At 39.2% G+C, this 67,279-nt stretch overlaps 2 non-coding genes across 2 annotated transcripts; one reads left to right on the top strand and one right to left on the bottom strand.

Annotated features, from left to right (window-relative positions):
* The first annotated feature begins 30,459 nt into the window (after positions 1–30,459).
* On the top strand, positions 30,460–30,566 carry LOC141619474 (small nucleolar RNA R71). Its single transcript, XR_012531717.1, has one exon. It is a non-coding gene; the product is annotated as a small nucleolar RNA R71 (small nucleolar RNA).
* Positions 30,567–35,565: 4,999 nt separating this feature from the next.
* Positions 35,566–35,673, bottom strand: LOC141618522 (small nucleolar RNA R71). The gene has a single exon (XR_012531417.1). It is a non-coding gene; the product is annotated as a small nucleolar RNA R71 (small nucleolar RNA).
* Positions 35,674–67,279: the final 31,606 nt, after the last annotated feature.

The following is a 67,279-nucleotide window of genomic DNA, read 5'->3' as shown; positions in this document are numbered from 1 at the left end:
ATACAGTCTTTCCTCCTTAAAAAGAACTTCGTCCTCGAAGTTCACCCACAATTAAAGATACTCCACACAATATAACACTTACATGCTATCAACATACTTACTATCAACTTCACATTGCATAAGAAAAAACAACTAAAATGGTAGTATTACAATCTATCCCCTTAATGGAACTTCGTCCTCGAAATTCGTGGCACACATACAAGCAACTACTTTACCGTCCAATTTAAAAACTCAAACAACCAACTCATTAAACTTTATTACTTAGCAACCCATTATTCATCTCAACCAACAAACTCAAATCAAAAGAGCCAAAACATAAAGTTAATACTACATATAACACAATATTTATAATTAAATTATAATTATGGCACAAATGGTATGTTGGCTAGAAAACTAAATGATAAGAGTTGTATTATGTGAGATCGTTTTATTAAATTATTTAAAACTGAGAACATCGAAACAACAATTATAAATCAACAAAGACTTCTCAATTATCAAATATGTTATCCAAAATGTCGCAACTACCAAGATTTTACAATCATACCCTCCTTAAAGTTAAGGTTACGTCCTCGTAACCTAGATTACTAATGAAAATACTATACCAAGTCAACATGCCCGAGCTCAAAGACTATAATAAAACTTAGCAAAATCGTTTATCTAGCATGATTGGTAACAAATTACTTATTGAAACACAAATCACACACACTTTAAAAACACACTTTATAAATCAAACTTGTACTTAAATTCCTAGTCATATGTACATTACTAAACTTTGCAACAAATCCGCAAAACTTATTAATGCAGCTACATACATCGATAATCCATAAATCATAATTCAACTTCTAGTGAACTTTGATAAAGATAAATACATCACGTGAAATAATAATAACAATATTAATTGCATATCCTATAACATGTTACGGTTTACAACTATTCTAGTACTACATCTTACTTATTAAAAATTTTGTCACTTATTTTATAACACATGTTACCCCAACACTCTAATCATAAGACCCATAAGCTAATCGTTAAATTCATATCATCATATATTAATGGTATTACTCCGACTATACAACCAACACATAATCAACTAATTGAATTTTTTTTTCCATTCTCTTGAAACTTATTTTAGACAACAAGTTATGCGTGGTTAGATTAATTAACTCTTTAAAACATGAAGATTACACCACATACACTAACCAAGTCAACGTGCTCACATACTAATATATCACACTATCTAACTAAATATACCAATTATTGGTTCACTCTAGTAACGACGTTTTATTCTTAGTTCTACAAAATATATTTTTTTTTCACATATACTGTTCGTGCAAAGACAGCAAATAAAATATAACATTCAAATTTCAAGGTTTTGACCCCAACTTCCTTGTCAATAATCATAACATATGACAATTCCGCAGAAGAAAACCATAATATTAACAATACTAGGATCTATTTCAAATGTCATAACTTATAACATACGTAATCAACTAATCTTTCACATTCAACCCCATCATTATCTAGTTAATATTCATGTTGTTCACATAAATACATATTACATAACATCATGCCGATAGAATTACCAAATATAATATTTCCATTTTTTTACCGCATATCAGTGAACATAATATATGGGATCCTATCATTAACATTATGAAACCACACTATTAGAATATAATATCAGAGTCGGAAAACACGGTACTGCAACTTTTGTTAAAATATTGTCGTTAAAGTACGCCTTTAGAATGTTAGAAAACATGCTGTAACTTTCAAAAAAATCACCAATAAATAACCTCGTAATTATTTCTTGAGTTTTTATATTTTTAGAAAAATACAGGGAGTTATAGACATATGAGAACAAGAATCAAGTCCATAGTTCAAATAATCAGTTTATAAGGATTTTTACAACTCAATTGGTCTGAACGGAATTTTATTAGCATATCGTTACTAATCTGAGTCAACTTGCAAAAATCACCATTAAATATTAAGATATCGAGATTTAACGTGGCTTATCAGTTTGGAAATATATACGAATCCTTTAAACAGTGGCGTTGGAATAATGCGTAAATTATGACTACATATTAAATGACAAACTTTAAAAAATTATAGGTCGAAAACATGACTGCACAGTAACATTATGACCACTGTCCACTAAAATATTTATTTCTCCTAAACCGTAAATCATCTAAGCATGAAACTAGTGGCAAATGAAAGCTAACACACAGGGCAATCACATAATACAATTTCGTCTATATATAATAAACAGGCAGGAAAGGACAGTCGAAACAATTAGGGGTAAAAATCTGAGAAATTAATCAAACTTACAAGCAATGTTCATAATGTTAAAGCATTGCACTTAATTGCATAACATATAAAAGTAAAGATATACCGACCGTATAAAACACACATAATAAAAGTTATACCAATACCCAAAATTTTAGGAGTACCCCACACTATCCTCTTAAAAACAAACTTCGACTCGAAGTTTCCGAATAAATACTTTATTAAAACACGATGAATATCTAATATGGTCATACAACATTAATCCTCCCGTTCCCATCATTAAATTGATACCTCTATTGCTAAACATAAATAGCTAAACATGGCTTCGGGGAAACATAGTCCGCATATCACTAGACATGAATTAACTACTTGCACACATTATATGCATCCAACGATTCATAGCATCCAAGGAATTAACTTAATCATACTTTTATCAATATATATAATGTCAACTAAATTCAATATATCCGTAAGATGAGTCACAAGCTATGCCAAACAATAAACATTCACGCTACACACCCATATGCACACGGCTCAAGGCCAAATTCATAATCAAACTTACCTCAACTCCGCGTCCTGCAACAAGGTTAGAAATTCCTATCTTAAGACAAACAATTGACCCTTAAGACAGAAAATTCTTTCTAATTACCCCACTCGTTCAATTTCTCTCGAGGTGACGGGTTCAAAACTGAGAGGGTCATGGTACGAATTAGGCGCGCTTTCCTAACCGTACGAAGAGAGGCTCCTAAAAATTTCTACCCGAGGTTCATTTTATTTAAACACATCCTAAGTTCATTAAATTCATTTGATTAGGCCTGAGAATCGTTTTGCTCTGATAGCACTATTTAAGACCCTCATTTATCAAAGAGCCGTACTAGGTATTCCTAGGTAAATGAAGTTGTTACCATCTCGGATTAACCGTGATAGTGAATAACAAAGTAAGACAAAACGCAGTACTTTAAATAAATAATGTTAAATGGCCTCATTACATTGTTCCAAAATCAATAACTTTAATCAATAAATACAACTGCAGCGGAAACTAAATAATATGAGTAATAAATATTGTTTGTCTGGTCGGTGTATGGATTTCGGTTACTTGTCGTTAAGAGTTACCTAGACCAAAGCAATATTTATAACTTCACAAACTACTCTACTTTTAGTAAAGAGGTAAGTAAAGGTCGGATCCCAAGGGACGGGTATTGATGTTGGATTTTTGATTACAAATGGTTGTGTCTAAGGGTATCACAAATTGGGTTGAGGTAGGAAATCAACTAAACTAAATAACAATGTAAAGAAGGTAATGAAAGCAAGCAAGATGATTAAAATGAGATGTAAAAAATTGATTAAAAGCACTAGGGTGTCATGGCTTCATAGGGGATTCATGGGATTTGATCATACAAACATGTTCTCTACTAGATGCAAACACAAATTGTTATGATGGGATCGAGTTAGTGTATATCTTACAATCCCTAGGAAGGTTTGGGTCCCGGAGCCGAATCGATTAGATTGTACAACACCTACAAGTCGACTTCATCCTCCCTATCCAACTATATGCATGATCTAATGAGACTCGAGTTGGTTTATGTCTTACAAGTCTCATTGAAAAGATAAGTGATGGGTAAAAAATGCAAGAATTCATAGGCTCGCATTTCATCACACATAACATGTGCATAAGTAGGAATCACAACAAGCAAGCAAATTAATTATGAAAACATATTAGATTAAGCATGAATCAATCCCCATGTTGGTTTCCCCTAATTCCCCATTAACCCTAGTTAAGGTAACTACTCACTCATTATCAAGTTTAACATGCTAACAAGGTTGTCAATCATACTAGCAACGCAAAGCATGATGAACAAATGAAGATGATTAACAATAATTAAAAAGGATTAAGAGAGAATTATACCTATAAAGATGATCCAAATAATAAAGCAAAGAATAATAGAAGTACTTGATGATTGATGGAAGGTTGTCAATCCTCCAAATAAACCCAAATAATCTTCTAATTACCCAAAATAAAATGATGAACAATAGAGAAATTAAGGAAAGATTAAGGAATGAGATTTGTATTAATGCTAAATTGAGAATTGATTATAAGATTAAGAGAGTGTTAAGACTTGATTAAGATAAAATTAGGATCCTATTAAGATGACATGTTAATCTAGGTAGTACAATGGGGTATTTATACTAGAGATTAGGTACAAGAATTAGGGTTACCAAGGGCTTAAATGACTATTAAGACCCTTAAGAAAAGTTGAGGAAGTGCTCCTCTCCAAGGAGATGCTCATCTCCATTTTGGTAGCCTCCAAGGAATATGCTCGTCCCAAGCGTCGAGGAAGCAGGGACGGGTCATTCTGCATGGGGATCTGAGCGGATTGTGGGAGGGATGCTCGGATCATTTGGCCTCAAGACGAGCGTCTTGGCATCGGGATGCTCGGATTGTAGTAGGGAGACGCTCGTCCTGGGCAGGGAGACGCTCGGATCCCAGGTCAGTCACTTCTCTTCTTTTCTTTCCTCAACAATCCTCGGGGATCTTGTTGGAGATGCAAGGATCCTTTCCTCATTGCCCAATCTACTTTATTTCCTACATAGGCCTTCTAGTATCGTCTTCTCTTTGATTCTTGGTCATTGAATTTGATCAATTTAGCTCCATTTTGCCATGAAAATGCAAGGTTTGCACTGCTTTCCTACCAAGGGATCAAAACCTCAAAGAATATGCAAAACGGGAAACTAAAGGTAGTAGATGACCTAATTATGCACTAATAAGCATAGGAACGAGGCTAATTCGAGGACTAAATATGCTCAAATATGAGTCACATCAAATATCCCCAAATTGAACCTTTGCTTGTCCCGAGTAAAGAGGTGACAAAAAGTAGGACCTTTATTCAAACTAACCTACTAATATAGCCGATGTGAGACAATTAGCGGGTCTCAATCCGCCCCTTCAACTCGCAACAAGACAACCATGAGTTAGGATGTCTTCTTGCAAGGCAAGGTGGGACTTGCCAAAATGGCGACACATCCAAGCAATAAAGCATACAAAACAAGTAATGGATGCATCTACAAAAATGAAAAGCCACTTTCCTCATCAAAGTGACGGAAATTATCTAAAGTGGGAGCAATCTAAGGGTACACATTCCATTATAGATATGGTTTCTTCAAACTACTAAGCCTAGAAGGATACCAATAAATCACCTCCAAGTTGTGTTAAGCTAGGGTACCTTTGTTCTCAATTGTTAAATGATTTCGTCAAGAGTAGACTCCCTATGGTGTTAGAAACACTGGAGGATCGCGGAATTCCCCCTCTTGCCTAGACAAGAAGAAGGGTCATCCCCTCTCTACCATGCAAAAAAGTGGATACGAAGGAAAAGGGATCAATAGAATTTGAGTTTCATTTGGGAGTTTGCTTTTTGTTGTTGTTTTTCCCCCCAATTTGTGGCATTTGACATTTTGAGAACATTTCTTTTGCCATTTCTTTTGATTTTTGGCATTTTCAACACTTGACAACTTTTCAACTTTTTCTTTCTTTCGATTATTTTCAAAGCTACCCGATTTGTAGTGAGGGTGCTTTTTTTTGAAGCTTTAGGAGTCTATTTTTGTTACTCCTCTTTTCTTTTGATACAATTGCAAACTTTTTGACTTTTTATTTCAATTTCTTGAACTCAAATTTTGAACAATTTTTGTGCCCATTCCATTTGATGACAAAATGTGGTAAACATGGATGATGGTTGCATGGTTTCAAGGGTCACCTTGGCATAAACGGTAGCCAAGGAGTTATCACACCACAAGATACCCTTGACTAGGCCATAATCCATTGGTCAAAGGATACTAGCATGACACATCCTAGGGTGTTTTACAATCATTCTAACAAGCAAAGTCTTAAGAAGAAAAAGTATCTACAAGGGCCTTATATACACTTGTCAAGCTTCCTAAATAAACGGTTTCACAAAATTTTTCCTAACATGCAACTACATGCCATGATGCAACTAACATTTATACATCCTAATGCATATGCTTCTACCAACTAGTATGCCAAATAAACAAAATGCAATCCTATAATCACATTGTTTATACCGTATCAATCAAAATAAAGCCACATAGTCATTAACATAAAGAGGAAAAAGGAGATTGGAAAGATCATACCATGCGGTCTTCAATATCCTCATGTCTCGGATGTGGCGTAGTCGATCAATGTGAAAAGGATGAACAAACACAATATATACAAGACTACACTACAAAGAAAATGAACATGCTTTTGGATGTTTGAATTTTTCAAATTAATTCGTATGGGTTTTGTGATTAATGAAATAAAAAGACATGTTTTTGTATTTTTCAAAATTTTTCAATTTTTATCATTTTTGTTTTTAGAAGTCATGTTAGAATTTCCCATCCCCACACTAGAATGGGCGTTGTCCTCAATGGCCAATACGATAGGAAATTATGCAATCTATATGATGCATGGTTTTTTTTGTTATGTCGGAGAGCATAATTTAGATTAGCTCCCAATGCATATGCATAAACTTCCCCAAACCAAAATAGACATTATTTCTAATGTTAAAAATTGGGGGATTTCATGCATAAAGATGCTATGCATGAAACTACAATTGTCATTTTGGATTTTGAATGAGGGAACAATAAAAGAAACACCTCAATGGGACCGAGGTGTGAGTCCTCTAGATGATGCGAGGACTCAAAAATCATGATCAAGATAAAAATTATATGAAAAACGAGAGAAATAAATAAACCTTAAAGGAGGTGTAGGAAACTCACAAAGTAATGTGGCATCCTCCCAAGAGCTTGCTAATCCTCAATCTTCGCCCATGGCGTCATCACTATTATCTCCATCGACCTCTTTACTTGAGTCATCATCAACCTCCATAGATGTGGAGTCATCACCACTTCACTTAAACTTCCTTCTTCATCCTCACTACCCTGTTCTTCTTCTTCTTAATTCTCTTCATTTTCTTCACCTTGTGCACCACTCTCAATAACAACCATCTCCTCTTCACCTAAGCTACCACCTCTAGAAGCACTAGGAAAGAAGATTTCCTTATCCTCCCAACTAGGCAAAGGACAAGATGGGTCAAGAAGTCCTTGCCTAGCAAGATGTAGGAGAGGCGGATATTGTGCTTTATAAGCATCGACTCTATCCTCATAAACTTGTTTGTGCATTTCTTTCATCAAGAGAGTCAAGTAGTCATTCCCCACCTTAACATTTTCGGGTTAAAATTCATGGTAGGTGAATGGGTAAGGCAGGGTGATAATGGAGGAGGAGGGCTCGGCAATGTCTTCCCCTTGGTGTTGTATAATATACTTGGCTTCGTCGGAGAGGGGGAGAAGGTAGTTTGGCCTATGAACATTTAATCGGCAAATCTTGCTTGGCAATGTGAAGGATTTCGCATATTTTGTTAACCACCGAAATTTGTCATCAATGAAGGAAATGTAGATTCATATACATACTAACATACTCATTGTGGACAAGGCCCTCGGGAACTGCGTCCGAGGGATCCACACCCGGCATAATCGACTCGAGGTTCTTTCGAATCGAATTAAGACATATTAGAGTCGCCACCAAGTTTTTTGGGAACTTGGAACCGTTCAAGTCAACTTTACACCTTTCATCGAAAAAGCATAAAGCCAATCGACTACGAGTGATTAAAGATAAAGACTTGTACCCTATATCACTCGATTTGAATGACTCTCGTAATCCAATGGTATTTAGACGGATCCACAAACCATAGATCTTGAGTAAGGGGTGAGGGTACGTGTTGGGAAGCCCATAAGGACACCCAACCCCGCCCGTCGATAACGGCCTCTACTAAGTCAAGTGTCGGATTTCAAACAAGGTCATAGCTACTGCGATGTATGTAATGCAAACGTTGTTTTAAACCTATCATGTGACAATAATTTCTATGTCGTTTTAGATGCAACTAAACTAACTTTGTCAAAGTTGTAATTTAGCATGTGGGTTGATTAATCTAAACAACATACAAACAAAGCAAACAAGGCTTAAGGGGGAATGGGGGAGCCGTTGGGATCTACCTATTACAAACCAGGCATTTCATGCCGACACAACGATAAATAAATTACAACTCGATCTAATTACAATCGCTACATACAACTCAAAACACGACACAAAACACACGGCCATTGGGCCTTGAAAACCGTGCACAAGGGGGAGGTGACTCACGGCCTACATGACACACGGCCTTGGGTCACTCCTCGTGTTACGTGCTCTCACTTAATCTCATCGAATTAGACATAAGGCTACGCACCAAAGCATGCATTAGCATAAACCGGGCCATGTTGCTTTAGACAACACGCGGTTTACTACGCTCCTACAAGCATTGGGAACAACCGTCTAACCAAACAAGACCAAGGTTTGTGAAGAGGTTTTGACTCAAAAAGAAGTAAAACAAACTCGGAAGATTACAACTCGATAAACAAACTGTAAATTACAAGCTATAAACGACAAAGAACAAAGGATAAACAAAGAAAGGGAAACGGAAAAAGAAGGCCAGAACACACGGCCAAATCACGGCCCAAACCAACGGCCAAGACAAGGTCAACCTAGTTCCTAAGTTAGATTCATTGGTTAGATCGAACGATTGCGAAAAGGGATAGGAAACAAGTTAGAAAACGAGTTAAAAACGATGTTGATTGATTGTCGCATGAGGGTGCATTCTACACGGCCTAAAGGGTCTAATTAGGTCAAATTCGCTAATTAATTTAACTCATCGAGTGTTAATAAGAAGGTGCTAATCACGCACTCTTATACTAGCGAGAAATTAGGTGAAAGAGAGAGATGCATTCAATTGTTTACAGAATCGTCGATTGATTTTATAACTTACGTCGAGGCCACCTATCGTGTCTAATTAGATTATTAAATTAATTTAAAGTCATCTAAATACGTCATAGGTTAACAATCAGAGGTTAAACTAACATACAACGGGTCCTAGGGTATGTCGATTTGGCCGAAACAAAAGGGGGTCGAAAGCGAAGAACGAAGTTAGACAATTGTTTTATTTATGCCCTACCTTGAACACGAGGATATGTAAATGAGACGGGGGTGTACGACCGACAGAAGGAGCGGTTTCTTTTCCCATCTCAAGTCAACGCGGGTGTTCATGGTGGTACTTTAACTCATACTCGGACTAACTAGTTTCATAGTTAATTTAAAACAATCGATAAACAAAACGAAAACAAAACAAAAAACAAACTAAAAAAAAGGCATAAGAAAACGAAATAAAAAGAGGAAAGAGAAGGGGATTTGATGCACCCTCAACCTACATGTATCGTTGACACCGTCTTGGGTCGTAATCGATGGTAGATTTTATCTCGAGAGGCCGTCGTCGACGAAGAATAAAGCAAACACGCGTTTTGGAAAGTTTCTGGACAGCGATTTTAAAACAGTGATATCTCCCTCGTTTCACGACGAAAATTCGATTCGAAAGATGTTTTGGAAACTAGAAAGAGAGGAGAACAGGGATCTTAAAGCAACCCCTGCTCATTTTGGGTTATTGGGCACGAAAAACGAGCACAAACAGAACTGGACAGACAAGAAGAAACCGCGAAAACAGAGTGTTATTTCACTCTGTTTTTCGAGGGATTTCGTGTACTCTCAAGGGCAATTTGGCTCGTAATTCTTTATCTAATTGTAGATGGATGTTATGTGGTTAATTAGGAACAAGAAACTCGAATTTTTATGAAGGTTTGATGGAGGAACGAAAGGGTTTTCGAAGGAGACACACAAACAGTTTCAGTTTGTGTGTCGGTTTTGTTTAGGGTTTTTGGAGGATGTTTAGGGTTTGTTTCTGAGGTTTAAAGCTTGTAGGTGATGGTTGGATGTATGGAGAACTTAGAGGAATGAATGTATGGTGAAGGGGTGGTATTTATAAGGAGTTAAAGTAGGTTAAAAGAGAGGGAGGAGCAATCAGGCCTGCTCACGGATGGCTGCTGTCCATCGGTTTTTGTGAGGGTTTGAGGGGGGTTTTCTTGGTGATTAAGCTAGGGTAATATGGGTAGGATACTAGGGTATGGGTTAGGGTTAATGGGTACGGGTCTTAGTAGTGTTTAGAGCGGGTTTGGGCTCGGGAATCGAGCTGCCAAAACAGGGGCTGCTCGATTTATGCGGGCTGTTTGGGGCCTGTTTTGGGACGAGAATTTGGGCCGTGGTTGGGGGGTTCGAACAAGGGTGGATGGGTATTGGTCTAGGTGGGTTAGTGTACTCGAGATTCGTGCCAATTCGCAAAAGAAACGGGCTCAAAAACCGAGCTAAAATCGAGTTCAAAAACACACGGTTGAAACGAGTTTTCTTCGCTTTTAAAATCGATTTTTCAAATCAAATAATCCATTAAAATAAATGACTTTTCAAATCAAATATACTCATAAAATGATTTTTCAAATCAATTATTTATTTTATTTTCAATAAAATAAACTTGGGAAAATAAATTCAAAATAGGATAAAATAAATTGAATTCACCTAAAAAAAAAGCCATAATTTAAATATCATTTAAATTAATAAAATGAACTCATTTAAAAAATCATTAATTTAAAATATCATTTAAACTAATAAAATACTTCATCGACGACGCCCATTCTACATCGTAAAACGAGCTCCAAATAATGACAATGACAACTAAAGAATACATGTGTCCTATCATCATCGGGTGTTTGTCGGGTTCTCTATAAATTCCAATATCGACGGATACGGGTATCTACAGAGCCCCCACTTTGACTGAGGCTTGGACAAGGCGAAAGTCAAAGTACACCCCAGGTCCCTCTCGACCTGAGGATTCTTCGGGTCGTTTATAGTCCATTAGACTTGCGTATATAAGCTCGCCAACCATAAGAAGAGATCATACCTGAAACCTCGTTGAGGATTGACTCTTGCTTCTATTGTGTCAAATTATCATCGTCGGTCATCGACCCATAAATTGCATAAATGGTGGGTTGAGCCTTATCCTTAGGCGCCTACGTATCCGTTTCTGACGGAATCAAACCCGCGTCGTAGTTTAAGAATCGCCGACACTTGCCCAAAGTTTATCATCTGCTGGCGTTTGTCCAAAACTCATCATCTGCTGACATTTGCCCAAAATTTATCATCTGCTGGCACTTGTCCGAATGGACGGGACTTTCCGAGGAGGTTGCCGCCGCTTTCATCATTTGCTTTCAGCTACGGAATTCTTCCATTTCATACTCTTGTATTGAATTGAATTCTTGGTGGATGTCATCCTTTTCATCTTGGCAATGGTCTCTGAAGCCAACGGCTTCAGAGCCCCCAGTTTGCAATGGCTCTAAAGTCGAAGACTTTAGAGCCCCCAGTTGAAGCATATCCTGCTACATTTGAAAACACAAAAAACGCACTTGCAATAATCATCACATAAGCACATTTGGATCATCGATCTTGAAATTGGATTATTTGGAATACTGGGTCATCGACCCGAAAATTGAATTTGAAGTTTTTGAATGATTGGGTCATCGACCCGAATTTTTGAATTTGAAAATTTTTGGTATGTTGGGCCATCGACCCAAAAAATTGAATTTGAGGTTTTTGAATTTTGAAAGATTGGATCATCGACCCGGAAAGATTCTACTACTTGGATCATCTATCCACAATATGTAAAAAAGTTTTTGAAATGTCGGAATTTTGAACTTTTGAAATTGAACTTTTGAAATTATTTTTTTTTTTTTTGAAATCGAACCTTGATGGGTGAGCATGAAATACGACTCAGACACTTTGTATGACCGGTAAACCACGTGGGCGTAGCCCGCTACCGTAAAACAAAAAAGGAAAATAAAACCCTAAGTGTGCACGGGTTTTAATTCAAATATTGACTTGTTGGGGGTAAAAACGTAAATTGGCCATTCTGACGCCAAAAGATGGCAAATGGGAATCACAAGGTCGTCCGACTTGGGACGGAGATATCGTATGTCATAGGCGTGCTCCCGAGGGCATATGGGAATCAAGATCACTTGGCATTGACAAGGAGGATTAAACTCACAGAGCAACAACGTTGGCTTCGCCCAGACACTAAACACAGACTGATTTTATGAGAACACTTAGACATCACACATGACTTTTGTCGGGAACATTCTGTCACTCTTCTCCTCGCCTCCTTTCTTTTCAGCGAGTTTCATCATTTCTTGCCACCGCCTTCTTTCTTTTCAGCGGGTTTTTCATATTTTCTGTTCCCAACACAAACCCACATCTATGTGACTCAACATCTTTGCCTAAACCATTAGATAAAGCTCATTCTGAGACTCGATACTATTCATCCAAACCTATATCCTCATCCTAGCCTACATCGAGTGCTAAGACCGACTCAAACAAAGGTGGCTTCATTTGGACTTGGTTAAGACCCGTAAGAAACCGACAAGATGACAACCTAGTTGATGAGTGGATTGAATCCCTTATTCTGAAGGACTGCCTACGTATTCGCGTGGAGCGAAATCAAATCCGACGTAGTTCGATCTTGGTGCATAAACATGGCATTTTTATTGTGTGTACACACTCAAAGGTTTCACCTAAGGTATCATGTCATATCCCATTCTAGACTGTAAAGTACCATTGTATCCCGTGTCTAGGGTTGGGTGTAAAAGGCTTGGATCTTCTGGGATGTGGAGCTTGGTAAAAATAGGTTCGCAAGGTAAACCATCATTCTGAAGGTTCGTTTTGTGGTGCTAAGGCCAATGGGTTATGGCTTACATCGTGGTTGGAAAAGGTGTCTCGGGTTTGACAAAACCCGAGTGCAAATGGGTTGGAAAACAAAGTGGGTTCAAATCTCCATATCTGGACCCTAAAAGCTGGGTGTAACAACACAAGCGGAATGATTCTCAAAATTCCCGACTATCCCCTTGTAACTGTCTCAGGAAGGACTTAGAGGGTAAAGAGGTCACTACTTACGCTTTTGGGCTTCGCCCATTGAACCTCAACTATGGGTACTTGACTTGAATTCTGGCTTCCGTAACTTCGACATTCAACCAAAAAGCATTCTGCAATGACTTCAACATCTTTTTTCCTTTTTTTTCTTTTTCTTTCATCTTTTTTCCATTTTTCTTTTTTTTCATTTTTTTTTCATTTTTATTTTTTTTCATTTTTTTTCATTTTTCCAATTTTTCTCTTTTTCTCATTTTTCATTCTTTTTCATCTTTTTTCTCTCTTTGAAAATGATCTTCTATTCATTCTCTTAGTCATAAATGGATACCTCTTGAAAACTGGGCTTCGCCAACTAATTTGGGTAAGAACTAACAATTCCTTGTTAGAACGGATTGATATCTTCTCTTTTCGAGATGGGATGATTTTGTTGGGGAAAAGGCTTGCCTTCCATCATCGATAGGGGAAACAAGGAGCTAGTCCGGATTTGTCATGGAATCATCTAAAAGCTTGTCATAAGCACTGGTTCTGATGGAGGTTTTCTACCACCAGACATGGAATAGGTAAAGGAATAAAACACGGGATCCTATTGTACCTTACATTTTGAAACGGGACATATTTCTACCCCAGGGATGCCTTTGAGTGTGTTGTGCATTTTACCATGTTTCGGAATGATTGAGGATTGGAAACAAGACATATTTGGAAACGAAACTGCAACTTTTTATTGGAATGAGAAAAGCTTAACAGACTCGAAGGAACGATTCCTAGGACACACCCTAGGTCATCGCGGAACAAACGACTCAACTTCAAAAAAAGAAAGTCGTAGACTCGACTCGACTAAGAAAAGAAAACAGATCCCGACTCATAATTTCAAATCTGGTCATGAGCTTTCCCTTGTTCAGCTGTCAGCTTAGATGCTCGGCTCTGGTCCTTGATGCCTTTGATGGTCTGCCTCCATCCCGAGGTAGTCCTCTGAGGATCTACGCCAATGATGAAGGTTGGTGAATCGAATTGTCTTTTATTAACTTCGTTAATGAGAGGAGTACATTCTAGAGCAAGACTCCCGACTTGAATTTCATTCTTTGGGTTTGGCAAGAATTCAAAGCAATCCACAAATATTTTCCCGATAAACACCCATTTCAAGTGACATGGGCGGATAAGATGAGAATAATCGACATTGTCTTCGACAGAAACAAAGTTGGCGTGATCTCCAAATGGATTAGTGATGTTATTGGGTTTAATGGCTGGGATTGGGAGCGTTCCGTTCTCAATCATGTCTTGAATTTCGTGCTTGATCGATAGCACCTTTCAAGATATCATGGCCTTTCCCTTGATGAAAGGCACAGTAGGCATTTGGTTTATACCATTTACCTTGTTGATCAGCGGGAGGGTCCGGAGTTGGACCAATAGGCTTCAGCTTTCCTTGGGCTATGAGCCTTTGGAGAGCGTATGTATAAGTGCATCCGATATCGGCGAATGCCCTAGGTGTTTGGCGCTGCGACTTCTTCGATTGCCCTTCTAAGAGATTGATGGCTTCATCAATATGGGTCGTTGCTGGGGCCTTGCCCTTAGACGATGAGGCCCCTTGGTACCCTTTCGGCTTTTCAGCCTCTGCCCTTATGACATCATCTTCTACCTTTATCCCGATTCTTATCAATTCTTTAAAAGAGCCAAAATTCTGGTATTTCAGAGCATTGCGGTAAATAGGTCGTAGATTCTTTACGAACTTATCTACCATCTCAACTTCGTCAGGCTTCTTGGCTAATTTCACGCTTTCAGCGCGCCATCTTGCAAGGAATTCAGTAAAACCTTCTTTGTCTTTCTGTGTCATCACCTCCAATGTTCTTATGTTGGTTTGAATCTCGACATTGTCAGCATAGTGCTTACAGAACTCCACCGTAATATCTTCGAAAGTGGGGAAGTTCTTAAGGTCCAGATTATAGAACCACGCCTTCGGGTGTTCATCCAGAGATTGAGCGAAAATTTCAGAGAGCATGTCAGCAGGTACTCCCTTCAGTGCTAAGTACCCCTTATAGGCCTTAACATGGTGGACTGGATCTTCTGTGCCCTTGAACTTTGGGATGTCAGTGAGTACCATGTTCGTGGGCAACTTATCCTGAACTGGGGCATAGGCCCTAGCATTCTCATAGTGGATGTTCTTCCCCTGGGAGAGTTTCAAACGGTCTTCAATGAACTTGAACCGTTTCTCCAGATCAGTCAGAGGTGGGGTGGAATCTTCACCCAGCTTAGATACGATTGCATCCATTCGGGTCATCATGAGGTTCACGGCCTCAGTGAGCTTGTTAACAGCATCTTCCATTGCTTGACGTCGGGTTTTTTGGCGGCCTTTCTACAAGAAAACCCCGTACTGAGTCAATATTTAAAGTAAGAGCCCCTGCACACTTAAGGACTCGACCCCAACTTGACTCAAATAAAGACTCGACTTGAGATTGAATAACCAGAGGTTCGACTCACGGTTTGATTTAGACATTGGTTCATTTTAGACTGGACAAAACGACATGACTCAAACTGTCATAACTCGATTCTAAACTGGACTTGGTGTGACTAAACCCGTGATTGGGCTAACACAGCCCATGGGTTCGAGTGAAAACGTCCTAAAAGACCTAGCTTGGACGTTTTTTTGTGGACTATCCTAGACCAAAAGGTCGACCAACATGACTCGAAGCCCAAGAGGTGAGCTTGGGTGACCCAACAAGGTCGTGTTCTAGACTCTTAGAACGAAACACACCCGGCCTAACACGGCCATGACCCGGACACGACTTGACGCATTTCATGCTTGGTTGAGGTTCGAGAAACATTTTGGATTGGTTTTAAAAAATGAAGGATTGATTTGAAAATGAGATTTGAAATGGGCAGCATGCCGGCTATAAAAACTCATTTTGGGCCGAAAATTCTAGTCCTATTTGGGCAGCATTCCGCGTTTTTAAAACCATGCTATTTTGAAAATAAGTTGTTCAAAAGTTCGGTTTTGAAAAGGACATGGGAATTTTCGAAAATTTAAGACTCGGGAAAACATATTGCACATTGTCATTCTCATGCTATAAGGATGTATGTTCCTAGACATCTCTAAGTCTCGGCAAGTCTTCTACAAGAAGGTCTATGCCCTCCATCCTTTTGCGGTCTTATAGAGCAAGGTGTCTTAAGGTAAAGTACCTAGAAGATCGTCCCCACTCCCAAGAACCACGCGAGGCGAAGTGGAAGCGAGCAATGTGCAGCTTCCTGGCATAGTGGACGTCGCTCCCCACGCATCACGAAGAAACGCTGGGACGGCCCGGGCAAGTCCTTAAGGGTTTATGCATGAATCGTAGCACTATGAGTAATGTTTTACTTTCCAACACTTTCTTTTCAAGTTTCACCTCGGAGGAAAAGACCCTAGAAACACAGTGTAACTAGTCCTCTTTTCCCAGTGAGTCGCCAAATCGTGGACAAGGCCCTCGGGAACTGCGCGGCCCGAGGGATCCACACCGGCATAATCGACTCGAGGTTCTTTCGAATCGAATTAAGACATATTAGAGTCGCCACCAAGTTTTTTGGGAACTTGGAACCATTCAAGTCAACTTTACACCTTTCATCGAAAAAGCATAAAGCCAATCGACTACGAGTGATTAAAGATAAAGACTTGTACCCTATATCACTCGATTTGAATGACTCTCGTAATCCAATGGTATTTAGACGGATCCACAAACCATAGATCTTGAGTAAGGGGTGAGGGTACGTGTTGGGAAGCCCATAAGGACACCCAACCCCGCCCGTCGATAACGGCCTCTACTAAGTCAAGTGTCGGATTTCAAACAAGGTCATAGCTACTGCGATGTATGTAATGCAAACGTTGTTTTAAACCTATCATGTGACAACAATTTCTATGTCGTTTTAGATGCAACTAAACTAACTTTGTCAAAGTTGTAATTTAGCATGTGGGTTGATTAATCTAAACAACATACAAACAAAGCAAACAAGGCTTAAGGGGGAATGGGGGAGCCGTTGGGATCTACCTATTACAAACCAGGCATTTCATGCCGACACAACGATAAATAAATTACAACTCGATCTAATTACAATCGCTACATACAACTCAAAACACGACACAAAACACACGGCCATTGGGCCTTGAAAACCGTGCACAAGGGGGAGGTGACTCACGGCCTACATGACACACGGCCTTGGGTCACTCCTCGTGTTGCGTGCTCTCACTTAATCTCATCGAATTAGACATAAGGCTACGCACCAAAGCATGCATTAGCATAAACCGGGCCATGTTGCTTTAGACAACACGCGGTTTACTACGCTCCTACAAACATTGGGAACAACCGTCTAACCAAACAATACCAAGGTTTGTGAAGAGGTTTTGACTCAAAAAGAAGTAAAACAAACTCGGAAGATTACAACTCGATAAACAAACTGTAAATTACAAGCTATAAACGACAAAGAACAAAGGATAAACAAAGAAAGGGAAACGGAAAAAGAAGGCCAGAACACACGGCCAAATCACGGCCCAAACCAACGGCCAAGACAAGGTCAACCTAGTTCCTAAGTTAGATTCATTGGTTAGATCGAACGATTGCGAAAAGGGATAGGAAACAAGTTAGAAAACGAGTTAAAAACGATGTTGATTGATTGTCGCATGAGGGTGCATTCTACACGGCCTAAAGGGTCTAATTAGGTCAAATTCGCTAATTAATTTAACTCATCGAGTGTTAATAAGAAGGTGCTAATCACGCACTCTTATACTAGCGAGAAATTAGGTGAAAGAGAGAGATGCATTCAATTGTTTACAGAATCGTCGATTGATTTTATAACTTACGTCGAGGCCACCTATCGTGTCTAATTAGATTATTAAATTAATTTAAAGTCATCTAAATACGTCATAGGTTAACAATCAGAGGTTAAACTAACATACAACGGGTCCTAGGGTATGTCGATTTGGCCGAAACAAAAGGGGGTCGAAAGCGAAGAACGAAGTTAGACAATTGTTTTATTTATGCCCTACCTTGAACACGAGGATATGTAAATGAGACGGGGGTGTACGACCGACAGAAGGAGCGGTTTCTTTTCCCATCTCAAGTCAACGCGGGTGTTCATGGTGGTACTTTAACTCATACTCGGACTAACTAGTTTCATAGTTAATTTAAAACAATCGATAAACAAAACGAAAACAAAACAAAAAAACAAACTAAAAAAAAGGCATAAGAAAACGAAATAAAAAGAGGAAAGAGAAGGGGATTTGATGCACCCTCAACCTACATGTATCGTTGACACCGTCTTGGGTCGTAATCGATGGTAGATTTTATCTCGAGAGGCCGTCGTCGACAAAGAATAAAGCAAACACGCGTTTTGGAAAGTTTCTGGACAACGATTTTAAAACAGTGATATCTCCCTCATTTCACGACAAAAATTCGATTCGAAAGATGTTTTGGAAACTAGAAATAGAGGAGAACAGGGATCTTAAAGCAACCCCTGCTCGTTTTGGGTTATTGGGCACGAAAAACGAGCACAAACAGAACTGGACAGACAAGAAGAAACCGCGAAAACAGAGTGTTATTTCACTCTGTTTTTCGAGGGATTTCGTGTACTCTCAAGGGCAATTTGGCTCGTAATTCTTTATCTAATGTGTATATGGATGTTATGTGGTTAATTAGGAACAAGAAACTCGAATTTTTATGAAGGTTTGATGGAGGCACGAAAGGGTTTTCGAAGGAGACACACAAACAGTTTCAGTTTGTGTGTCGGTTTTGTTTAGGGTTTTTGGAGGATGTTTAGGGTTTGTTTCTGAGGTTTAAAGCTTGTAGGTGATGTTTGGATGTATGGAGAACTTAGAGGAATGAATGTATGGTGAAGGGGTGGTATTTATAAGGAGTTAAAGTAGGGTAAAAGAGAGGGAGGGGCAAACGGGCTTCATCCCGTATGGCTGCTGTCCAGCCGGTTTTGGGAGGGTTTGAGGGGGGTTTTCTTGGTGATTAAGCTAGGATAATATGGGTAGGATACTAGGGTATGGGTTAGGGTTAATGGGTATGGGTTTTGGTGGTGTTTGGAGCGGGTTTTGGGCTTGGGATTGAGCTGCCAAAACAGGGGGGCTGCTCGTTTGTTGCGGGCTGTTTGGGACGATTTGGGACGAGAATTTTGGGCCGTGGATAGGGGGTTCGAACAAGGGTGGATGGGTATTGGCTTAGGTTGGTTAGTGTACTCGAGATTCGTGCCAATTCGTAAAGGAAACGGGCTCAAAAACCGAGCTAAAATCGAGCTCAAAAACACATGTTTAAAAAACGAGTTTTCTTCGCTTTTAAAATCGATTTTTCAAATCAATTAATCCATTAAAATAAATGACTTTTCAAATCAAATATATTCATAAAATGATTTATCAAATCAATTATTTATTTTATTTTCAATAAAATAAACTTGGGAAAATAAATTCAAAATAAAATAAAATAAATTGAAACCACCTTAAAAAAGACTTTAATTTAAATATCATTTAAATTAATAAAATACTTCATCGACGACGCCCATTCTACATCGTAAAACGAGCTCCAAATAATGACAATGACAACTAAAGAATACATGTGTCCTATCATCATCGGGTGTTTGTCGGGTTCTCTATAAATTCCAATATCGACGGATACGGGTATCTACACTCATATATGTCGAAATTAATTTGTCATAAAATTAAATGTGGATTTTATGCATGCAAACAATATAATAAAATAGAGAAGAAATCATATCCTTACATTGAAATTTCGGTTCAAATGGGCACAAAAGAAATCTCCTTTTCTTTTGTTCTTGAGCTTTCCTTTAATGGAAGAACAAGATCCAAGTGTAGGATCTCTCCTTAGGAATAATACCCAAAGCTAACTCTTAATCTAATTAATATTATTTGAGCTAGTATAATATTAATCTAGTGAAAAATTGAACCAAAATTGTTTGTTTTTGGGTTCTCAAAACCGGTTGAGAGAGAGGGATTTTTGGAGGATTTTATCTTTCTAAAACTTAATACTTTTAGAAGTTGGATTGAATTAATAATTCTATATACTCTTGCATGTAGTGTATGTTAAAAATAAAAGACAAAACCCTTTGCCCCTTTTTTTTTTTGTGAGCCGTGTAAGAGGAGAGGAGAGGGGAAGAAAAAAGACCCAATGCATGCATTAGTTTGCCTTCACAAGGTAAATAGGGTTGCATGGCTACTCTCCCTTTTTAATCATTATGTTTACCACTTAATTATAAACACAATATTAAGCCTAATCCTCCTCCAATTTTTCGGCACATTGTATAATATGGATTTCATATTATTTTTGTCAATTGTCAATATGTCACATGTCACATGTCACATAAATTTGTTATGTATTTTTAACATATAAAAAATCAACGTATTATCAAAAATACGTCACATACAAAAATCGACTTAGTAATATCATAATTACTTGTACCAAAACTTTTACCAATTTATAAATCGCATTTATAATAATTCATTCAAATCCAATCGTTTGTTTAAACAATAATTTCATCCGAGTAATGATACAATTCGATTACTCAGACCGTATCTCATTTAATCACATTTCAATTTGATACGTAAATTTTACTTCCAAAATCGTCCGTCAATTTTTCAAGTAATTTAATTAACTCGTAACATTATACGATTAATTAAATGATCAATTAAGAGTGTTGCCCTATAGGTATGACCTAGGGGTCAATCGATCACCACCGTCACACGACAGTAATGTCAAACTCTAGTCAGCCAATCATTACCGATATATGTTGACCAGTTGACAGTAAAAATACTTCCCAATTGTATTCTTTAAAATGAGATTTAATAATGATATTTAAATCATATGATCGCACTATTGTTGAGGACACATTTCCCAACAATCTCCCACTTGTCCTCGACAAGTGTGCGTCACCAATTCTCTTGTCCTATTACTATCTCCCACTCAATGCAAGGTGTCTTTCAGGTCTTACTTGCAAGTGATCATATCGAGAGTGGTTTCCTCGATCTGGAGAATAACTGATTGACCGGACTTATCTATCATAGATACTTTCCGAGCGTGGCCACGCATTTCCAGTTCATTACTCCTCGAGTGGCCCTGAGATATTGTTATAACCCTGACTAGGGGTGGACAATTCCTATCGCACTCATTCCCTTCGACTAGCCACAGCCATCATAACCCAAAATATGCCCATTTGACCCCATTTACGAAGGTCGTAGTAACACAAATCAAAGTTAATCTGAAACTGTGCCATCTTAGGCAAATAGTCTTTAGTCAAAAGAATCGACTCATTTGAATACTATAGTAGCTCTCGCCACGACCAGGCTATATAAATTTGCCAGAACTCTATAAGCGGTCATAAGGCCCGACAAAATGTTCCTAACAGTCTGCCTATGTGATCGACTAGTCATCTCACATGACTCTATGGCACTTGAACTTGCCATCAATCGCCTCACACTCTAGTCATTTCGAGACGTCACCTCATACAAGTGACTATGGGCAAATACTATGTTAATCCGTGTTCACTTTAACGGGGTTCAATTGTCTCTACAACCCGTTTGGATGTAACAATGTATAAATTAAAGATAAAAGACAAATGTGATTATGAACATGAACAAAAACAACACTTTTATTTCATTTCAAAATCTAACAAAAACTTGGTACACGTTTAAGTCCCATGGACGTAACATGTCCATCATGTTTAGCCTGCGATAAAGGCTTGGTGAGCGGATCGGCTATGTTGTCATCCGTCCCAACCTTACAAATCGCAATTTCCTTTCTTTCAATGAAATCTCTTATTACATGATACTTTCTAAGTACATGTCTAGATCTATTACTAGACTTTGGCTCCTTAGCTTGGAAGATCGTCCCACTATTATCACAATAGAGACTGATGGGATCATTGGCGGTAGGTACTACTTTTAGACCTTCCGTGAATTGCTCGATCCACACACTTCCTTGGCGCCTTCGATCTTTGCTATGTACTCGACCTCCGTTTTAGAATCCATGATTCTGACTTCCTTGAAGCTTCTCCATTTTACGGCACCACCATTGAGCATGAACACGAAACCGACTTGTGATTTGGTCATCTCTATCTCTGTTTGAAAACTTGAGTCCGTGTATCCCTTAACACGCAACTCGGTGTCTCCTCCAAACACAAGGATAGAATCCTTAGTTCTTCTCAAGTACTTAAGGATGTTCTTGATAGCAATCCAGTGACTCTCACCTGGATTTCCTTGATATCTACTCGTCATGCTCAAGGCATACGAGACATCAGGACGTGTGCATATCATGGCATACATGATTGATCCAACAGCGGAAGCATAAGGGATCAACTTCATGCGTTCAACATCATGGGGCTCGGAGGGAGATTGAGTCTTGCTCAATATCGTCCCGGTTACCATAGGTACCAAACCCCTTTTGGATTTGTCCATGCTGAACCGTCGAAGAATCTTATCGACATAAGACTCTTGACTTAGTGCCAATATCCTCTTGGATCTATCTCTATAGATCCGGATACCTAATATGCGTTGTCCCTCTCCTAAATCCTTCACTTGGAAGTGGTTACCTAACCACTTCTTAACGGAAGACAACATTGGAATATCATTTCCAATGAGTAGTATGTCATCGACATACAAGATTAGGAACACAACATTGCTCCCACTGAATTTCATGTATAAACATGGTTCCTCAACACTTCGAGTGAAACCATTTTCCTTTATCACATGATCGAATCGATGATTCCAACTTCTAGATGCTTGATTAAGACCATAAATGGATCTCTTAAGCTTGCACACTTTGTTAGGATTTTTAGAATCAACAAAACCTTCGGGTTGTATCATGTACACCTCCTCTTCTAAATGCCCATTTAGAAAAGCGGTTTTGACATCCATTTGCCATATTTTATAATCATGAAATGCGGCGATCGCTAACAAAATCCGTATGGATCTTAGCATGGCTACGGGGGCGAATGTCTCATCATAATGGAGACCTTGGACTTGGGTAAATCCTTTTGCCACTAGCCTAGCTTTGTAGACATCATCATGTCCTTCTATGCCATTCTTGACTTTGAATATCCATTTGCATTGAAGGGGTCTTGCCCCTTTAGGCAAATCTACCAAGTCCCAAACTTGGTTTTCATGCATAGAATCCATTTCGGATTTCATGGCTTCAAGCCATAAGGAGGAATTTGGACTAGAGATTGCGGCCTTGTAGGTGGCGGGCTCGTCACTTTCCATAAGTAACACATCGAGTGTTCCATCTTCCTCGATAAGTCCCACATATCGATCGGGATGGCGAATTACTCGGCCCGTCCTTCTTAGTGGAGGAGGTACAACCGCGTTAGACGACGAAGGAACATCTTCTTGCGTCTCTATCTCGGTTTGTGGCTCTTGAACTTCATCAAGTTCAAAATTTCTCCCACTCTGTCTCTTAGAAATAAATTCTCTTTCTAAGAAGATAGCCTCGCAAGACACAAACACTTTATGATCTTGAGGTTTGTAGAAGTAATATCCTCGAGAGGTCGAGGGGTAACCTACAAAGATGCATTTTTCGGATCTTGGGGCAAGCTTGTTGTCGTTCTTAGTTTTGACGTAAGCATCACATCCCCAAATCTTCATATAGGATATATTGGGAATTTTTCCCGTCCACATCTCATATGGAGTCTTTTCGGTGGACTTAGTGGGACTATTATTCAAAGATCGAATTGCGGTTTGAATCGCAAATCCCCAAAACGAGTTCGGTAACTCGGTTTGACTCATCATGGAGCGAACCATATCAAGTAGGGTTCGATTCCTCCATTCGGCAACACCATTGAGTTGTGGTGTTCCGGGTGGAGTAAGTTGTGATATAATACCACAACCTTTCAAGTGTGAATCAAATTCAATGCTAAGGTACTCACCACCACGATCGGATCGTAGTGCCTTAATCCTTTTGTTCAATTGGTTCTCTACTTCGTTTTGAAATTCCTTGAATTTATCAAACGCTTCACTCTTGTGTTTTATTAAATAGATATACCCATATCTACTCAAGTCATCGGTGAAGGTTATAAAGTAGTCATAATTACCACGAGCGGTGATACTCATTGGTCCGCATACATCGGTGTGTATGAGTCCTAATAGTTCACTAGCTCGTGTCCCTTTACCACTAAAAGGATTACGAGTCATTTTGGCAAGTAGGCAATATTCGCATGTACCAAATGATTGATAATCAAATGGTGTAATCACATTAGTTGAAATTAATCTTTTGATGCGATTCTCGTTTATGTGACCTAATCGACAATGCCAAATGAACGCTTCACTTGGGTCACTTGATTTGAGTTTCTTTGATTGAATGTTATAAATATCATTTGTTGGATTTGAGGTCTCTAAAATGTATATGCCATTAATGGAAGAAGCTTGGCCAATAACCAAATCATTCCTAGAAATAGTACAACGATTGTTCTTAATGACAAAACAAAAACCGTCCATGTCTAGCATGGCGATTGAAATAATGTTTTTAGAGAGCGTAGGCACATAAAAACAATTATGTAAATACAACTCAAATCCATTTGGCAAAGCTAAAACATAGGTTCCCTTGGATTCGGCCGCTACCCGAGCTCCATTTCCAAGGCGTAGATCCACATCTCCCTTGCTAAGCCTCTCCACATCTCTTAAACCCTGTAAATGATTACAAAGGTGAGAACCACAACCGGTATCTAGTACCCATGTCGTGGTGGAAGTATAATTTATATCAATAACATAAATTTCTTTAGGAATTGTACCTTTTGGAGTAATGAGTCCTTCCCTTATATTTCGCAAATACACGGGACAATTCCTAAGCCAATGTCCCATGCCATAGCAATAATGGCACTCATCATTAACTTGCTTGAAGTTTTTGATTTTCTTTCCTTTCTTCTTGAACCTCTTGCCCTTTGACGCAAGAACTTGATTGCTAGAGCTCCCACTAGCTTTGGCATCTTTATCTTCCAGAGACAAAGACCCTATAGATCGTATGAGGTAGTCTTCCTGAGACGGACTCACACGAGGTCTAGTAGTAGTGGGTGGTTTAGAAGAAGTGATGAAGTTAAGGTTTCCATCCGAACCTATCCCAAAATGAAGTTCTCTAGTTGTATCGAAATTGTTGTTGGAGGAAACGTCGTCAAGAACATTGTGATATGACTCAATAGTTATCGGTGCGGTAGCATTTGATGGATTCATTGTAAAGAACTACAAATATGGAGGAAAAGGAAATATTAACATTTGTCTTTTTAAATCATACTTGCAATTTTAACAAGATATGAACATTTATATAGTGACATCTACCCAACTATAATAAATGATTCCAAGACCCAAATTCATATCGACTTAGGCACGGTGGGGCCGATACATCCTTTATCAATATAACTCGGTGGATTAACGTTTAATCGATTCTACTTTTAGAACTCTTGGTCGACAATATTACATTAATAATTATCTATAGCCCAAAACACATCGACAAGGGCACGGTGGGGCCGATACATCCCTTATCAAATACTTTTGTTGAGTTCAATCCAAATTTCGAATAAATGTGTCCATGATCCAAACCCACATTAACTTGGGCACGGTGTGGCCGATACATCCCTTATCAAGATGAATTCGGTGGATTAACATTCATCACCCACTTCCCCTACGTAACAAGGTTTGTACCCCGGTGGGGCCGAGCGCACTCTCTCGCGAAATAGGTTTTCATGGTTTCTACTATTTGGTAAGGCTATGTCTCAATTAATTGTTTTAGCGAGAGGTCATGTCAATTTATTATCTATCACGTTTTAAGTGAACTAAAGCGGTGAACTACGATAATTTTAATTGACACGGTCGATAAACTCGATAAAATAACAATGCATGTTTAGTTATGGCGATTTAGCAATTCATGTGACATAAAATAAAATGCAAGCAAAAAGATAAATAAATCCTAGTATGGCCTAGGGGGTCAACTGATCACCACCGTCACACGACAGTAATGTCAAACTCTAGTCAGCCAATCATTACCGATATATGTTGACCAGTTGACAGTAAAAATACTTCCCAATTGTATTCTTTAAAATGAGATTTAATAATGATATTTAAATCATATGATCGCACTATTGTTGAGGACACATTTCCTAACAATCAAGAGTATCATTCGTGACCCATTTGAATTTTTGAACCATGGTGGCTAGATCAATGATATGGCCTCCCTTAACCGGTTTATAGGTGTCATCCTTGTTGAAGTTCTGGTTAAAGTGTTTAGCCAAATAAGTTACCAAACCTCCATTAACAAAAATGGCCGTGCCTTCTTTGCCATGATCGACTTTGAGCCACCTCTCAATCAAAAGTTGAAGAATGTTGTACTTTTTGGTGAACTCTCTTCCAATGTTCAAGGTCGACTCGAGATAAATAAAGTCAAGTTCGGTGAAATAGTTCGTTCCCTTCCTAGCAATCAAAGTATGCCCAACAACCTTGTGCCATACTGTTATGCCCGGATGATGGACAAAAAGAGCACGACAATCATGGTAAGATGTAAACTCTCTTCCGGTAATGGCCTTCCATAAGGGAGCGGGATCATACTTGGTAGGTTTCTTCGTGTAAGTCGGGCATTGCTAAGGCCAAAAATTTCACCAAAGTCGCGAAAAGACAATTTTCTATCAATATTCTCGAGACGGAATTCAATATTTGTTCGGGTCTCCACCTTGGTAACTTTCAAATAGCTTAAGAATTCTAAGGTAAGGGATGAATAAGTCAACTCTTGCATATCAAACAAAGTACTCAATCCCATGGACTCGAAAAAGGTCTTGGTTTGTTCTAAGACACCCAATTTTGACAAGGTCTCTTGGCATATGAATTTGGTGGGTAAAATGGATTTCTTAGCAAGGGAAACAAATTTCTTCCTATGAGAGTCGGAAGTGAAAATTACCTCCGGATAATCATCTAGTTGTTCAATAACCGGAGTAGAAGTAGTAGCTTCCATAGGAGGAATAGACTCTTAAATTTCCATCCTTGCATTTTGAACCACCAATGCCTTAGATGCTTGAAGAGCTTGTAGAGCTTGTTGTCTTTTGGAAAGGTTCTTCTTTGGGGGTGCCTTGCTTCCGCCTTTTGTTTTTGTCATGTTCTCCTTTATGTAGTAACACCAAACATAAGCTTGATTTCTTCAAATTCCAATAAGACCCAAATCGATTTAGGATAGTTAAATTTTGCCTTGTACCCTAAAAATCGATTCAAACTTTGAAGATGTTGGTATTTTAATTGCTTGTTGTTGGTAAAGGAGTGGTTTGTTTGAGTTTTGAGGGAGTTTGGAATTAATTTGGGTGAATTTGGTTGAGAAATTTGATTTTTGTGGATGGAGGGATTGAGGGTTTTGAGGGTTTTGGAGATGTGTTTGTGTTATGAATGAGTAAAATGAATTAGGAAAGGTGGGGTTTTAATCCCGTTGGTTTTGAATTTCAGAGGGGAGACGAGCGGATTCTCCACGGGACGCTCAGATTCTTCTCCAGTTTGCTTCAGAAATGAGGACGTGCGGGGACGAGCGTCTTCTAAGGAATACGGACGTCTTTTTGAAGGAGGACGAGCGAATTGCTGTGAAGACGCTCGGATTCCTTGTCAGGGAGAAATCCCAAATTTTACCAGCAGTAGGACGAGCGGATTCTTTGTGGGATGAGCGTCCTGACTGAGACGAGCATATTGCAGTGAAGACGCTCGGATTCTCAGTCAGACCAAAAATTTCTTTTTCCAACTCTCTCAGGACGAGCGTCTTCTCAAAAGGATGCTCGGATTGTCTTCAGGACGAGCGGATTCCTGTTGGGCCGCTCGGATTTTCCCTCTACCACACGAATTCAGTTCCATCCGTGGGTACTTCATAACCCCTGTCATTTACTCTTCATTCCTTTGGTCTTCATTGTGGGGACCTAAGAAGGCTTGGATAGCCTAGGCAATTGTTATCCCCACACTATGTCAAAACACTACACATCAATAATCACATAAGTCCCTCCCTCACTTTCTCTCGAAATGATGAAAATCTTGATCAAGGCATAAAAATATAAATCCAAAATTGACAAAAATGCAATACAATAAGTAAAATGCAAGTTAAGGGGTTAGAATATTTACAAATGGTGGTTTAGGGAGGACTCCACCAAACTCTCATCCATAAATGAGATGTCAAGGGGGCATAGCCAAGGTGTTGTTGATGTTGCTCAACATCTTGAAGAAGTAGTCGAAAGCTTGTTTATTGTCATGATAAAGATCCTCAATAGACCTTTGCACACGGTGTTCTTCATGGTGGTCTTGGGTCATAGCATTACCGATATAGGGATTGATTATCCCTTCAAACTCATCATCCCAAAGACCGCATACTTCATCTACTTGTTCCCCAATAGTATGATGAGTTGATGAGAACAACTCCTCTTTCTTCTTGTCATTATGGCCAATGAGGCCTTCCTCTTCTCTTGTCATAAGTAGTGGTGAGCTATTCAAGCTCTCATTCTTGTTGAAACATTCTTGCTCTTTGGATGGAGCATCTTGGAGATTACCCATTTTCTTCTCCCATATGGGTGGTGATTCTTTACCCATAGCTTGTTCTTTGCATTAAGATACCAACTTCTTCCTATCACTTTCTCGGCTATAATGATCAACCATGAAACATGGCTCATGTAGTCGAGGAGCTCTCATTGTCTTGTCAAGATTAAAAGTGATTGTTTCATCTCCCACTTTGAGTGTGAGCTCTCCATATTTCACGTCAATCACCGCTCCCGCGGTGTGTAAGAAAGGTCTTCCTAAAATGATAGGAATGTTGGAGTCTTCCTCCATATCAACAATAACAAAGTCCACCGGGATGAAGAACTTGCCAATTCTTACCGGCACATCTTCCCATACCCCTAAAGGTGTCTTCGTTGATCAATCCGCCATTTGAAGCGTGATATTAGTGCACTTAAGCTCTCATATTCCTAGCCTTTTGCACACCGAATATGGCATGACACTCACACTTGCCCCAAGGTCACATAGAGCTTTGTTGATTGTGGTGTCGCCAATGGTGCATGGAATAGAGAAACTTCCCGGATCCTTTAGTTTTGGAGGTGAACTTCCTTGTAGGATGACACTACTCACCTTAGTGAAAGCAATAGTCTCAAGTTTCTGGATGGATTTCTTCTTTGTAAGAATATCTTTCATGTATTTTGCATAGGCCGGAACATGATTGATTAATTCCGTAAATGGAATTGAGATTTCCAAGTTCTTGACAATCTCCATAAACCTCCCAAGTTGTTCATCAAACTTAGGCTTAGCGTGACGACTTGGAAACGGAAGTCGAATCACAATAGGCTCCTTCTCTTTAGCCTTCTCTTCATTCTCCTTTAAAATTTCTTGAATGGTGGTGGGCTCTTCTTCTTTCTTAGAATCTTCAACAACTCTTTCCTTGTCACTAGCATTCACAACATCTTCATCAACGGGCCTCTTCGGCCCTTCATACCTTGTACCACTCCTCAAATGGATGGCACTCACCGACTCTTGTCTTGGGGGATTACCTTGAGGTGGTAATTGCCCCTTTTGTCTTTGTGAACTTGAAGATGCTAATTGAGACATTTGGGTCTCCAACATCTTTGTGTGAGCTAGTATTTTGTTAATGGTGATGTCTTTTGCTTGGCTATCCTTTTGCATTTGGGGGACCGCATTTTGAACATCAAAACCTTGGTCATTTGTTTGATTGTATGGAGGCTGATTTTGATAACTTTGGTTTTGATTGTAAAAGGGTCTTTGAGCTTGGTTTCTCATTGGAGGTGGGGTATATGTTGTTTGAGGGTTTTGAACACTTTGGCTTTTGTATGAGAGGTTGGGATGGAATTTGGTGTTTTCATTGTAATAGTTGGAATAAGGGGTACCATTCTTGTATGCTTGGAAAGCATTCACTTGTTCACTTATTCCCCTACATTCACTTTGGTCATGTCCCAAAGATCCACAACTCTCACATACTCCACTTGGAATTGATGAAGATGCCACCATGGCATTAACATGTTGCTTAGTTAATTTGGGGGCTTCTTCAAGCTTATCCATAGCCTTCTCAAACTTCAAATTAATGGTATTAATATGAGCACTAAGTTGAGCACCCAATTGAGTAATAGAGTCCACTTCATGCTTTCCTCCTCTAGTAGCCTTCCGAGGTCTACTATATTGTGAGTTATGGACCGCCATTTCCTCAATCTTGTTCCATGTTTGATTATCGTCAACTTCGGTGAACATACCATTTGATCCCAAATTGAGAATGTTTCGGGAGTCTTCATATAGACCATTCCAAAATTTTTGTACAAGGAACCACTCGCTAAGTCCATGATGTGGACAAGATCGGCAAGTATCCTTGAATCTCTCCCATGCTTCATACAAAGATTCCTCATCCCTTTGTTTGAACCCGGTGATTTGGGCTCTCAACATATTAGTCTTCTCCAAAGGATAGAACTTTTTGTAGAAAGCAAGTGCCAATTTCTTCCAAGAGCCAATACCAAGAGTAGCCTTATCTAGGCTTTTCAACCATTGTTTCGCGGAACCAATCAAAGAAAAGGGAAATAAGACCCATCGAATTTGGTCTTGAGTCACTCCGGTTTGAGAAATCGCATCACAATAGTCACAAAAAGTCTCCATATGAGAATGAGGGTCTTCCCTAGGCATCCCCCCAAATTGACTTCTCAAACTAGTTGTATAAATGCGGATTTTGTAATGAAATTACAGGTTAAGTGTTGTGGGGTAGGAGTACCATTTGGTAGGTTCTCCTCGGTTGGTACGGAATTTGATGAAAATTTAGGCATTGTGGGTTGATTTTGTGGTTGGTTTTGTGATGGGTTATCTTCTCCTTCTCTTGTAAAAGGGTTGATGAACTCAATGTTATTTGGTTCAATGTCCACAATCTCACCAATACCTCTCAAAGTATTTCTAGCAAGTATTCTATTGTTGGTCAAAGTTCTTTCAATTTCAAGATCAATGGGTAACAAGTTACCTTGTGATCTCCTAGACATGCAAAATATCAAACAACTTGAAAACAATTAGAACAAACCTTGAGGAGTTTGACTTCCCCAAGGTAAATAAAGACACAACTAAAAACAATTAAAGAAAATCAAATCAAGTTAACACCGTCCCCGGCAACGGCGCCATTTTTGGTCGGTGTATGGATTTCGGTTACTTGTTGTTAAGAGTTACCTAGACCAAAACAATATTTATAACTTCACAAACTACTCTACTTTTAGTAAAGAGGTAAGTAAAGGTCGGATCCCAAGGGACGGGTATTGATGTAGGATTTTCGATTGCAAATGGTTGTGTCTAAGGGTGTCACAAATTGGGTTGAGGTAGGAGATCAACTAAACTAAATAACAATGTAAATAAGGTAATGAAAGCAAGCAAGATGATTAAAATGAGATGTAAACAATTGATTAAAAGCACTAGGGTGTCATAGGTTCATAAGGGATTCATGGGATTTGATCATACAACCATGTTCTCTACTAGATGTAAGCACTTATTGTAAAGATGGGATCGAGTTAGTGTATATCTTACAATCCCTAGGAAGGTTTGGGTCCCGGAGCCGAATCGATTAGATTTTACAACACCTACGAGTCGACTTAATCCTCCCTATCAAACTATATGCATGATCTAATGAGACTCGAGTTGGTTTATGTCTTAAAAGTCTCATTGAAAAGATAAGTAAAGGGTAAAAAATGCAAGGATTCATAGGCTCGCATTTCATCAAACATAACATGTGCATAAGTAGTAATCACAACAAGCAAGCAAATTAATTATGAAAACATATTAGATTAAGCATGAGTCAATCCCCATGTTGGTTTCCCCTAATTCCCCAACTCACTCATTATCAAGTTTAACATGCTAACAAGGTTGTCAATCATACTAGCAAGGCAAAACATGATGAACAAATGAAGATGATTAACAATAATTAAAAAGGATTAAGAGAGAACTATACTTATATAGATTATCCAAATAATAAAGCAAAGAATAATAGAAGTACTTGATGATTGATGAAAGGTTGTCAATCCTCTAAATAAACCCAAATAATCTTCTAATTACCCAAAATAAAATGATGAACAATAGAGAAATTAAGGAAATAAGAAATGAGATTTGTATTAATGCTAAATTAAGAATTGATTACAAGATTAAGAGAGTATTAAGACTTGATTAAGATAAGATTAGGATCCTATTAAGATGACATGCTAATCTAGGTAGTACAATGGGGTATTTATCCTAGAGATTAGGTACAAGAATTAGGGTTACCAAGGGCTTAAATGACTATTAAGACCCTTACGTAAAGTTGAGGAAGTGCTCCTCTCCAAGGAGATGCTCATCTCCGTTTTGGTAGTCTCCAAGGAATATGCTCGCCCCGAGCGTCTAGGCAGTAGGGACGGTTGGTTCTGCATGGGGATCCGAGCGGATTGTGGGAGGGATGCTCGGATCATTTGGCCTCAAGACGAGCGTCTTGGAATCGGGACGCTCGGATTGTAGCAAGGAGACGCTCGTCCTGGGCAGGGAGACGCTCGGATCCCAGGTTAGTCACTTCTCTTCTTTTCATTCCTCAACAATCCTCAGGGATCTTGTTGGAGATGCAAGGATCCCTTCCTCATTGCCCAATCTACTTTATTTCCTACATAGGCCTTCTAGTATCGTCTTCCCTTTGATGCTTGGTCATTGAATTTGATCAATTTAGCTCCATTTTGCCATGAAAATACAAGGTTTGCACTCCTTTTCTACCAAGGGATCAAAACCTCAAAGAATATGCAAAACGGAAAACTAAAGGTAGTAAATGACCTAATTATGCACTAAAAAGCATAGGAACGAGGCTAATTCGTGGACTAAATATGCTCAAATATGAGTCACATCATTGTCCTTCTAAGGTGATCTAGACAGCTAAGTAAATGCCATATCCTCTCACCCTTCAGCTCCCCTTCTAAGCCAGCTCAATTACCTAAAATCAATCTGCTCCCCAATTATTGGTTCATCACAGGTGTTAACGAATACACGGTCAACCCAACGGTTGAGTAGGAATATCTAAACAACAAGAATAATATAACAATAAGACAAACAAATATCCAAATGCTCAATCCCTTTCACAACTCCAACATCCACACATCCTCCGAGACACCCATCAATATATAACCCGAGACACCCTGATGTGTTCATTTTATATATACTTTTACCCCTCATTTTAGCTTGGTTTTGATTGCATATCATACTTTAGTTAGTATATTTGTGAGCTAATATTGTGTTCTAGGTGTGTTGCTTTTATTTGTTACATTTTGTAGAAATCTGAGCATTTAAAGGCTTTTTTCTATCACATTAGCAAGTACCAAGTTCACTAAGCTAAGTGGAAGCAAGATGGACCATGGTAGGAAATTATCAAATGACAAGGACCAAAACAACCATGGAAGAATGTGTTTTCCAAACCCAAGCAAGAGTGTATGAGATAATGCAAATAATCATACAAAGAGCCCAATGAGAAGTCCAAATTCATGTGGAAAATATCAAGCTTAGGATGCTCTTTGGAAGCTCTTAAGTTGATAGATTAAGCATTTACCTGGGTGAATTAAGGGACATTTATCGCAAACTTTGGATTCCCTTGGCATTTAAGCAAGAATTTAAGGAAATAATGCCGGATTGCTACGCCCCCGATCGGGGCTTGCAACACCGATCGGGTTGACCCCCTCTTGGACTTTTATGTTATGCCCCTATTTTGTTATAAATAGGGGCGTTAATCTGTCATTAGGGATATCTTTTTCTTACGTCTTTCATACACTATTTCACTCTCTATTAGCCTTAAGCAATAAATTCTCTCTTGGTTTTCATTTTAGTTTTAATATTGTTAAGCATTTCGTTGTTAAACATTTGGTTCTAATTTATTCAAGCATTTGTTTCTCAATTGTTCTTCCTCGCAAGTTCCATTTCTATTTCGGTCATCCTAATCTTAGTCTATTTAGTTTACGTTTTCATAGTTTCGTCATTATTATTTCAATTATATTACATAGTTTAATATTGCATTTTATGATTTACCAACTAGTTTATATCATTTCCATAATCATGTCTAGTATTTCATACATCAAAGTTTATAGTTTATATTTCAATATGAGTAGCTAATTTACCTTAGTCTAGGGACTAGGGAAGCCATGCAATAACTAATATATGTAAAATGATAAATTAGGTTGATATAATATTGTCTAATTGTTTTTATCACATGTTTGTATCATCACGATTAATCTTTCTTTAGAGGCCTTATTCATTGATTAATTTGTTAATTCGTTCTATAAGTCGAGAGGCACAGAATCGGATTAGACTAAGCATGTGTAGTAGGACGACCTAGTCATAAACGAGAGTTTCTCTAGGACCCGGTCTATGGTTGACACTAATATCGTGAGGTGGGTGTCTTTAAGCCTAAACAATTGACAATGTTATTATTTCCGAGTTTAGCATGAATATATATTTACAATTGCATGTGTGACCCAACTCCCCTAGACTCCTTTTATCATATAGTTTACATCGTTATATTTGCTAATCATCAAATCAACCAACAAACCAAACCATTCGTAATCGACCTTGATAGAAATCTTTTCATAGCATTTCATAGCGCAATTCCCATCTCCTTGTGTTCGACCCCTAATACTACATTAATTTGTGTCTATGGAAATTATCTTTGTTAGGTGTGTGACTTAGCCTATCAAATTTGGCGCCGTTTCCGGAAAAACCGTTTTTATTGCGTTTAGATTTGTTGATTTTTATCTTGTTTTCTTTTGTCTTAAGGAACACTTTTTCCTTGAGACTGTTACTTATCATTTTCTAGAGATTATTGTCTTATGCCCAGGTCTTCTCGTAGTGGAGATTTTCTTTCACCGGATTCCGAGCCCAAGAAAACCTTTCGGAGAAGACGACATTTTTGGGAAGAAGTGAAAGAAGTCGCTTCTCCCGTGCAAGTTAAAAGTGCTAGAAAGTCTTACTTAGACAATCTTAAAGCTCTTGGAGAGGAGGAGGTTTCTAGTTCATCATCTCCACCACCACCACCATCTCCAACTAAAAAGATGGTAAAACTTTTCGATTAATCCAAGCCCACCGCGGCTATGCTTCCGGCCGGTATTACAACTACTCAAATTACCGCGCCGGAATTCGAGATCAAATCGACTGTCATTAGCCTTGTGGAGAGGAAGAAATTTGGGGGAAGTCCTTTGGAGGATCCCAATTTTCATGTGCAAAACTTTTGCGATCATTGCTCCATGATTCGGCTAACGGGCGTCACTCAAGCCCAAATTAGGGAAATACTTTTTCCTTTCTCTTTGAAGGACAAGGCAAAGCTATGGATCAATAGCCTTGATCGCACCGCCATGAGAATCACCAATTGGGAGACATTGGCTCTTGCTTTCTATCAAAAGGTTTTTCCACCAGAGAAAACTCAAACCTTAAGGAGCCAAATCACCGGATTCCGTCAACAAGCTCTTGAGAGCTTATATGAGGCTTGGGAGAGGTACAAGGAGTTGCAAATACAATGCCCATGTCATGGGTTGGATGCTTGATTCCTAGCTATAACATTCTACAATGGTTGTTGTGCTGAGTCCCAAAGGATTCTTGATTCCGCCAACAATGGGCGGTTTGATAAGATTGACACCGATATTCCTCATGCCACAATCGAATCTATGGCGATTCATGATGCGCAATATGTCAATTCCCGAAGTGTGCTACTCAAAGGTAAAGAAGAATCCTCCGACAATCCCGTCTTGTTAGGTAAAATTGCCTTACTCCAACAACAATGGGCGGAACGAGATGCTAGGGATTCTCTTCAACAACTCAATGTCGTATCCTCTACTAGTCAAATAATTGTGTGTGAAGGTTGCAGAGGTGCGGGTCATTATGCCGCTCATTTCCAACCTACTATGGAGGAGGTATGTGCTTATCAAGCTATTAGACAAAGTTCTTATCCACCGGGTACATTTTCAAATACATACAACCCAAACTCAAAATTCCATCCGAACTTGTCTTAGACAAGCAACAATGTGCTAAACCCTCAACCCCAACAAAATTTTGTGCCCCAACCATAAAATAACTTTGTCCCTCAACAACAAAAGTATAATCATCCACCGGGTTTTCAAAACCAACAACAAAGGCCACCTCAACAAAATTACCAACAAAATCAAGGTCCACCACCACAAAATGGCCAACAAAACCAAGGAGTGGAAAAACTTGAAGCTTTGATGGTACAAATGCAAAGGGAATTGTTGGCTCAAATCCAAAAGAATGATCAAGCTCACAATGCCGCAATCAAGATGTTAGAGCAACAAATGGCTCAACTAGCCGCATCTAGCTCTACAAGGAAGACCGGCCAACTACCACCCCAAGGTACGCAACCACATGAGACCGTTAATGTTATTTCTTTGAGAAGTGGTACAAGCTATAATGGACCATCCATGACATTGGATGACGAAGTGGTTGTTAAAAAGCCCAAGCTTGGGGGAAATGACAAAAAGAAGGATAGTGAACAGCCGCTTATTAGGGATCGTGTGCCATTTCCTCATCGCTTGTTGTGGCATAAGAGAAATAGTAAGCGTGGTACCAACGAGAGTAATGAGGTGATTGTCGAGAAAGAAGTCTCTCCTAATGCTAAGGACGGTGATGCCGATTCAAAGAAGGTGGATGCTTCTATTGATGTTGAGAAAGAGAAAGAGAAAGATGTGGCGGATGCTCCTCCAAAGGAAGTTATTCAAGTGTCGTTTCCCCATCGTCTAGCAAAACACATGGAGGAAGGTAAGTTTGGTAAGTTCTTGGAAGTTGTTAAGAATTTTCAAGTTACCGTTCCATTTATAGAATTGCTTATCCAAGTCCCTTCCTATTCAAAGTTTATGAAGGAAATCCTCTCAAAGAAGCGATCCTTCAATGAGGTTCAGACCATTGCTTTCACCGAAGAGTGTAGTGCACTCTTACAAAACAAGTCTCCCCCAAAACTAAAGGACCCCAATAGCTATTCTATTCCTTGCACTATAGGCACATATACCATTGATAAGGCCTTTTGCGACCTAGGTGCTAGTGTAAGTGTCATGCCCTATTCAATTTGTGAAAAACTTAACACGGGTGCTTTAAAATGCACAAGTATCACTTTACAAATGGCGGACCGTTCTTTAAAGTGACCTTTAGGTGTCTTAGAAGATGTACTCGTCAAAGTTGGCAAGTTTTTCATACCCGCTGATTTCCTCATACTTGATATGGTCGAGGACTCACAAGCCCCAATTATATTGGGTAGACCATTTTTACACACCACGAGTGCGCTAATGGATGTGAAAAAGGGGAAGTTGACGTTAGAGGTGGGTGATGACCGGGTTACCTTTAGCAAGAACAACACCATTAGAAGCCCAATGTTGCAAGAGTCTTGTTATTTATTTAGCACTGTGGACTCCCCTAATGCCTCTACTACACTTGGATCCTTACTGATGGATCCGTTGGAGGAAGATATTGGTGTTGATTGTTTTGTAGGTGACGATGCTTAGGGCACTAATGCTAATAGTGCCAAAAGGAAAGGGGAATGTTCTTGGAATAATTTCAAATGGATGCGGAATGCTAAAGGAGCTATGAAAGGAAGCTCGGATGGTGGCGAGCTCAATGATGAAACTTGATCAAAATTAGCTTCTTACGTCATGCGGGACGTTAAACCAAGCTTTTTATTTTCTTTTATCTATTTTTGTTTTTAATTTTCCGCAATTTACTGTTTTTCGTAGAATTAGAAATAAATTACTAGACTTGACGGTATTTTGTTTTGTGATTTATAGGTGAAAAATGAAGAAAAGGAGGCTTAAAGGAGAAAATTCACGCTTCCCCATGCAAAAACCCCGTTTGGGGACGTAACTTTCAAAAACGGAGCGGAATTAAACAAACACGAGACGAGAAAGTCCAAAGCAACAAAAGACGGTCAACCGCGATCGCGGTTGCCAGCCCTGATCGGGGACGTGGTTTCCTACTTCTTTGGCTGCTATTTGTTAGACGGGTAAGAAAAAAATTTATCTATAATCTCCTTCAAACCCGACGGTATTTCCTCTCTATTCCTCTATCATTTTTCTTCATATTTCTTCATTAAAATCACAACAAAATATCATTCCCCCTTATTCATACTAGCTTGGGGGGAGGCTAGCTAGTCTAGTAAGTTTTCTTTGCTTTGCACTTTAGTTTATTTTCTCGCAACCCATTAAATATGGCCCCTTGTCCTTCTTCTTTATGTGCTTTGAGCCATTTTTATGGTTTAGTTGGGAGATTTAATTGTTGACACATTGAGGACAATGTTGTGTTTAGCTTGGGGGGGGGGGGATTGCATTTGCATTGTAGTATAGTTGCATTTAGGAAAAAATTGGAATTTTGAGAGAAATTGTGTGTTTTTGCTTGCTTTTAGCCTACTTTCCCTCTTCCTTATCCTAATGATAGCTTATAGATAATGATTTACTCTTATATGATGGGATAATTGCTACATGGGGATGTCTTGACATAGTAGGTGGGAGATGGAAAATGAACCGAATAGGCTTGATCTTGACTATTGGAAAGCTACAAAATTGGTAAGGTAGAACGTCTTTGGACCGACGCATCCATATCCGGTCTCTCTTAGGTGAGTATAGGCCTCCTTATGGTGTGTGTTTCATCAAAACGCACAAGTATGGTCTATATTTCATCTCTTTATAAGCATGCATTCATATGTTGTTAGCATTTTGGAGCCATTCACATTATTAAAATTGCCCTTTTGAACCCCTTCACAAAATTGATCCCATCTACATATAAAAATTGCCTACCTTGTTGAGCTAGTAGCTTTGATTAGTTGTGTTTGGGTGCTTATTTGGGATTTGTTTTATTTTGAAATATCATTGTGAGCTTGGTCTTAATGCTCTTGAAGAAGAAATGAGAAAAGAGAAAAAAATGAAAGAGAAAAAATTGGAAAAAAATGAAAAAATGAAAAATGATGAGAAAGAAAGAAAAGAAAAGATGAAAAAAAAAAGAAAAAAAGCATGAAATGAAAAAAAAAGTATGATTTGAATTTAAAGAAGAAGAAGAAGAGTTTGGTGTAAGAAAACTCTCATGTCTTATTCATATATTTTGGAGAGAATTCTTATGATTTGCATCGGAATTATTGGGTTAGTTTAGGGATTGAGCATCCTTTCATTTGGGATAGTTGCTAGCTTAATTTAAGCTCCACACTTCCATAATTCATTTGTTCCCCTTTCTACCCATGTCTTTTATCCTTCTTTTTACCCATTTGGCTTCATTTTCATGCTTGCATATGATTGTTTTTGGCTTGTAGTTTTGAAATGATTACCATATTAGATTACGGGCACATTCTCATGAGTCGAGGATAAGTGAGTGTTTTCACACAAAATGTCCTTTCACATACAAATGAGTTTGAGTGCATCGTGAGAGTCCATTAGTCAAAAGATCATGCAAGAGCTTCAAGGTTCGTTCAAAGTCTTTCGTGCTACGCCGAAGTGTAAATATCATCTATGTTTTTGCATTATTCCTTCTGCCCATGTTGTCTCGGGTTTTGAATCATTATGCTTAGCTTGTTTTAGGATATTTCAATTGATGGGATATGGTTTCTTGCTTGGCGACAAGCAAGAGTTTAGCTTGGGGGAGTCTGATGTGTTCATTTTATATATACTTTTACCCCTCATTTTAGCTCGGTTTTGATTGCATATCATACTTTAATTAGTATATTTGTGAGCTAATCTTGTGTTCTAGGTGTGTTGCTTGTATTTTGTTACATTTTGTAGGAATCTAAGCATTTAGATGCTTTTTTCCTATCACATTAGCAAGCACCAAGTTCACTAAGCTACGTGGAAGCAAGATGGACCATGGTAGGAAATTATCAAATGACAAGGACCAAAACAACCATGGAAGAATGTGTTTCCAAGCCCAAGCAAGAGTGTATGAGATCATGCAAATGATCATACAAAGAGCCCAATGAGAAGTCCAAATTCATGTGGAAAATATCAAGCTTAGGATGCTCTTTGGAAGCTATTAAGTTGATAGATTAAGCATTAACCCGGGTGCATTAAGGGACATTTATCGCAAACTTTGGATTTGCTGGGCATTTAAGCAAGAATTTAAGGAAATAATGCCGGATTGCTACGCCCTCGATTGGGGATGGCAACCTCGATCGTGGTTGACCCCCTATTAGACTTTTACGTTATGCCTTTATTTTATTATAAACAAGGGCCTTAATCCGTCATTAGGGATATCTTTTTAATATGTCTTTCATACACTATTTCATTCTCTATTAGCCTTAAGCACAAAATTCTCTCTTAGTTTTCATTTTAGTTTTAATATTGTTAAGCATTTGGTTGTTAAACATTTGGTTCTAATTTATTCAAGCATTTGGTTCTCAATTGTTCTTCCTTGCAAGTTCCATTTCTATTTCGGTAATCCTAACCTTAGTCTATTTAGTTTTTGTTTTCATAGTTTCGTCATTAGCATTTCAATTATATTACATAGTTTAATATTGCATTTTATGATTTACCATCTAGTTTATATCATTTCCATTGATACGTGCATTTTATATAGCCTTTTAAGTCTCTATTGCACGTATTTATATGCGATTCCCGTAGTTTCATTCTACGAAATTCCCCGAATAGTCTACTTTCGTTTGTGTGGCTTTATTTGAAGGAATGGACCTGAAAGTTGCGGAGTCGAGCCTTTTACTGTCCTTTTAGCTTGCATTTCAGAGATGAGTGGATTTGGAGCAGAAGTACCGATGCCCCGGAATGCGTGGAGTAGTCTCGGAAGCTAAAATCAAATAAGCAATGAGCTGGTGCAGTGGCGGTTGATCGATCGAGACCTTTTGCTGACCATATTGCTCGATCGAATGCCTTTGGACTAGGAACAACCCTCGATCGAATGGCTTCTGTGTTCGATCGGGAGGTAGAATTTGGTGGTTCCTCGATCGAGTAGTTTATCTATTCGATCGAGAGGTTTTTGGCTAGAATTGTTCGATCGAGCAGTTCCAATGTGCTCGATCGAGTAAACAGTTGTTCGACGCGAGATTTTTAGTATTTTATTATCGAATCTTAGTAAAATAAATATCTATCCTATAAATAGGAGAGACTTAATTAGGTTTAGAAAGTTCTTTTTACCCTTTTCATACTGTTGAACGTTTCGTTGCTCTTCACTTTCCGGATCTCATTCTTTGTAATTTTATTTCTCCCTTTAATATTATATCTCTTTTGCTTATCTCTTTATAATGTTTGTTCTTGCTTTATCTTTCGTTCTTATTTTATTTACATTTAAGCGTAGCTAATTCTCTAATGCTAGGATTAGAGGAACCATGGTTGTATAACGATAATGCGATAATTTGGTTTAGGAGGTTATGTTGTAAGAATTGATTCATTAGCAATATAACTGTAATTATTAGGTTAAATGCATGCAACTGAAGTAATTAAACTGGTTAAGTTCAGACCTAGATCGAGAGATTGGAATGAATAGACCTGATATGAACAATAAACTACACTAATGAGGGCGAGAGCTAAGTTAGTAGTATTTTAGGGCGGAAAGTGGACCGAAAGGACCTTTCCACTGCCCTTCTCACATCAGACCGACTGACCTATCTTTAGCTGATTTGTGTAATATCATGGTGAACCGATAGCCTGGCATCTCTTTCTCTATATTGTTGTTTCCTTATTTGCTTTAATTCAGTTCTTTAGTTTAGTTTAAACAACTCAAACCCCCCGTTTTGTGACCATAGACAGACTAGAATAACGAGTAGATAGTGACTACCTCCCTATGGATACGATACCCGACTTGCCTCTGCTGCATTTGTTAGAGCCTGTTGGTTTTATTTTTGATAGGGTTGCGACAGCCGTGTCAAATTTTGGCGTCGTTGCCAGGGAGGCAACTATTTTATTTACTTGTTATATTTTTGCATGTTTTTAGCCTCGAGGAATTTATTCCTTGAGGCAGTTCTTATCTTTTCTTCTAGTTTTGTTTTGATAGGTCCTACCTAGACAGGTCTAGGAGAAAGATCATCAAAGGGGAGGCTTGAGTACCTTTGATCTTCCACCTATGTTCCATCCTATGGCACAACAGGTGGTCCACTGTGAGAGATGTAGTGCTGCTAGGCACAATGCTGTTATTTACTTGGCGAGGAACGATAAAGTCTATGCGTTTAGGCAGAGTAGACAAGCCAGTCAACCCTTTGCATATGTGCCACCACATCCGCTTCAGAAATGAGGCTATCAAAAGCCTCCATTCATTTGGCCACCGCAAAAACAAGCTCCTCCTCCTGATAAGAAGAAAGAAGAGATTGCTGAATTGAAGTCTTTGGTGAAAACACTTGCACTTCAAATGCAAGAAAATGATAAATCTAGAGAGGCTCATATCAAGGAATTTGAGCCTTAAATAGCTCAATTAGCTACCGAGTGGGACTTTAGGCACGCAGAGAAGGTATACGCTACCTACACCGAAAGCGGTCTTTCCTATGAAGGACCTGAGTTGCCTATTGAGAATAATGATATGTATGACTCGTAATACGAAGATCTATCTGAAAACGAAGCATCATACGAAGACTTATGCACTGAAAAGCAACGAAAATTCGATCGTACAGCTTATAATGTTCAATTGAGTGATTTAAATGAGGAAGTATTCGACCGAACAGAATTAACCACTCAATCGAACAGTTTTTACGAGGAAGACCTCGATCGATCAGATCTTTTTGTTCGATCGAGTACTATTCAGGAGGAAAGTTCTCGATCGAGTATCATCTTAGCTCGATCGAACATAATGGCCACGGAGAGCAATGCTATGTCATCTAGGTCCGTTTCGAATGACGATATGAAAGAAGACAATGGTTATGGTGAATCTCAAATTTGGAAAGCCGAGCTGGATGCTTTAGAGGCTGCAATATATGGGACAGAACCCAAAAAGGAGGGGAACGAGAAGGTAGCTGAGTCAGTGAATGTTCCTAGCACGGTAGAGGTAATATACTCGTTTATAATTGATTCCGACGTTAGGAGCAACCGACCTGAGGTAGTTAACAATAACTTCACGATTATTGTTATGGTTGATAGTAAAATATCTCAGGTGAATTCTGCTTTATGTTTTAATGCTCCACCTTCTCCCGTTTGGACAAATAAGCTAATAATGTTTCACCATATTAGTTATCGGAAATTTGTTAGGCTGAGACGGCACTTTAGTTTGCTTTCATATGCTCCTTTTCTATTTTTGTGCTACTTATGCTTTTGTGTAGCACATGCGCAAATTTATGATCGGTTTCTAAGAGCTTTGAGTTGCTTTGATCGTGACCAATGGGAGCAATTGAAATGAAGACAAAAAGAGGTCGAGTTGGGACCTGTCTAAAACTAGCGCTGACCGGGAGGCAACCCGGAGTTTTAAGCTTTTTAGTTGATTTTTAAACATTTTGGTTTTGTTGTGTGTAATAATTGGCTTTCAAACCATAGACTGTAAAAAATTTAGGCTTGGTTGTTGGTCGTTTTTGTAGTTGCTTTTTGCGTCTTTGCAGGTGTTTCATCGACGCCTAGGAGTTCGCGCAATAAGGAGCTCTTGATCGAGCACCATTCTACTCGATCGAGTGACTGACTCTCTTGATCGAACCCTTATCTCCCTCGATCGAGCATCCACATAAACGGACATCTCGATCGAGTAATCCTTTTCCTCGATCGACCAATTTTTTAGCCCAAGTTACTCGATCGAGTACTATATCGTCTCGATCGAGTACCATAAAGTTTGATGTTTAGAATCGCTTCCCAGGATGTTGCTATGAAGATGTTTGTGACTTGTGGACATGGGCCACAAGCCGGCCCACGGGCGCGATGCCGCCTGCCGGTCCGTAGTCACGGGCCACCTGCACGCCAGGCCAATCTGTGGACATGCAGCGGTCTTTTGAAAGCCACGCGTGGTGGCGTAAAAATGCGTTCGACCAGATCACTTTAGATCGGTCGGTTTCGTCTCGGTAAAGGTCTCGAAACGATATAGAGATGTTCGGAGTCGCCACCAAGAATTTGTGGGATGCTTGGAACCCGTTCGAATCCACTTTATACCTAGGTCAATCAAGGCAAAAAGCGGTGTTTGACATAGGTACTAAAAATAAGGACTCGTCCCCCTTTTAGCATTCTATGCCTAAAATGACTCTCGTACGCCCTGGATAAGGTCATCCACTATCCAAAGGTTCTGAGTAAGGGGTGAGGGTACGTATTGAGAAACTCTTTAATCGAACACCCAATCCCGCCCGTGTTAGCGGCCTCTACTGATCGATCGTGGCTGTTTAAGTGCAAGAGTTGATAAAACGGTTTAAATACATGAATGCGCCTCCAAAAGCTTAACCTAACATGTGATTATTTCCTATAGAATCCTTTCCCATAAATAAGTAGCGGGTTTGGCTTGAAACACCGGTTGTTTATGCATGTACCAAGAAATTGGTGTCATAGTTGGATTTAGATTGATTTGCATGTGAAAACGGAAATTAAACATCCATTTACCAAATTCGGGTTATGATGCTTAACACGATCCATTTATTTGAAAAAGGGTGTCAAATGACAAAGTGTAAAAACGTAAACTTGTCGATCTGATCCGTCACGTATTCGGGTTAACCGTAATCGGGATCGTCCTAGACAAGTACCAAAATGAGACGGAACAGTGCCAGGCAGCCCCATTGGGGCATGAGCTTATTGGCGAGGGAAGGGGGTCTGCCCAGGTTTTTGAAGGTGGAAACAGGCAGCTTCTTGGGGCACAAGCCATAAGGCGAGCCGAGAGGTGCCTCCTGGTTGTTAAAAAGGTTGTTTAAAACCATTTTTTGTGATTAATGATTTGAATGTATGATTTGCATGACTCAGAATAATTAATATTGTGTTAGTAATATTCGTTGTCGGATTTGCAAGTTTGAAAAGCAAAATAAAATGGTAAAAGGAAAATGTTTGATTTGGACTAATTATGTTAAGTTCAATTATTTGTAATTAGTCATGTTTGTCATCGTACTCGGATTAAACCGACATGGTATAAAGAACCAAGGATGATTATGAATTATGACTAATATATTTACAAATGTAAACAAATGATAAAAATGGTAAATAAAATAAAAGGGGGTTAAAATACCCTTCAATTTGTAATTAACCAAAAATATCATCGAGTCACGGAATAAACCGTCATGGTATAAAGAACCAAGGATGATTTTTGTAATGGTCAAAATATGTTTATCAAAAAAATGAATTAAAATGGTAAATAAAAGAAAAGGATTTCCTTTAAAATGTAATTAACCAATTAATATCACCGAGTCACGGAAAAACCGTCATGGTATAAGGAACCAAGGGTGATTACGATTTATGGTTTAAAAGTTTGTCATAAAAATGATTTGAAATATTTGAAATGGTAAAAAACCGATTACAAAAAAGAAATGAAATAAAGAGGAAAGACGAGAACAAACACGTTTGAGTCTGACCAGAGAACCCACAAGAGACCCGAGCCTCTTTGCATAGCAAAGGGCTTCTGTCTCGGGCCAAAACTCGGTTTTGGCTCGTCTAACCTATATTTGAATCGTGTTATGCATTGTTCATGCATATGAACTCATAAAAACAGTAAAGACATGAAATAAATGAGATATTTACACCCTCAAACTTATGTGTATTGATGTTTGCGAACTAGATGATTTTAGAGACGGTTTTCTCGTTGTGACTAATCGCGATCAAAGAAGTTTAAAAGAGTGCCTTAGAAAATGATTTTGTTTTGAAATATGTTGAAAATATGTTAATTAAAACATGTTGATTGATGAATTGAGTTGGTCAAATGGGTCGGTCGAATGCACGGCGACGGTACCAAACAAAATTTGTAAGGCTTGTGTTTACGATCGGTAGGTCGTAAACACGTGTCGATTTTGTGACTTGGGAAGTCGGGTCTAGAAGTTTAAGAGAGAGGTGAAGGGACGGACGCTCGCGTGAGGATTGTGGTGTGTGATGGCTGGTATTTATAGAGAAATGTGGGATGGTAGATCAGTTGAGTTTGCTTAGAGGCTAAGCAGACACCCTGAAGAGGCGTGAGCTACCTTGTGATACAAATGGGTGTATTGTCCTTTTCAATTTGGACGTGGCCTTTGCTTCATCTATTATTTGGTTGGTTTGATTTGTGGTAACCAAATGAGATGTCGTGTAACAATATGGGCATCTAATAAGATGATTTTGGGTGTTACTTGAGGTAGGTGTTTTGTGTGCTTGACTCGGGTTTGACCCGTGTGAGTCGGCCCGATGTCGGTTTTGACTCTAATTAGGGTCATTTTAATGGAAATGACATGATAAAAACACTCATGGCATTATTTTTGACATTCGAGACTCGGGTTGACTCAGGTTGACTCGAGTTGCTGGTTTCTGAGTCGGTTTTGGGTCCGAAGACGGTTTTAACTCTAAATAGTGTTATTTTAATGCAAATGAAGTTAGAAAACCATTTTTGAAATCATTTTTCATATCCAAATAGTAAATTAAACCGTCTCATGTATAGCCAATCCACGCACGCATATCGAAAACAGGTTACAGTCCGATCATCATCGGGTGGTTTTTGAAAGGTGCAAATACTGGGTATCTATAGAGCCCCCACTTTGACTGAGGCTTGGACAGGGCGAAATTCAAAGTATGGCCTCTAGGTCTATCGAAGATTACAACCTGAAGACCATTGCGACGTTGAGGCGGCTCAAAAAGGTTTGAGCCAAGGACCTGCCGTCGGGAAGGGCGACGTCGAGGCGACTCGGGGATTTGAGTCAACGACCTGCCGTCGGGAACATTTTAGAGTCTGTCGACTTTCGATGCGGGTCGTTTAAAATCCATTAGACTACGTACAAAGGCTCGCCAGCCATAAGAAGGAGTCATACCTGAGGCATCTTCGGGATACGTCCTTGAATCTTTTACGCACAAAGGCTCGCCAGCCGGTGTTGAAGGTGGTGGGTTTTGAGGCTCGCCGGCCATAGGAAGGAGTCATACCTGAGGCATCTTCGCGATATGTCCTTGAGTTGCTTCTTGTGCGCGTGCAAAGGCTCGCCAGCAGTACGTTTTGAGGCTCGCCAGCCATCGAAGGTGCGTATAGGCTCGCCAGCCATGGATGGTCGAATAATCGACTTCGGGAAATAGCCTGAAACATCGGGCTTATTTCAAGGTATTGTCCGGTAATGACTTCCAACCAGGTTGACGTTGATAGGTTCGGCTAGGGAGCAATGAACTCCACTTACTGGAGGTCCTAAATGAACTCCGTAGGGATAAATGATCTAAGCAAGGCTCTCTGGAAAACAATTATTGGAGAGCGCTGCATCGGGATCATGAATAGTGTTATGAGGACCTTTGAAAGACCCGTGTTACTTCCATTTGAAAATCGGCACTCGCTTGGGAGTTAGAAACTTCTTAGGACTCGCCGGGGATATGAGTTGCTGCTCGTTTGGAGGTAGCGTATGCCATGTAATCGACGCGGTTAAAGCCTTTGGACTTGATGGGCCGACATTTGTTGGGAAGAACCTAATACTCTGTTGGAGTGCATTTGTCTTGTCAAGATTACCTGCAGGGTTGGTGACCAGACAAATCAGCAGTCACATAGATAAGCATATAGCACGCAAGCGTACAAGCACATAAGCATGTAAACAATTAGCACGTAATATCCCGCGTGAGGGGAGATAGGAGTTTTGAAAGTTGTGAAGCTTAAAATTGAGTCTTGTTACTCGTAGATCCGTGATTTGATAGATTGGAGACACGTGACCATTGTGACATTGACTCACACGGACGCATACTGACAGACTGACAAACAGACGGTCGTGAACGTGATACAGACTTAGTATCGACACGACACGTGGGTGATTCTAACAGACTTTGCACATGTAAGTGCAACTTCTAGCCAAGAAATGGTGACAACGTGTATCAAATCCTTGAGGTGGAAGGTTTGCTCGGCTGGGGAACATGAATTGATTATCTTCTCCAGACATCTTTCCCCCTGTTTGCTTGTTTGAGATCCTTCTCGAGTTTTGATGATTCGGAGAGTGGAACCAAGACCTTGTCATCGTCCAAACTGAGCACTAGGCTAAAGGTGGTTTATTTTAGACTGTAGTTGAGACTCAAGAGATGTTTGAGGATAAAGGATGGGTGCGTCTTGAAAGAGAAGCCCCCAGAGTGAGAAGATAGGAATTTGGCAAAAGGAGGAATGGGCGACGTCTTAAGGAAGAAGCCCCCCAAGTAAGGAGGTGTAATACTAATTTTATCAGCTTGGTGGGCTGATTTTGAGGATCAATGTTGATGGTTGATATTGAAAGGGATATGCGGTTGTGAAAGGGGTATGCGGTTCTGTCCTTGTTGAGGGACTGCCTACGTATTCGCGTGTTTACGAAATCAAACCAGATCGTAGTTCTGTGTGTGTGCAATGGGTTGCAAATTAAAGGTGTGAAAATTGAATGTGTATGGTTGTGCCCTCGTAATAGGATTGCCTACGTATTCGCGTGTTTGCGAAATCAAACCAGATAGTAGTTATGAGTGTGTGTTGATAATTGATTTTGAGGTGTATGGTTGTGTCCTTGAAGGACTGCCTACGTATTCACGTGATGTGAAATCAAACCAGATCGTAGTTCTTAATGTGTTCCTAAGCGAGTTGTTAGGACCTTAAAGTGTGAGGTTCACGACGGTAAATTCCGTTTGGTGACTCGTCTGAATGTGTGCGTAAGCGAGGTTTTAGGACCTTAAAGTGTGAGGGTCACGATGGTAAACTCCGTTTGGTGACTCGAGAAATTGATTTGAGATAATTCATCCTTGATCATGAATCGAAAAGGTGTAATTTGTGAAAATGTTCCTTATCATGTGAGCACACTAAAAAGTGAACCCTAAGGGTAGACTAGGTATTTCCCGTTCTCGGTAGCAAAGCATTCGAGGACTCCGTATCGGGGTCAGGGTGAAAATGGCTTCGACATTATGGAATGTGGAGCTTGGTGATGATAGGTTAGTTTGACAAATAAAAATATGGAGTTAAGGGTCACGACGGTGAATTCCGTTTGGTGACTTGAAGGTTGATTGGAGATAAATCCCTCTTGATCATGAATCGAAGAGGCATAGTTTGAAAAGATTTTCTTGTCACGTGAGCACACTAAAAAGTGGACTCTACGAATGAAATAGGCATGTCCCGCTCCGGGGAGCAATGTTTGTTGAAGACTCCGTATCTGGGTCAAGGTGAAAATGGCTTCGACATTATGGAATGTGAAGTTTGGTAATAAGAGGTTTGTTTGACAGATAAAGATCTGGAGCTTGTATTTGTGGTGTTTGGGTCGATGGGTTACGGCTTGTAATGTGATTCAGAAAGGGGTATGTGGCTTGATGTGGCCTGAGTACGAAATGGTTGGTAAACAATGTGGGATCAGAATCCCATGTCTGGACCTTAAAGGTTAAGGTGCGATATTACGAGCTCGAGGGGAATCCTCGAAAGTCTAGATAGGTCTCCCTGTAGCAGTCTCTAGAAGGACTTAGGGGTGAAGCGATATTGGTTATGATCTTGAGGGGAATTCCCAGGATCCTAGATAGGTCTCCCTGTAACAGTCTCTAGAAGGACTTAGGGGTGAAGCAGTGTTGGTTGAGGTTTTGGTGTTTGGTGTTTTGGACTTGTTGGTCCCGGAGTTTGGACTTGTTGGTCCTGGACTTGGTATTTTGTACTCACTTGTCCAGGATTTTGTGTGTTGGATGCTTTCTTTGGATTTTGGCCTTTTTGAGAAAAGGGTTTCAATTTAGTTTTGTTTTAATTTTGGTTTGGGTCTTGGCCTTAACGTTGGGTGAGTAGCCTTTGGCTTTGGCTTTGACTTTGGTTTTTGCTTTGACTTTGACTTTGGCTTTGGCTTTGGCCTTGAGTGAATTGCTTTTGGCTTTGGTTTTTGCTTTGGCCTTGAGCTTTGGCTTTGGGTGAATGGATATTGGCTTGGGCCTTTGATTTTGGCCTTTTGCTTTGACTTTGGGTGAATGGCTATTGGCTTGGGCCTTTGATTTTGGCCTTTCGCTTTGCCTTCGGGTGAATGGCTATTGGCTTGGGCCATTGATTTTGGCCTTTCGCTTTGGCTTTGGGTGAATGGATATTGGCTTGGGCCTTTGATTTTGGCCTTTCGCTTTGGCTTTGCTTTGGATATATTGGTTTTTTGCCGTCCTTCATTCGAGGAAGGTAGAGGTGCAGACGGGGATGTACCGTTTGGTGAGAGGTTGATATTTGGTGATGGGATGTTTTTGTGGAGAATGCGCTTGCCTTCCGTCATTGATCATGAACAAGGAGATGTTCTAGTTTGTTATCTAGGTTCGTCGTAGGATCCCTTTAATTGAGAGCTCGTTCTAGATCGGGTGCTAATGAAAGGTTTCTATTGCCAGACATAGAATAGGTAAAGAGAATGGACAAGGAGTTTTAAGTCCTCCGCTTACTCGGTACGGAACGTCACTCGAGTGTACTCACATTGAATTGGAACATATTGTTTGTTTTAAATCAATTCTCAAAACAATTCTCGTTGTCAACGGGAAATGGTAAAGGGGGGAATATATGATAGTTGGAAATTGCGCTTTTATTTAGATAAATAAGAGGTTAGCACAGACTCGATGGATACAGGTGACTACCCCCAGTTGTCATTTAGGAATAAAAGGACAGACGCTAGGATAGATATGAGATAGACTAAGACTCAGACTCAGACTCAATCGTAGATACGGACTCGTAATCATCACTTTCCCCCTCGAAGGTCTCCTTTGCAGCATCCAGCGGCTTGAATGTCTGGTCTTGAGCGTTGACCCACTTGAGCACTTCACTCTCGTTGTTTGGGACGCCATAAGTATGAGATCTTAGAAGGTTGTCCTGTTTTTGAGGAGTAAGACGCCCATGGGGACCATTCTTTTCCATTAAATGATTCAGGGTTGATAAAGACAACTTGCCACAATCGAGCATGTTTTGGATGATATGTTTGAACTTCCAGCACTTCTCTACGTCGTGCCCATTACCCCTATGGAATAGGCAATATTGGGAACTGTCCTAAAAGCGGCCTCTCTTCTTGGGTGTAGGATCTGGAGTGGGGCCAATCGGTTGGATTAGTCCTTCAGAGACAAGCACTCTAAAAGCAATGTCATAAGGCATGCCCAAGTCTGAAAATTATCTTTGCGGGTGTGTGTCTCTTTCTGGCGAAGGCTCTACAAATTTTACTCCGGTAATGCGGAAGACTGATTTTACGGGAGAGGTCGCCGATGTTGAACCTCCTTTAATGATTTCATCAATGCGAGAAATTTTTGTTGATAGGTCCTCGACGCTTTTGATGTTACAACCCTTCAAACGGGATGCATAATTTGGCTGAAGGCAGTCAATGACATGTTTAACTAAAGCCCCATCTCCTTGATGATAGGATGGTGTTAAGCCTACCTTTCTCCTTTTTACCAAATGATTGGCAGAATACTCATCTTCTCGATCACCCAAATCGACGAACTTCCTATTAGGCCGCCCAGGTTCTTTGTCTGGAGTGGTTAAGAGTAAGGTGGAAAACCTGCCATTCTCAATTCCATCTTGTATGGCGTGCTTGAGCTCGTAGCACGCTTCAGTTTTATGCCCCTTGCCTCTGTGATATCGATAATATGCGTAGCCATTCCAAAATTGGGTTATGTTTTCTGGTTTTGGATCCGGAGTGGGGTTAATAGGTTGCAGTAATCCTTCTGAAGAAAGTATTCCCAGAGCGGCGCCATATGTTATTCCCAGATCTGTGAATACCCTTTGATGTTTTCCCCTGATTCCAACATTGGTGTTTTTTTTGGGATGTTTTTGTGAGTTTTGTTTTTGTCGATCCTAGGCGAAAGTAAGATTTGGTTGTTGTCAATGGGAAGTTTTGGGGATGTTTCTTGATATTTTGAAGGGTATTTTGGCGAGCAAATTTCATGTTCTTTGTTGGTGGTTTTTTGGGTGTGGAAACCATTAGACGGTTCCTCACTTTCAGCATTTGTTTGTTGGGGAATTAGGTGTTGGTCTTCTCCTTGGTGGTCAGGTTCATTTTCGGCATTACCGATCTTTTTCCCCAAATTAGCTACCTGAGTGTTCAAATCATCGATAGCCACTCGCAGCTTTGAGAATATGGTGTTTATGGAGACGGAGATCATGGGTATATCTCTTTGTAGTCCATCTTCGCTAATTGAACGAATTTTTTCATCGTCGGGAGGGGTGAGATGGGAGCAATCCAAGGGAAGTTCCGGGCTGTGGCCAATAGGGTTTTCTGAAGAGTTGTTTTTGTTGTTGGCAAGTAGTCGGCTTTCAAGGAGCTTAACCCTTTGCTCAATATCAGAAGAGAGAAACTTCTCGGTTATCATTTTGTCCTCAACTTGAGAGAGACGAGTGCCCAAGTTTTCCACGGTAGCTAGGAGTCGCTGGACCATGTTGTTGGTTTCAGCAGAAGTCATGGCGGATGAAGGTTGATCAGCTTCTTGAGTTTTCGGTTGGCGATCGATGGCACCCAAGGGATTCCGATTTGATATAACGATAAGCGTTATAACTTGTCTTGGCAAGGGATTGCACAAACAAAGGCAAGTACGACACACATGTACAAAAGGCAGTTTTGTCGTGAAGACGCGACGGTGTGACTGAGTTATGAGTTCATTAAAGATCGCGAATGACCTCTTGTGTTTGAACTCTTGGTGCATAACTTTAAACTTAGACTCGAGTGTCGACTTTGGCATAGTGATGCCTAGACAGACGACTTCTGACTTAATTTGGAGGTTTGTTGCTGGCGTGACGCCGTTGGACAAGACATGTACACAAACTTGACCTTTGACCCGTAATGTAGGGGAAAGACGGGTTTAATACCCGAGAGGTTTTGACTCTGCTAATGCCATTGAATATGTCTCGACAATTAAGCGACACGACCTGGACCAGAAGATAGGTACTAACTTCGGCAGAGACTCGACGTTATCTAGACGACTTGACTTGAAATCGACAGAACTCTAATCGACTCGAGGCTGAATCGGAAAGGTGGTCTGAAGTTTTCGAAAGAATAGAAATTTTAAAAAGATTCATTTATCGTTTTATGGACGGCTTCCAAAGAGTTGGGATCTTTAAAAGGTCGACCAGTTGAAAGGGTTGTCTTAGGTTTGTTTTCAAAAGACTGTTTGAGTTGAGATTGAGGCGGCTCAAAACAATGTGTTGTTTCCGAAGACGGTGTTTGAATTTCCGAATCACGGATTTGAGAATCGATAGTCGAAGAATTTGGAATCGTCATCACAATGGCCATGAAAACAGTTAAAATTTGATATTGAATTGAAATTTGAAAACAGTTAAATTTGTTTTCAAATGATTTGAAATTGGATTTGAAATCTGAAAACGGTTAAATTTGTTTTCAAGTGATTTGAAATTAGATTTGAATTTGAAAACGGTCAAATTAGTTTCAAAGATTTGATTTTGAATTGAAATTTGAAAACGGTTAAATTTGTTTTCAAAGATTTGATTTTGAATTGAAATTTGAAAACGATTAAATTTGTTTTCAAATGATTTGAAATTGGATTGAAATTTGAAAACGGTTAAATTTGTTTTCAAATGATTTGAAATTTGAAAACGGTTATATGTGTTTTCAAAGATTTAATTTTGATTTAAAATTTGAAAACGGTTAAATTTGTTTTCAAATGATTTGAAATTGGATTTGAAATTTGAAAACGGTTAAATTTGTTTTCAAAGATTTGATATTGAATTTGAAATTTGAAAACGGTTGAATTTGTTTTCAAAAGATTGAGTTTTGATTGGTAATTTGGAAACAGTTTAAATTGTTTTCGATGTTTTAAAATTGGAAATTGTGAGGATTGAATTCGTCATTACGACGGGTTAGAAAAATGTTTTAACCTTTGAAAGACGGTATGCAAATCAAAAATTGTGAGAATTAAATCGTCATTATAATGGCTTAGAAAAGCCAAATTCGATTTCGAAAATCAGATTTGTAATTTGGAAAGTTGCACGGGTTGAAATTCGTCATTACGACTGATACGTGCATTTTATATAGTCCTTTTTGGCCTTTTTATGCACGTATTTCTATGCTATTATCGTAGTTTTATGCTACGAAATGCCCCGAATATGCTACTTTGGTTTGTTTTGTTCTATTTGCAGGAATGGACCAGAAAATAGTGAAATCGGGCCTTTTACCGTCCATTTAGCATGCATTTGGAGGAAGAGTGAATTTGGAGCGGGAATGTAGCTGTCTTCAGATGCGCAAAGAAGTAAGATAGCTAGGCGAGCAAAGGAAGAACTTCAAATTATTAGTGCCTATGTTGAAGAGTCATATCTCAAGTTCTACAACCGATTTTAAAGTGATTCCAATTGGAGATGAAAGTTAGTCCTCTTAGCTTTCCATTGCCACCGGAATCTCCCTGTTTGGCTAAGTAACGAACAAATGGCAGCCGTTTGAAGTTCAGTGCGCGAAGCAGGAATTGTGCGGTGGAAAGTACTCGATCGAGTACAATTGTGTTCGATCGGCTCCTTTTTCAACTCGATCGAGTAGTGCCTATTTGAAAAGTGTTCGATCGAGTACCTAAAGTACTCGATCGAGTGGTTTGAGCTTAATTTTATTCGATCGAGTAGTTTCAAATCACTCGATCGAGTGGAATCGCTTATGGGCTCGGGCTTTTTGCTTTATTTTTTAATTAGGTTAAATAAAACTCGTCTCCTCTATAAATAGGACGACGACTAACACTAAAAAAATAGGAGAACACATCTGGGACTCCGTTCCCTGATACTTTTCTTTGCTCTTTCACTGTTATACATTCCTTTCATTCTTTTCATCCCGGATACTTTTCTCTGTAACTCTTTCTTCCCTTTTTCCCTTTTCTCTCTTTTACTTAATGTTTATTCCTTTTTCTCTTGCTTTTACTCTTTCTTTATTTATGTCTAGCTAATTCTCTCTGCTGGGATTAGGGGAGTCGATGATTATTGTTAATTGTTAACTAGTTTGCAGATCTGTCGTTGTTATTATGTCTATGTTGTTTATCACTGATTTAATTGTATCCTGCTAGTTGAGTCGATGCAATTGGCTTATTTAACATTGGTAAGCCTTGACCTAGACCGGAAGGTTGGAAGGGGTGAGACCTGCAGTGAGCATTAGGGAACTTTAGTGAGGGCGGAAGCTAAGCTATTAGTGTTTTAGGGCGAATTGAGACCGGAAGGAGATATTCGTTGCCCGTTAGACTGATACAATTGACTGATCTGTGACCTTAGCTGCAATTGACCGATGATCATTGACGACCCGACATCCTAGTTCCCTCTTCTTATTGTTAATCTCTCTTTTTATTTCCTCTTGCTTTAATCTCAGTAGTTTAATTAAATCAATTCAAACCCCCACACTATGACATTAGACAGATGGATTACAGATAGATACCTTGCCTTCCTATGGAGATCGACCCTACTTACCGCTAACTTCTGTTAGTAGTAGCTAGGAATTTATTTTTGGTACCTGACGACGGTATCAAATTTTGGCGCCATTGCCGGGGAGGCGACTACTTTATTTATTTGTTTAATTCTGTCTGTTTTTAGCCTCAAGGGATTTTTCCCTTGAGGTCGTTCTAATCTTTTGATTTAGTGCTGTTTTCATAGGCCCTACAGGTCCTACCTAGACAGTTCTAGGTAAAAGATCGTCAAAGGGAAGGCTTGAGTACCTTTGACCCGTCACCTATGTTCCATTATATGGCGCAGTAGGTGTTTTACTGCGGGAGATGTGGTGCTGCTGGGCACAATGCAGCTGTTTGCCCAGCTGAGAACGACGAGGTCTACGCATTCAAGCAGCATAGACGAGCTAGTCAACCTCCTGTAGTTGTGCTGCCACATCCACCCTATCAGCGAGGCTACCAAAATTCTTCATTTATCTAGCCACCGCGACAAGAAGCTCCTCCTCCTGATAAGCGGAAAGACGAGTTTTCCGAGTTGAAGTCTTTGGTTAAGGCACTTGCATTCAATGTGCAAGAACATGATAGACTATTTTTTGCGCAAATTGATGGGCTCGAGTCCGACATAGCTCAGCTAGCTGCTGAGTCAGAAATAAGGCAACTAGAGGAAGCCTGCGTTACCTACGCAGAGAGCAGTTTTTCCTATGAAGAAACCGTGTTGCCTAATGATGATGATGATTTTTATGACTCGGATTACGAAGTTCTATCAGATAATGATGCCTTACACGAGGATTTTAGCACTGTACAGCCAGAATCACTCGATCGAGTGACATATATTAGTCGATCGAGTGAAATACCTGAAGAATCGTTCGATTGAACACTTTATTCCACTCGATCGAACTGCTGCTTAGAGGAACTACTCGATCGAGCTGTTTCATGTACTCGATCGAGTGAAAATCAAGAGGAGAGTCTTCGATCGAGTTACATTTCTACTCGATCGACTGAATTGGCCAGTGTGAGCAATACAACGTCATGTGGTTTTGTTCTAGATGACGATTTTGCTGAAGATAATGGTTACGGTGAATCTCCCCTTTTCAAGGCCGAGCTGGATGCGCTCGAGGCTGCGATTTACGGGATGGTTTACACAGAGGAGGATGACGAGGCAGCTGAGTCGGTAATTGCTCCTAGCACGGAAGAGGTAATATCTTCCTTTGTCAATGATTCCGTCATTGAGAGCAATCGGCCCGAGGTAGTTAACTATAATTTTATTATTGTTTTTTAAATAGTACATTGCCTCATTTGACTCATGCTTCATATTTTAATGCCATACTCCCTCCTAGCTGGACAAGTAATTTAATAGTTTTTCACCGTAATTATCGTCACAAACTTGTTAATCTGAAACGGAGCCCTAAGTTATTATTAATTGCTCCTGAGCTCCTTTATTTTGTGGACAAATTTAGGAGCTGTCATAGGAAATTTGTTAGACTCAAACGTTTATACATTTTATTTTCCTATGCCATTATTCTACTGTGGTGCTACTTACAGTTTTGTATAGCACATGCACAGCTGTTTGATCGGTTGTTGCGCGCTTTGAGCTGTTTTGACCAGGCTAATTATAGAGGCTCGAAGAAAAGAAGGTCGAGCTGGGACCTGACTGAAACTAGCGCTACCCGGGAGGTAACCCGGAGATTTTTATTTTCAGTTGTTTTTCGAACCTTAAATTTCTTTTTAGTTGTAATAATTGGTCTTCTAGATTGAGTGCTCTACTTCCTTCGATCGAACACTTTGGCAGCTGATTGTACTCGATCGAGTATTCTATCTTCTCGATCGAAGTACCACGAGTACTTCCGTTTTGATTCGCTTCCTGTGACGCCACTATAGAGCTGTTGGCGACTTCCCATGTTGCTGGCTGGTTTGGGGAGGTCCCTACTTCGCGTACTCTTATAAGTTTTCCGCATCTTCACTCTCCTCTTTTAGTTCGCATTTCCTTTCCATGTTTTGGTACAATGAGGGCATTGTACGGTTTGGTTTGGGGAGGTTATGCATCCAATCTGTGTCTGCATGTTGTTTTTATTGCATTTCTGTTATCACGTTTAATTTCTGTATGCATTACATTGTTATTTCCATAAAATTCAAAAAATTGAAAAAAAATTGAAAAATTAGAAAAAATTCAGAAAATTTCACGTTTATTTTAGCATGTAGGTTGAGTCGGAACGGTCAATTTCGATGATGAAATTGCACTGCAAATGTCTTTTTGCTTAAGCCTTGCAAAAACTAATTATCTTTTTAGCTTTGCCTTTTTGCATACCTACGAGTTTATGTTAAAATTTAGCTGGACGAATAGACTTGACCTGAGATTTTGGCAAGCTACTTATAATTTCTAAGATTTAGAGTCGTATAAACTAGTGCCATTTATGACCGGTTTCATGTAGGATTGTGAGTAGTATACTCCTTGCATAACATGTATCATCAATTTGCACAAATATGAAATTCAATTGCTTTTTGCCTGCATACATTCGGGTTAGTGGTTGGTGTCACATGCAAGGAGGTGCTTACAATTTCCCTTTCTTTCATTTTTACCCATTTAAACTCCACATTAGCCAAATTTGCCTTTTGACCCTTAACTATATCCAAATTTAGCCTGCCTTGTCAAGCTAGTTAGTGTATGTTTTGTGGTATATAATTTATTGTGCCAAATTTGGCTTGTATCCATTGACTTGGAGTTGGTATTTAATGAAGAAAAGGAGGATGAAAGAAAAAGAATAAAAAGAAAAGAATTGAAAAAAAAAAGACGAAAAATGACGAAAAAAAGGAAACCGTGATGAAAAAAAAGAAAGAAAAAGATGTTGTTTGATGAGACGGTTTCGCTCCTATGCTTTATTTACATTTATTGAGGAGTATTTTCATTTCGATTTGGTGAGTTTTGTGCCAAATGAAGGGCATATGTGCTTAATTCATAATTGAGTTGGAAATGGATGTTGTCATATGGTTTTGTTTAGGTACTAGCTTGGCCGCCTATACCTCCACATTCCCATAACATGTTTTGCCTTTTCTTACCCATTGCCTCACTTTACCAGACTTTTTGTAAGCCCTCGGCTGTGACAGACCTTGTTTGGTTGGAATGTGTGTACGCTAGCTAGAATTGTCTATCATATTAGTTGCATGCATGTTTATGTGAGTCGTAGTTTAGGTGAGCGACTATATTTATTTCTCTGTTACATATATATGTTCACCCTATACTTCATGAGATAAGAGTGACCCGTGAGAGTCCATTATTAAAGGTCTTGCAAGGTCGACGGTTCAGCTTTATTATAAACATCTTACAACTCGTTTGCATTTGACTGTTTGCTATAACTGTTAGTTTGCTTGCATTAAATTGATTTAAGTGGGCATTTGTAGCTAGCTCTGAGTTATCTTTTCCGTTCCATTAGTTTTCATTTAGTTTACTCGAGGACGAGTAAAGGTTTGGTTTGGTGAGATTTGATACGTGCATTTTATATAGTCCTTTTTGGCCTTTTTATGCACGTATTTCTATGCTATTATCGTAGTTTTATGCTACGAAATGCCCCGAATATGCTACTTTGTTTTGTTTTGTTTTATTTGCAGGAATAGACTAGAAAATAGTGAAATCGAGCCTTTTACCGTCCGTTTAGCATGCATTTGGAGGAAGAGTGAATTTGGAACGGGAATGTAGCTGTCTTGAGATGCGCAAAGAAGTAAGATAGCTAGGCGAGCAAAGGAAGAACTTCAAATTGCTAGTGCCTACTTTGAAGAGCTATATCTCGAGTTCTAAAACCTATTTTAAGGTTATTCCAGTTGTATATGAAATTTTGTCCTCTTATCTTTCCAAAGCAACCGGAATCGCCCTGTTTGGCCAAGTAACGAAGAAATGGCAGCCGTTTGAAGTTCAGTGCGCGAAGCAGGAATTGTGCGCTGGAAAGTACTCGATCGAGTACAATTGTGTTCGATCGACTCCTTTTTCTACTCGATCGAGTAGTGCCTATTTGAAAAGTGTTCGATTGAGTACCTAAAGTACTCGATCGAGTGGTTTGAGCTTAATTTTGTTCGATCGAGTGGTTTCAAATCACTCGATCGAGTGGAATCGGTTATGGGCTCGGGCTTTTTGCTTTATTTTGTAATTAGGTTAAATAAAACTCGTATCCTCTATAAATAGGACGACGACTAACACTAAAAACATAGGAGAACACATCTGGGACTCCGTTCCCTGATACTTTTCTTTGCTCTTTCACTGTTATACATTCTTTTCATTCTTTTCATCCCGGATACTTTTCTCTGTAACTCTTTCTTCCCTTTTTCCCTTTTCTCTCTTTTACTTAATGTTTATTCCTTTTTCTATTGCTTTTACTCTTTCTTTATTTATGTCTAGCTAATTCTCTCTGCTAGGATTAGGGGAGTCGATGATTATTGTTAATTGTTAACAAGTTTGCAGATCTGTCGTTGTTATTATGTCTCTGTTGTTTATCACTGCTTTAATTGTATCCTGCTAGTTGAGTCGACGCAATTGGCTTATTTAACATTGGTAAGCCTTGACCTAGACCGGAAGGTTGGAAGGGGTGAGACCTGCAGTGAGCATTAGGGCACTTTAGTGAGGGCGAAAGCTAAGCTATTAGTGTTTTAGGGCGAATTGAGACCGGAAGGAGATATTTGTTGCCCCTTAGACTGATACAATTGACTGATCTGTGACCTTAGCTGCAATTGACCGATGATCATTGACGACCCGACATCCTAGTTCCCTCTTCTTATTGTTAATCTCTCTTTTTAGTTCCTCTTGATTTAATCTCAGTAGTTTAATTAAATCAATTCAAACCCCCACACTGTGACATTAGACAGACGGATTACAGATATATACCTTGCCTCCCTGTGGAGATCGACTCTACTTACCGTTAACTTCTGTTAGTAGTAGCTAGGTATTTATTTTTGGTACCTGACGATGGTATCAATGACGGTTTGAAAAAAGTTTTTTGTTTGAAAATTGATTTCGAATTTTAAAAATTCGAGGGTAGAATTCGTCATTACGACGGCGTAAAAGGGCGCTTTGAGAATGCAACGGTCGGCGAGGGACCGAGGTTTCAAACGGCCATTATGACAACGTAAAAGGGTATTTTGAAATGGTTTGTGAAAACCAAGGTTTGAAATCGTCATTACAACGGCATACAAAGGTGATTGAAATGGTTATAAAAACTGAGTTTTGAAATGGCCATTATAACTGCATAAAAAGGTGTGCAACGGTCGGCAAAATACCGAGGTTTGAAACGGTTGTGAAAAACCGAGTTTGAAATTCGTCATTACGACGGCCTAAAAGGCGTGCAATGGTCAGCGAAAGACTGAGGTTTGAAATGGGCATTATAACGGCACAAAAAGGTGTTTCTGAAAGTTTGAAATGACACGGAAGGACTTATGATCACATAACACATAAGCACTCACAGTTTCATTATATTATGCATTATGCTGACACGGGTTTTGGCTTAAAAGGGTGGGCTACACACCAAGCAATCAAACCTCAATTTTCAACAGGGATACCAATCTAAACAAAATGTGTAAGGAGGGTGCCCTAGCCTCATGCTCGAAAATGATGAAAGCTCTTTGACGAAACAAAAATGTGTAACGTCAACGGTATGCTTGACTCAATCGGGATTCGAGACGCGGGGATAAGAAAACTCACGCCGACGAGACGAGCCAATTGGTCGAAAAAGGTTAGGTTGTGGGCCCGGACAAGGATCCCGACTTATGACCGTAATATCAATTAATGCACTTTAACCACGACCTCGTTCGAGTTTCACCTCTAAGGATCACAAAGACACAAGTGTCCTAGTTTTCCTCAGCGGAGTTGCCAATCTGTGGACATGGGCCACAAGCCGGCCTGCGGGAGCGAGGCCGCTTGCCGGTCCGTAATCACGGGCCACCTGCACGCCAGGCCAATCTATGGACATGCAGGGTCTTTTGAAAGCCACGCTCGGTGGCGTAAAAATGCTTTCGACCGGATCGCTTTAGATCGGTCGGTTTCGTCTCGGTAAAGATCTTGAAACGATATAGAGATGTTCGGAGTCGCCACCAAGCATTTGTGGATGCTTGGAACCCGTTCGAATCCACTTTATACCTAGGTCAATCAAGGCAAAAAACGGTGTTTGACATAGGTACTAAAGATAAGGACTCATCCCCCTTTTAGCATTCTATGCCTAAAATGACTCTCGTACGCCCAAGATAAGGCCATCCACTATCCAAAGGTTCTGAGTAAGGGGTGAAGGTACGTATTGGGAGGCTCTTTAATTGAACACCCAATCCCGCCCGCGTTAGCGGCCTCTACTGATCGACTGTGGTTGTTTAAGTGCAAGAGTTCATCAACGGTTTAAATGCATGAATACGCATCCAAATGCTTAACCTAACATGTGATAATTTCCTAAGTCGGTTGTTTATGCATGTACCAAGAAATTGGTGTCAAAGTTGGATTTATATTGATTTTCATGTGAAAACGGAAATTAAACATCCATTTACCAAATTCGGGTTATGATGCTTAACACGATCCATTTATTTGAAAAAGGGTGTCAAATGACAAAGTGTAAAAACGTAAACTTGTCGATTTGATCCGTCACGTATTCGGGGTAACCGTAATCGGGATCGTCCTAGACAAGTACCAAAATGAGACAGAACAGTGCCAGGCAGCCCCATTGGGGCGCGAGCCTATTGGCGAGGGAAGGGGGTCTGCCCAGGTTTTTGAAGGTGGAAACAGGCAGCTTCTTGGGGCGCGAGCCATAAGGCATCCGAGAGGTGCCTCCTGGTTGTTAAAAAGGTTGTTTAAAACCATTTTTTGTGATTAATGATTTGAAAGTATGATTTGCATGACTCGGAATAATTACTATATTGTGTTAGTAATATTCGTTGTCGGATTTGCAAGTTTAAAAACCATAATAAAATGGTAAAAGGAAAATGTTTGATTTGGACTAATTATGTTAAGTTCAATTATTTATAATTAGTCATGTTTGTCATCGCACTCGGATTAAAACGACATGGTATAAAGAACAAAGGATGATTATGAATTATGACTAATATATTTACAAATGTAAACAAATGATAAAAACGGTAAATAAAATAAAAGGGGGTTAAAATACCCTTCAATTTGTAATAAACCAAAAATATCATCGAATCACGGAATAAACCGTCATGGTATAAAGAACCAAGGATGATTTTTGTAATGGTCAAAATATGTTTATCAAAAAAATGAATTAAAATGGTAAATAAAAGAAAAGGATTTTCTTTAAAATGTAATTAACCAATTAATATCACCGAGTCACGGATAAACCGTCATGGTATAAGGAACCAAGGGTGATTACGATTTATGGTTAAAAAGTTTGTCATAAAAATGATTTGAAACATTTGAAATGGTAAAACCCTATTACAAATAAGAAATGAAATAAAGAGGAAAGACGAGAACAAACACGTTTGAGTCTGACCCGAGAACCCACAAGAGGTGCGAGCCTCTTTGCATAGCAAAGGGCTTCTGTCTCGGGCCAAAACTCGGTTTTGGCTTGTCTAACCTATATTTGAATCGTGTTATGCATTGTTCAGGCATATGAACTCATAAAAACAGTAAAGACATGAAATAAATGAGATATTTACACCCTCAAACTCACGTGTATTGATGTTTGCGAAGTAGATGACTTTAGAGACGGTTGTCTCGTTGTGACTAATCGCGATCAAATAAGTTTAAAAGAGGGCCTTAGAAAATGATTTTGTTTTGAAAATATGTTGAAAATATGTTAATTAAAACATGTTTATTGATGAATTGAGTTGGTCAAATGGGTCGGTCGAATGCACGGCGACGGTACCAAACAAAATGTGTAAGGCTTGTGTTTACGATCGGTAGGTCGAAAACACGTGTCGATTTTGTGACTTAGGAAGTCGGGTCTAGAAGTTTAAGAGAGAGGTGAAGGGGCGGACGCTCACGTGAGGATTTTGGTGTGTGATGGTGGGTATTTATAGAGAAATGTGGGATGGTAGGTCGGTTGAGCTTGCTTAGAGGCTAAGCAGACACCCTAAAGAGGCGCGAGCTACCTTGTGATACAAATGGTCGTATTGTCCTTTTCAATTTTGACGTGGCCTTTGCTCCATCTATTATTTGGTTGGTTTGATTTATGGTAACCAAATGAGATGTCGTGTAACAATATGGGCATCTAATAAGATGATTTTGGGTGTTACTTGAGGTAGGTGTTTTGTGTGCTTGACTCGGGTTTGACCCGTATGAGTCGGATTTGAATTTGGATTTGGTTTTTGGCCCGGTGTCGGTTTTGACTCTAATTAGGGTCATTTTAATGGAAATGACATGATAAAGACACTCATGGCATTTTTTTTGACATTCGAGACTCGGGTTGACTCAGGTTGACTCGAGTTGCGGGTTTCTGAGTCGGTTTTGGGTCCGAAGACGTTTTTAACTCTAAATAGTGTTATTTTAATGCAAATGAAGTTAGAAAACCATTTTCGAAATCATTTTTCATATCCGAGTAGTGCATTAAACTGTCTCATGTATAGCCAATCCACGCACGCATATCAAAAACACGTTACAGTTCGATCGTCATTGGGTGGTTTTTGGAAGGTGCAGATACTGGGTATCTACATGACCTCCCATGTTGCTGGCTGGTTTTGGGAGGTCATTAATTCGCAATATCTTTTAAGCTTTCCCGCGCCTTCACTCTTCTTTTCTTTTCAGTTTGCATTTCCTTTCCCTATTTTTGGGTACAATGGGGGCATTATACAGTTTGGTTTGGGGAGGTATATGCATCCATATCTGTGTCTGCATTTATGCTTTTATTGCATTTCTGTTATTGCGTTTAATTTCTGTTATCACGTTTAATTTCTGTATGCATTGTTGTTTATTTTTATAAAAATTCAAAAATCTCATAAAAATTATAAAATCTATGAAAATTCAAAAAAATTCACGTTTACTTTTGCATATAGGTTGAGTCGGAACGGTGTATTTCGATGATGAAATTGCACTATAATTTGTCCTTTTGCTTAAGCCTTACGATTAAATTGATATCTTATTAGCTTTGTCTTTTGCATAAACTTGGCAAAATTATACCGAACCCGAAAAACCGATCGAAAATACCTGAATCGACACCTGACCGTACATCCGAAAAGTATAACTGAACTTCACCCCGAAACATAAATCGACCTAAATTGATTCGAAATCGAACCGAATTTGTAATACTCGAAATAGACCCAAGATCGAATGAACCTGAACTGTTTCAATCCGAATTGTTTTAATCGGAACTGATATATACCCAAACCGATTTTAACCCGTATATTGGTGACTGAAGCCCAACTTTGAAACCCGAAATGACCCAAATTTAGCTAGGCGTCACTTCTAAGGTGTCTTTTAGTACATAAGTGTTACCCATTTAACGTCAATGAATCAATATTATATCATAATTATACAAAAAAAACATTATATATTGCTTTTTAAAAAAATTTATTTGTATTATATCCAATGTTTTGAATAAAGACATAATCCCTTGACATCCGATCCGATAATGACCTGACTCGAGTCTCATCAGCTCTAATATTGACCCGACTCGAACCTTATTTGCTTTGATATTTACCCGACTCAAACCTGAACCGACCCGAAATATCTACAACCGATTAAAAGTGGAACTGAATCCAACCCGAGTTGAACCGAATTGAAATCGAAAAAAAGATAAACCGAAATAACCCGATCCGAAAGAACCCGAACCGAAACTGATCCGATTGACCCGTTTGCCACCTCTACTTTTGCATATCTACGAGTTAGTGTTAAAATTTAGCTAAACGAATAGACTTGACTTGAAATTTTGGCAACCTACTCATATATTCTAAGTTTTAGAGCCTTAAAACTGGTGTCATTTATGACCAGTTCATGTAGGATTTTGAGTAGTTACTCCTTGCATAGCATGTATCATTAATTTGCACATATATGAAATTCGATTGCTTTTTGCCTACATACATTCGGGTTAGTGGTTGGTGTCACATGCAGGGAGTGCTTACATTTTCCCTTTCTATCATTTTACCTATTTAACTCCACATTTAGCCAAATTTGCCTTTTGACCCTTAACTACATCTAAATTTAGCCTGCCTTATCAAGCTAGTTTAGATTATTTTAGCGGTATTTTGTTTATTGAGCCGAGTTTGGTTTGTATTTGATGATTTGGAGTTGGTAATAGATGGAGAAAGGAGATGATGAGGAAAAAAAGAAGTTGAGAAAAAAAAAATGAAAACAGAAAAATGAAAAAAGACGAAAAAAAAAGAAAAAGACGAAAAAAAAAGAGAAAGATAAAAATTGAAAAAAAAAAGAGTTTGGTTAATTTCGGTTTTGCTCCTATGTTTTATTTTGATCTTATGAGGAGTATGTTTTTGGTTGAGTGAGCTGTTATGCCGATTCAAGGGCATAGTGCTTAATTTTTGATGTATTAAGAATCGGATATGGTTCATTTGGTTCTGTTTAGGTACTAGCTTGGCCGCCTATACCCTCATATTTCCAAAAATGTTTTGCCTTTTCTTACCCATTGCCTCACTTTCCCCTACTTTTGTAAGCTCTCGGTTGTGACAGACCTTGATTGGTTGGAATGTATGTGTACGGTAGTTAGAATTGTCTATCATATTAGCTGCATGCATGTTTATGTCGGTCGTAGTTTAGGTGAGCGACTATTTTCTTCTTCTCTTACAATTCATATGCTTACCCTTTGCTTCATGAGAGAAGAGTGACCCGTGAGAGTCCATTATCAAAGGTCTTGCAAGGTCGACGGTTCAGCTCTATTATAAACATCTTACAACTCGTTTGCACTTGACTGTTTTTCTATAAGTATTAGTTGCTTGCATTAAATTGGTTTAAGTGGGCATATGTAGCTAGCTCTGAGATTTCTATTCCGTTCCACTAGTTTGCATATAGTTTGCTTGGCGGCAAGCAAAGCTTTGGTTTGGGGAGATTTGATACGTGCATTTTATATAGCCTTTTTAAGTCTCTATTGCACGTATTTCTATGCGATTACCGTAGTTTCATGCTACAAAATGCCCTGAATAGTCTACTTTGGTTTGTTTGGCTTTATTTGCAGGAATGGACCTGAAAGTAGCGGAGTCGAGCCTTTTACTGTCCTTTTAGCTTGCATTTGGGAGATGAGTGGATTTGGAGCGGAAGTACCGATGCCCCGGAATGCGTGGAGTCGTCTCGGAAGCTAAAATCAATGAAGCAATGAGCTGGTGCAGTGGCGGTTGATCGATCGAGACCTTTCCTGACCATATTGCTCGCTCGAATGCCTTTGAACTAGGAACAACCCTCGATCGAATGGCTTCTGTGTTCGATCGAGAGGTAGAATTTGGTGGTTCCTCGATAGAGTAGTTTTTCTATTCGATCGAGAGGTTTTTGGCTGGAATTGTTCGATCGAGCAGTTCTAATGTGCTCGATCGAGTAAACAATTGTTAGACGCGAGATTTTTAGTATTTTATTATCGACTCTTAGTAAAATAAATATCTCTCCTATAAATAGGAGAGATTTAATTAGGTTTAGAGAGTTCTTTTTACCCTTTTCATACTGTTGAACGTTTCGTTGCTCTTCACTTTCCCGATCTCATTCTTTGTAATTTTCTTTCTCTCTTTTATGTTATTTCTCTTTTGCTCATCTCGTTATCATGTTTGTTCTTTCTTTATCTTTCGTTCTTGTTTTATTTACTTTTATACGTAGCTAATTCTCTAATGCTAGGATTAGAGGAACCATGGTATTATAACGATGATGCGATAATTTGG

The sequence above is a fragment of the Silene latifolia genome, chromosome 1 (genome assembly GCF_048544455.1).
Source record: "Silene latifolia isolate original U9 population chromosome 1, ASM4854445v1, whole genome shotgun sequence".
In the NCBI taxonomy this organism is placed as follows: Eukaryota; Viridiplantae; Streptophyta; class Magnoliopsida; order Caryophyllales; family Caryophyllaceae; genus Silene; species Silene latifolia.
This window is presented reverse-complemented; position numbering and strand designations above follow the sequence as displayed.